The following is a 72,089-nucleotide window of genomic DNA, read 5'->3' as shown; positions in this document are numbered from 1 at the left end:
AAGGTTCACAAAGATTAACTTCGGTCTTTCCTTGAGTGTTGGACACCGTTGCAGTGAAACCAACGTGGGCACACATCACAGCCAATCTAAACATCTTGACAAACAAATATTGAAGTTAAGCATCAAGTTTACTGGGTCAGGGGCCAAATAAACTCATTCTGGAGACACATCTCATCCTGTAGAATATCTGCAAAAAAGTGTTTAGATTCAATAAGCATTTAATAAAGTGAAGTATGAATTCGCTGAATTCATATGACATTCTTTTGATATGCTCGATGTAGAAGCAAAAGGTCTTCACAGCTTTTCAATGTTATCAACAGAAGGGCAGAGTAATTAAGGCAGATTTAACAAAACTCCTGAAATCGTTCTGCTCTCTAACAAACACATTTTGTTTCATGAAAAGGAATATTGCAATAGAGAAAACGAGCACTTTATTGTTTTACTGCAGTAAAACACACAAACTACAAAAGCACAGCTAGACAGTCCAAGCTGTAAATCAGATACGTTTAGTTAAATACACGATCAAACACCGATACACAAATTGCAATGTATTACTTACAACTGTCTGTTTTCGCAACTGGCGCCATCGTATGACGCCATGCGCGTGCACACGAGGGGAGTCAGAATTCGGCACAACACCTGTTTCACGTTACAACCATAGACTGTATAAAAACAGGTTACAACACAAAATTGGGGCCAATAACTGCACAAAAGCCCGAGCTGCTACCTCGGACCTCCGACGCGTCGACCTCCACCACAAACTGACGTGATGGATCAGGGGTGATTACGCTAGGGGCTGAAACGAAGCAGCTCTTCAGTTTGGCAAACACAGCCTCACCTGTGTCTGACCACCTGAACGTAGTTTTGGGGGAGGTCAAGGCGGTCAGAGGTGCGGCTAGTTGACTGAAGTTGCAAATAAAACGCCGGTAGAAGTTGACGAACCCCAGAAACCTCTGTAGGGCCTTACAGTGAATCTGGACTTGGCCACTATACCACAGCCTTAACCTTCTTGGGATCCATGCGTATTCCCTCAGTCGACACGATATACCCAAGAAACGGAACAGACTGTGCATGAAAAGCGCATTTCTCCGCTTTGACAAAAAGCCCATTCTCTAGCAACCTCTGAAGCACTCGTCGAACGTGCTGCATGTGTTCCTGGAGAGAAGAGGAAAAAATCAATATAACGTCCAGGTAGACATATATGAATTGATCGATCATATCTCGCAGCACGTCATTGACAAATGCCTGGAAGACCGCTGGGGAGTTGGACAGCCCAAAGGGCATGACCAAGTATTCAAAGTGCCCCCTGGGGGTGTTAAAAGCGGTCTTCCATTCATCCCCCTCCCTGATACGGACCAAATGATAAGCATTACATAAGTCCAATTTCGTGAAGATCGACGCTCCCTGCAACCTCTCGAAGCCTGAAGACATCAACGGCAAAGGGTAAGTATTCTTTACCGTGATGTTGTTCAGTCCCCGGTAATCAATACAAGGTCGCAGCAATCCGACTTTCTTCCCCACAATAAAGAACCCCGGCCCCACTGGAGAAGAGGAAGGGCGGATGAACTTCGAAGCTAGAGAATCAGAAATATATTTCTCCATAGCCTCCCTTTCTGGGACAGAAAGTGAATATAATTTGCCTTTAGGCGGAGACTTACCTGACAGTAAATCTATGGCACAGTCATAGGGACAATGCGGAGGGAGAGAAGCAGCATGAGACTTACTGAACACTGCCTTCAGGTGGAGTTACTCCGCGGGCACGTTAGACAAATCCACTGCTTCCTCCTGAAACACAGACATAGAAACAGACGCACAAGCAGACACTAGACAAGACTCATGACACTTGTTACTCCAGGCCAGGATGGAATGCAATTGCCAGTCTATTTTGGGGTTGTGACAGAGGAGCCAGGGATGACCAAGTACTATGGGTGCAAGGGGACAGTCAAGGATGTAGAATGAGATGATTTCTGAGTGATTGCCTGATGTGATGAGGGTAATGTTTTCAGTGATGTGCAAGATGACCGGCAGTCTCTGTCCATTGAGGGTGTGAACCGTGATCTGGTGAGTGAGGGGTCTGAGGGGAACTTGAAGTCTGCGTGCGAGTGCATAGTCCATGAAATTACCTTCAGCCCCAGAGTCCAGAAGTGCTTGACCGTCGTGAAGTTGTGCTGACCATCTTAGTCTTACCGGGAGGAGAGTAGATGATGATGAGGTCTTCTCGGCGGAGATCCCACCCGATAGTAGCCTCATACTTACTACCGGGCTTGGCCTTTTACCGGACAGATGTAGGCGTGATGACCGGTCCCCCCGCAGTAGAGGCACAGACCCAGGGACCTCCGCCTCCCCTTCTCCTCCCGGGAAAGCTGAGCTCGCCCTACCTGCATGGGCTCGTGATCGTAGGAGGGGCTGGACGCGTCCCCGCCGCTGACTCGAACATCCGTATGGGCTCTCGGTGTGGGATTGGGTAGGTTACGTTGTTCTACTCGTGTAAGTCGTGCATCTACCCTCAGTGCCAGCTCAATGAGCCCACTGAGTGAGGTCGGAAGGTCCAGGGAGTAGATCTCCCTCTGGACGTAGTCAGCCAGCCCATGCAGGAACATGTCCCACTGCGCCTTCTCGTTCCATTGACACTCCACCGCCAGGGTGCGGAACTCGATAGAAAAGTCTGAAAATGATCTCTCTCTTTGACGTAATTCGGCTAGCTTCCTAGCCGCCTCTTCCAAGCCGCCTCTCTCCCGGCGTCAGCTCGATCAAAGACCCGCTTCAACCTCGGAGGAGAGTGTCTGGAACGAGGCGCAGCATGGATCTTGATTCTCAGTGAACAGTGTCAACACTAACCCCACCTTGGCTTGTTAGTTGGAGAAGGTCAAAGGTTGTAGAGAGAAGTGCATATCGCATTGTGTGAAGAAAGCTCTACAGAAATTCGGCTCACCCGAGTAGGTTTCCGGAATAGGAAGGCGTGGCTCCGGCTGGGGGGGGGGTCTCCGATGGTGTGGGAGGAACGGGCGGTGTGAGCGGCGCAGTGGGGGCTCGCAGAAGCTGTAATTGCTGGGTGAGCTCGGACACCTGCGCCACCAAAACCTGAACAGCGCGACCAGTGTCATTAAGATTCCGTTCCTGGGAGTCCATCCTTTGAGCACTGGCGCTGAGGAACTCTTCCAACGCCGATGATGGGTTACTCACTGCTTCCATGGGTGGTCAGATCGTTCTGTCACGTTCGAATTAAGGACAGGAAGCAGTTGCTAGTAAATTGTTTATTAGAGAAGTATTGCCAGGCTGGGTTGATGGTGGGTGACGCAGGGACCTCGATGGCAACATAGACTGGTGAGCAGGTGATTGAGTGCGCAGGTGGGTGATGGTGAGGGATACGTATGATGACTGGTAATTCCAATAGCGACTGAACAGGAACAAGACACAAACGTAGCTGAGCAGATGGAACACAGACGAGAATCACGGAGGACCTCAAACAACAATCTGACAAACAAGAGACGAAAGACAGGGCATTAAGTTGGCTGGTGGAATTAGCTGCAGCTGCCGCAGATCAGATGATCAGCGGTAACACCCACATGAAACAATCAACATGACGTAACATGAGACGAGCAGGAAACGGTGCATTCATGAACCGTGACAGTTGTACTATGATGTAAAGAGCTCATCTTTTTAATATTTGTTTGATGTCGCCGTTCTTTAGGTTTGCGTGTCAGGTTTTGAGGTCTAGAGTATGTTCAATCTCTTTTGTCCATTTTTTGGATATCTTCGTCTTGTAAGCTGTTTTACAAAGACAATGTTGTCTGCTTATTAGACTAACTTATCCTTACACGTTTCTCATTTGTAAACAAACATAAATTTGGTATTGTGGTGACTTTTTAAACAATTTTTATTTTTTGTTCCAGGAAACAGAAAAGAAAATGAGTTACTTCAATGATAGAAATTGTTGTTTCAGCTGCTGTGACAATATTTTTTCTGTTAGTAAAATAATAAAATCAGCATTGCATGAACAAACAAATTTACTTTGGCTCAACAAAGTATCTTTATTGAGCAGAACTAAAAATCTATTGTTGAGAAAACTCAAAAGTCTCTTACTGCACCAGGTTGCCTTTCTTTTATAAGTATTCTCAAGTTTATTTTTTACACTGTAGATTTACTATCATAATTTTCATGACTTGCACAGGCATATGAAGACTGCAGCAAACTTGGAATATGGAAAAGCTTGCATTCAGTGGATGGAAATAATGCCATTACATTGTTTTTGTCAAGAGAAAAGATGATCTGAACATTGATTTGTAAGTTGTGACATTAAATTACTGGGCATTACATGGCTTGCCCACCCACACCCTTCTAATCCTGATATAACTCTCATCTGTCCCTCGGGTCATTTTGACCCTGTTAGATCATGGTCTCCAGGCCAGTTAATATTTAGGATCCAGCACCAGATGCCAGATCCTGTCAGAAAATATCAGTTTGTCCAGTAACAGAATAACTAGTGAGCAGTGCTGTTAACACCCAAACCCTGTCAACAGCAAGTCTTGTCTGCGGTCCAAAATTACCCAAAACGAGTGTTTAAGAGTCTTCTGTCAGTCAAGAGGTTGACAGAGAAAAGCCAGAGAAGCGCAGAAGCAGGAGACAAAGTGAGGATTAAAAAGTAACAGAGTTTATTGAACAATCTTAGTTGCATATGTCACAAATATTCAAACTTCGTCTGACCAACATAACTTCAACATGTATTGAAAGTGACATCACATTCAGCCAAGTATGGTGACCCATACTCAGAATTTGTGCTCTGCATTTAACCCATCCAAAGTGCACACACACAGCAGTGAACACACACACACTGTGAACACACACCCAGAGCAGTGGGCAGCCATTTATGCTATGGGAGCAGTTGGGGGTTCAGTGCCTTGCTCAAGGGCACCTCAGTCGTGGTATTGCCGGCCCGAGATTGTTATACCAAAACTGCTTCACAGCAACAATTTAAAGTTAAATTTGAGTGATGTAGTGGAGACCAGTGAGTTTAAATGTTGTTTAAACGTATGTTTATTTCATATTTATGAAATTGTATGAATATACATATGTGTAGGATATAATTCAGGTAGATTATATATATATTACAAAATATGGATTTTGTAATGTTTCAATATATATATTGTAATCCATAAACAACCAAATTGAATCCTTAAAATGATCTCATTTCTCATGTTTCACTCGTTTTGCTCAGTTAAAAATCTCCATAGGGTTCTATATACCCCTCTAGTGGCTGTAACCATAAAATGCAATCTTATGTAATTTTTCCCCACCAGATGACATCAGAGACACCAAAGTCCTTTCAGGCAAGTCGTGCCACTGGTCGCCAGCTTGGAAACGCCTCCGGGCAGCTATTTCAGAATAACAATACCAGCTCCTATCTAAATGAATGGGCAGAGTGTCAGAACTGCACTTTCACTGGTCACCGGGACATAAAAACAGCATGTATAGAAACAGCAGTGAAATATGATAAAAATCGCTGAAAAACTTTGATGACTTTGCAAAAAAATAAGGTTTAAAAAGCCTTTTTCCCCACAGGTTATGCCTTTACTACGCATGCGCAAGGGTTCTTCAACTGTGCGCATACATCAGTGGAACCAGACGATAGACTTAAATGTTTCCCGGCTTGACTGTTAAAAGCAGATGATTGGCTTTCCAGCAGGAGGGGCGGGACATGTGCACACAACCGCCATCTTTGCCGTTACGGGTTTTCCTTATATATATGTATTGAGGATTGAGGAAGTGACATGTCTCTTATAAACTGTCTCTGGAGACACTCAGTGACTCAATTCCAAGGTCATCTGTTGGTTTTTGATCAATAAATTAATGTACACTGTAAAAAATAATTCTGTGGCTTAGTAAATATTACAGAAATGTTTAACTTTATTAACTTAATAAAATCTCAGAATATCGTGTACTTGATTGTTTGAGGTAAACATACCAAAATAATTGAGTAAAAACCAACAGTTCATTTTATCTCAAATTTACATATATATTTAAGTTGTTTTCAATAAAATTATTTAGTATTTGACTAACCAATTATTTCTTTATAATATACTTAATATATTTGTGAAATTTCTATCAAAATATTTGAGAATGTTGAATTAAACTGATCTGTTTCAAGAAACAGAAATATTACTTAATTCAAATCAATATTATTAATATATTTAACACACTCTTAAAATTTGAGTAAGTTTACTCAATTAAAACAATGCACCCCTCCCCCACCCTCTGACGTGATGACAACTGGACGGTTGGTTGAGTCAGTGAGCGTGGGCAGTTTGAACTCTCCAGTCTCCAGACAACAGCTCTCTTCTCAGCGTCGCAGATTTGGGGCATTTCCTCTGTGAAATTCAGGTTTGTGTATGTTTTATTTTATCTATAAAATCTTTACTGTGCTTTAAATCATATTTAATGCAAAACAACATACAGAGGCGTAATTCGACACCTAAACGAGAGTCGTGCCTGTCTTTTTGCATGATTGAAACGCTTTGCATAAACGCATGACTTCATTCGTAATGATAATAAATATAATTATTATCATTTGGATGATAAAATGTCCTCAGAACTGTCACTGTTTGTTTATTGGCAGGTTATGTCAGTCACTCGCAGTATCTATCGGCTGTGAGTGAAACGCAGGACGGCGGTATGAAGTTCAAAGTTCACCCGCAGAGGCGAGTCCGTCTCCGGCACGTGGACTAGCGCTGATCCGGTGGATATTGGGTTGATTTGATTACACTTGAATTAGGCTACCTGAATTTTTAAATATTGAATTTTTACTTATAAAATGTTTGTTAAATGAGTTTAAATGTAGGCAATATTGTATACAGTGTAAAATGTGCTGTATTGCTGTACTCATTGACAATAAAGGCAAATGTCATGTATAGTGGTGGTTGTGTGGAGTACTATTTTACAAAGGTTTAGAGAAAATAAAAAGTTAATATTACTCATTAATAAAAACAGTTAATATTACTCATAAATATTGTTTCTAAATGTTTAAATGTTCAATTATTTCTACTCAATTTTATTTGTTAATGTACCAGATGCAGTTACTCAGATTTACTTAATTTATTTACTTGCATTTACTCAATTCATACAGTATATTTCATTGATTTCACAGCTTTAAAATTTACTCAATTTTTTTGAGTGTAAAAATGTTTCACCAATAAAATTGAGTAAATAATAGTTAAACTTTTTACAGTGTACAAAAAACTGCTTATTTGCATATATTTTCTTAAAAATCCACAATAAAAGGTAAATATGATAAATATAATAAAAGCTGGTGACTGGTCTGTTTTCACCTTGTGTGATGCTTTTTTGCTCTTTTGTTTAATGTGGATTGATGCTGCACTTGGAGCTTTCATAGAGCCTGGAGGCAAGCAGACATAATAGTTCAGGCAAAGGGTTATGGGAGTTGGAGTCCAATGCAAATAAACAATAGCTGAGCAGCAACCTCACGCTCTCTCTCGTGAAGCCAACAAGGAAGTGACTAAAACTGTCCACTTGAGGCTGGCTGCAAAAGGGAGTCAATCCCATAGACTTCCCATGTTAAAATGCCCAACTTTACAGACCTTTTTGGTCTATATAGCTAATTTTGCCCTTCATGACAACTTTAAGGGGGGTGATTTTTTTTTTATAACTCATCGGTTTAATTTATATTAAGCCTTAAAGTTCTGCATAATTAAGGGCGTGGCCACTTGAGTGACAGGTGGATTGCCGCTGCTGACACTGCCCTTGAGCTAGGTGGGCTTGGCTTCAGCAACCAGCCCCCGTCTTTTTGCCCATTTTTTATTGTTCGCGAGAATCTTGCGGTGACGCGCTTCCAAGATGGTGACGACCAGCTGTGCGCACTTTAAGCTTTAAAAACAGATTTCAGGAGTGTACGGGTGACGTCACGGACACTACATCCATGTTTTATACAGTCTATGACAATAGTTCATAATAGTGCCCTCTGGTGGCTATCAAGGGCATACCAGCTGCTGACTGTGACAGTAACTAGTAATAAATGACAATTTTGAGTAACGAGCGCAAAACTTCACACAATGTTCTGTAGATATATACATCCTGGCACCCATTCCGATTGTTAGGTGGAGGGCTGTTGGATTATTTTTAAAATATAACAAATAATAATGTGTCCGATTTGTCCATCTGTTACCCCTCCTGTTTTATAATCACTGTCAACATGAACATATGTATATATCTATTCTAAAAAATATCTAATATAAAAGACTATTCACCCTGTTGTTTAACATCACAGAGAGACACTGAAGAGTTATACAGCACAAATCCAGCACAGAGGGGTTCTTTGAATGTGGTGTTGAATGTGTGTAAGTGTCTGAGTGTGTTTGTGTCAGAGATGCTGTAGAAGGACAGAATCCCAGCCGGCTCGTCCAGATACACGCCAAATTTGTTTAAGGGAGGTGCTGGGGGAGGAATGTGTGTTCCTATATTATAATGCCAGACAATCAGTTTCTGCACATAGCAGCTCAGAATCCAGGATTTGTCATTGGCTCCAAACCTGCTTTCATGACCTTCTCCTTTCCTGGGGATTCCTTCATAAGACACGACCATATCACCCTCCCCGCTCCATTCAGCCTCCCAGTAACAGCGTCCAGACAGACGCTCTTTACACAGAACCTGCTTAAGGCCATCAAATCTCTCTGGATGATCAGGATGTGACATGGGTTTTGAATTATATAACAACTTTTTGTTGCTCTCTGAAAGAGAGAGCTGATTGTGTACTGTGTTTGGATCCAGTGTGAGATCACAGAAATCTGCAACAGTCCACAAGAAAAAATTTGAAGAATTAAATTGGTCTTGGATTTATTTTTTGGTTCCACAAAAATATCTTTTAACACATATACACTGCTAAAACATTTTATACTTGACTTATTCTAGTCTTGTTTAAAATTGTGTACCATTAAGCAAATATTTGTAGACCTACATTTGAGTAATCCTGGTTTAATCCTGTTCTCTCCCCCGTGATCCAGACTGTCAAAGAAAAAAAACCTTTATCTTCCATGTTCTATTCATCTGAATAAAAGACTTAAAAATACAATGCAAAAAAAGAGGGAAATAAAATAAAGTAATCATTAATTAAAGGGGCAGCATTCCTAATTAAGTATCTATCCGTGTCATTAATGTTAACCAACAAATATTAAATAAATATTATAAGTAAACCTAATAATGTATCTTAAAAAAGAGTTTAATTTGTATCTATTTCGTATTTGTTTTATTTTCTTGTTCTGCTTCTTTTTTTTAAAAAAATATATAAATTATTAAATATACATGAACAACTATAATTTTTATACGTTGCTCCCTTTTCACTACTAACGAAGGGATAGTTTACCCAAAAATTAAATTTGTCATAATTTATTCAAGTTTTTCCAAATTTCCTTGATTCAAATTTTTCATAGAGTACATAGAAAATAAATACCAAAATAAATGTTGGTAAATACAGTTTGAATAAAAGTAATGACTAAGTTGACAAAAAAATACAATGACTTTTCGCCGACTAGAACTAGACTAAAACTACTGTATATAAAACTCATATGACTAAAATGTGACAGAATATGAAGCATTTTCATCTCATAATAAAGACTAAGACTAAATAAAAAATCCCTGTCAAAATTAACACTGGATCAGGGATGTAAATGATTAATCGATGATCGGTTATTGTCGATAAGAGATTGATCGATTAAGGCTGTCGATGGTCAGTTAACTGATTTAATGTTGGGCTCCGTGCGGCTCATGAGCACTCAACACATGTGAGCGGCTGTGAGTGACGGTGACCGTATAAATGCATCATTAAATCAAAATGTACTAATTAAGCTTGTAATGTGTTTAAACTTTAAAAGTACATTAAAATAGAAACAACACAAAAGTTCTTCAACATGAAAAGCAATAGAAATGTAGTAATGAAGTAATTTCATCAGATAACTGCGCTCTGCAGGGCTGCGGGACACAGGACAGAGAGACTATTCATTACTATAACTTGGTAATTCGTTCCTACGACTTATTAATTTGTGCCAATTGTCCATGTTTCATTAATTTTGTTTCCTAAATAACCCATGATTTAACTGAAATAAGGGAACAAATTAATAAATCGAACGAATTATTAATTCATGAAATCTTTCATTTCCCTTCCCATGTGTACCACAAAGAGATGCGATTAAAAGTGAAAGACAATAAAATAAACCTGCGAAATAAAGAGGGTTAGACAAGAAACAATGCCTAGATGTTATTGAATTTGTGGAAATTCGTGAACAACCAGCAAACCAGAATAAAGCCACATAAATGAAGGCGAACGGCATCCAGAGGCATGGTCACCATCTAACATTTTCCTAACCCTATAAGAGCACAAATCTTCTGTTTTTATTGTGAGTGCGCACAAATGAAAGTAAACACAAAAGGTTTCTTTTTTTTCTTTTTTTTTTCTGTCTCAGCTGTTTTGATCGCTCCAGAGCCTGGTGCACACGTATTTTCTAGCGATTCAAACTTACATTGCAGTCTGTTCATTATCAAAATAAAATACAGTCAACTAAACATTTAAAAGGTTACACTGGTCAGTTTAAATAGACCGTAGTGTACCAGTCTGCTATGCCAATGCCAATGACGTTTTTGCTCATATGAAGAGGATCATCTTTTCCGTCTGTGCGAATGTATAAGTAGTTTACATTATAAATAATAGTTTAACATTCAAATACATTGCGATTATGGAAACATTTGGATTTGTGCCGAATGAGACATGAGCAGTAATCTCCAAATAAATCTAGCAAAAGCTGCGCTCGCTCATCCTCGTATGCATGCACACACGCACTTGATCTAATGCTCTGTATGCTGGATTTTTTAAAACAAATAGGCTAGGCCTACCGGAACGCAAAAATTCTAAATCTGACATTTTCTAGAACAGAATCCAGCAGGATCACATTAATGTGAACAACACTGTTTTGTAGCAGCAGCACCGATGGAAGCAGTTCACTTACTGTGCAGCGCAGTCACACACGCGCCACAGTTAAATTTGGGATCATTTTATTTTAAATGCCATAATGTCAGTTGAAAACATTGCAATTGTGTTTTAAAATACAACAACGAGCACCACAAAACAATTTAAAGAGGCACGTTCAGCTATCTCCGTGCCAGAAAACAGTCAACAAAGTAGATTATCTCAAAAGTATGGCGCGCTATCTTGATTTTATCAAATTTTATCAAGTCATAATCACAGCTATTCATTTTCATTATCCTGCTACTAAGATTTGATTCAGACTAAAACCCCATTAATTCAAGTGAGAAAACTTTTTGTGTGTGTGTATGGCTTTTGCACATCCTGTCATGCCGGTGACTGCTGTTGCAATAGATATATTTTGCAGCATTATGGTTAACGATTAATCGATTAATTGATTGTTAATTTAATTGACAATTGATCATGGAATTAATTGATATTTTACATCCCTACACTGGAAAGTTTTCTGCTGCTGGAGTCACATTCTAAGAAGATCTATTTATATGGACATGTAAATATACATTTTGTTTGTTGTGGGACATGTAAACATCTCAGTCCCTTAATTTAGAGTTCATGAATTAAATCATATAAAACTACATTAAAAAGTGTCCATCATACCAAAGTTTTTCCAGTTTGCAGTTTGGATCATCCTTTCTAGTAATGAGCACTGAATCTTCAGGGTGATTGTAGCTCAGATCCAGCTCTCTCAAACGGGAGAAGTTTAAACTCAGAGCTGAAGCCAGATGAGAGCAGCCTTCCTTTGTCACCATACAGCCAGATAATCTACAAAGGAATAAATAAATAAATAAATAAATAAATATTTATTTATATTTTAAATTTACCTCAGCTTCTCCAGTTTACAGTTTGGACTCTTCAGTGCATCAGCGATCAGCTTCACTCCTGAATCTTTCAAGTCATTGTTACTCAGGTCCAGCTCCTTTAGACAGGAGTTTGATGATTGAAGAGCTGAAGCCAGACTTTCACAACACTGATCAGTGAAATTACAGATGGACAACCTAAACAGAAGATCAAATGATTACATAATTGACCATTATGTTAGCACCACATTTACAATGAACTTGATGCCTTACTAGACATTATAACAGTATCATTGAACACCTTTAAATTTTCCACTTTTATCCAACATATCCACTCTCTATATACTGTTGGTAAAAATTATTTAATAAAAACAAACCTCAATATTTCTAGCTGACATTTTGTACTCTTCAGTGCATCAAAGAGCAGCTTCCCTCCTGAATCTTTCAGGTCGTTGTTACTCAGGTCCAGCTCTTTTAATGGGGAATTTATTTGTAGTGCTGTAGCCACACTTTCACAACACTGATCAGTGAGATTACAAGCTGACAATCTAAAAAGATCAAAAAATGGTTAATTAACACTTTGCAGAACACCCACTTAAATAGTAAGATTGCAAAATCCTTTGATCTCAACATTAATAACTGTTACTTTGTCCTAAACATTTCAAAGCACCATTTATCACAATCACAGTTGATCTCTCTGGGGCCCTGTTTACACCTGGTATTAAGATTGGATCACAAGTTGACGGGGAAGACACATTCCCGTTCAGACCTAGTGTTTTAATCCATCCCTTCTGTTCACATGCGACCACTTCTGTCCTCATTTCTTTTGAAGGGAGGGCATATGGGCCAATTTATGAGGGCTTTTTCAGATCTTTCAATGTAATGCACAATTTACAAGCCGAATGCTGTTTTTTTTTCTTCACAAAACTATTTTTAAAAAATGTTTACTGAATAATAATAAAAAAAAAAATCTTAATCTTAATGAAAAAAATATAAGTTGTCAGAAAATTAGGGGTGTCCCCGACTAAGGATTTTCATTTCATTTCATTTATTTATTCTCTTTTCATGGTAATGCAACACAAAATGCCACAACAACAATCCACACAAACACAACAAAAATACATTCCATGACAAGAAGAACAGGAGTAGGATGAAGAAAAAAGAATCTTATAAACTCCTACCCCATTCTTATAATAAGAAAGTTACAAATTAGATGGCCTAACCGACATGAAGAAAAATAAAAAATAAATAACAACGAAAAAAAAAAAAAAAAAAAAGAAAAATAACGCAGACCAGATGTAATCTACTTTCATTTTTAACAATTTTCCTTAATTTTTTGTGTTTGTTTTACTATTAATTCTGCTTACACAACACTAAACGAACACAAACAACATTAATGCAATAATGACAACTCTGGCATCAAAGACAATGACGAGACCATAATCATTCATATTATAGTTTTAAGAATTTTCACCATCATCTTTATACAAGTTCAGTATCTTCTCTTTATACTTATATTTAAATCGAACTATATTTGAACAACATTTTAAATCATTCTCTAAACAATTCCATCTTTTCACACCAGAAATTGAAACACACATTTGTTTGAGGGTATTTCCAGCAAAAGGTTGTTTAAAATCATTATTTCTTCTACTTGTCTCACTATTTATAGTAAAAAGGGTTTGCAGTCCATGTGGTAACAAGCAATGTTTTGCTTTATGAACAACTAATAAAGTTTGTAAAGAAACCAAGTCCTTCAATTTAAGTAGTCCTGACCTCAGAAACAGTCCTGTAGTATGTTCTCTTGGAGCAACTCCATTAATTATCCTTATTGCCCTTTTTTGCAAAATAAATAAGGGCATTAAATTAGTAAAATATGAATTACCCCATACCTCCAAACAATACATCAAATAGGGCAAAATAAAGGAACAATAAAGGATTCTCATTGCTTTATAATTTAACATAAACTTTACTTTACTCAAAACAGCAATATTTTTACACATTTTATTTCTTACATAGGCTATATGTGATTTCCATTTAAATTTTTCATCAATGAGTACTCCTAAAAACCTAAATTCTGACACTCTCTCAATAGTTATTCCATTTAGATTCAAACAAACATTATCAGAACATTTTTGATTCGTAAACAACATAAATTTAGTTTTACTTAAATTTAACGACAGTTTATTTTTGTTAAACCATTTCTGAAGTAGGACCAATTCTTGTTCAATAGTTTTGATTAAGATTTTTAAGTTCTTCCCCGATACAAAAAAATTTGTATCGTCCGCAAAAAGAACAAAACATAAAATCTTTGATTCATCACAGAGATCATTAATGTATAAAATAAATAATTTAGGCCCCAACACAGAGCCTTGAGGGACTCCACACTGTATTGTTTCCAACTTAGATTCATGGCCTAAATACTCTACATATTGTTGTCTATTTTCTAAATAACTAATAATCCAATTTAATACTACACCTCTAATTCCATATGTCTGTAATTTAGATATCAATATTCCATGATCGAGAGTGTCAAAGGCCTTTTTAAGGTCAATAAAAACTCCAACTGTGTGATTTTTATTCTCCAATTCTGTAGTAATATCCTCTGTGATTTTCATCAAAGCCATAGCTGTTGAGCGGGTGCTACGAAACCCAAACTGATTATCGTTTATCAAAGAATGTTTTTCAAGAAAATAATCCAATTTTTTAACAAAAAGCTTCTCCAGAATTTTTGAAAATTGGGAAAGCAAAGATATAGGCCTATAATTTGTAAGACTATGCCTATCACCAGTTTTAAAACAAGGAATAATTTTAGCCACCTTCATTTTATCTGGAAAAAAACCTGTATTAAAAGACAAATTAATTATATATTTTAATGGTCTAATAATGCAACGTAGAGTTTCTTTGACAATATACATATCTAAGCCATCACTATCACACGAATTTTTACTTTTTAATTTAGAGACAGTGGAAATAATTTCACTCTCACTAACTTCGTCAAGAAAAATGGATTGCATGACTCTGCTTTCACCTATCCAGCTTTTATTATGTAATGGTATAGTTTTGGCAAGATTTGGACCAACATTAACAAAAAATGAATTAAATTCATCAGCCATTTTTTCACCACATATCTCGACATTCTGTTCATTCATTAAATATAATGGCTGACTATAATTCATTTTACTGCCTATAACCTCCCTTAAAACTTTCCACATATTTTTGATATTATTTTTATTTTCCATCAACAAGTTTATATAATAATCTTTCTTTGCACGTCTCATTATAGTAGTCAACTTATTTTTGTAAGCTTTATATTTATTTTCTACATTTACCGTCCGATATTTTACAAAATCCCGATAAAGCTTATTCTTCTTTTTACACGATTTCAATATACCTTTCGTTAACCAAGGTTTATTATTATTTCTTGCTTTATCATTCAATATTTTTATTGGGCAATTATTATTATATAACCATAAATACTTTTTCAAAAATAATTCATATGCCTTATTTACATTATTTGTACTATAAACATTGTCCCAATGTTCTTTCATTAGATCATCCCTAAATCTATTTAATCTTTCCTCAGTTCTTAACCTAATAACTTTACTATACTTTTCTTTATTTGTTTTTACTTCACAGAAGTGAGTTACAAATATCGGTAAATGATCCGTTGTATCATTTATCAAAAGACCACTTTTGACCGTTTTTTCAAATATATTTACAAAAATATTATCAATTAACGTGGCACAACTGGAAGTTATTCGGCTAGGCTTAGTAATAGTAGGATAAAGGCCTCTACTGTACATTAAATCTAGAAAATCTAAACCACTAGTATGATTTGACACATTCAAAAGATTTATATTAAAATCCCCACAAATTATAGACACTTTATTTTCATTCAACCCAAATAATAATTGCTCCAGCTTGTTATTAAATGCTGTAATACTAGATCCTGGAGTTCTATATATACATGTGACAACAATATTCCTCTGTTTCTTCATTTCGATCTCAACAGTTAAACATTCCATTAAATCTTCTGTTGCAGTAGTCATACACTCAATTGTTTTGCATTTCAGATCACTACTAACATATAGAGCAACCCCCCCTCCTCTCTTATTAATCCGATTAACATAAAATAATTCATAACCCTCAAAATGAAATTCCACACCTTTCTCATCCGTTAACCAAGTCTCAGACAAAGCTATAACAGTAAATTTATTTTGTAATGTGTTCAAATAATCATGTATTTTACCAAAATTTGAATACAGGCTTCTACAATTCAAATGAATAAGAGAAAATGAACCAGCCGTTTCTATATTACTAATAAATTCTGCGTCTGTGTAATATTTACATGTATCATTTATATTTGGAAATAAATTAGACTCCGAGTCCAGTTCATCATAGTCATAGACACATCCTTCTGAATTTTCAGCTTGTGTAGGGATATGTTCACACACTGCGGACATTGCACTCATTTATACAAATTAGCGCTTGCCACAATGTAATCTCCACATACCTTATTCAGTATTTGTCTTTTCGTTTTCATAACTGACCAATGAAAGTCGAAGTGATTCAACGCTGGTTGTTATTTCCCCAGCAGGAGCATGTTTGCTCCTACTGTGGGGGGACTGCCATCCTACAGCCCGCAGCGCTGAGTCCCAATCCGGCTCTTTTCTTGGAACTTCCATCGTTACGCCAAAATCCTTTAATCCCTCAGCTGCTTTTCGAGGGTTTTCAAAAATTTTAGTCTTTCCATCCTGCAGAAACAGCATGAGTTTTGCGGGGTAGAGAATGCGAGACTTGATTTTCCTCTCCTGGAGTTGTTTCCTTGCACTCCTGTACTTTGCACGCTCCTTAAAAACATCGGTGGTGTAATCCTCATCAAAATATATCCGTTGATCCTTGATCCGAATGTCCTTTAGAGACCATGCAGCATATAGCACTCGTTGTTTCTCCTTAAAACTACGGAAACATACGATGATTGATCTGGTGAAGTCCGCGGCACGTCCCGTGGAGACACCTGTTGCTGCGGCGCGATGCGCCCTTTCAATGTAAATCTCTTCCCGGATATTAAGCTGCTCACGAATAAGCTTTTCTATAAACTCAATCATATTACTTCCTTCTGTTTTCTCCGGTACAGAGTAAATTCTTAAATTATTTCTCCGTGAACGGCCTTCCAGGCCCTCACACTTCTCCTCAAGGTACTTTTGTTTACACATCAAATGAAACAGCACCTTAGTCAGATCCATGTTACGATCCTCATTGTCCGCAATCCTCTGTTCGGCGTCATTCACCCTTGTTTTCAATTCTTCAAAGTTCAGTTTAATTTCGCTCACCTCCTTCCTCAGCACACCAAAATTTTCAGCCGTTTCAGTTCGAAATAATTTGAGTTCCTTCAGTATTTCTGAAGTATTATCGGCGTTACCATCGCCCGTTCCCTCCCGGCAGGTTTGGTTTCCTGGCACAATATCCAACAACTCGCCTCGTCTTTGATTTGGTCTTGGCATATTTAGGCACTCTTTTTTTTTTTTTTTTAAATGATAACTTGAAAGTTCAGAACTTAATACACTTTATCTGAATCCACAAGCAGTAGTCAGTCTTCAAGTTTAAGCTTTTGTTTGTCAAGCGTTACACCCTGGCACCGGCAGTTCGGCCATCTTTTTTTGATTTTCATAGTCAAATCGGAATTTTCGAATCATTTAAAATACATTAACAAGAGTCAAGTCAGATATTCGACAGTCATAATTACTGATGTTAACACACAGGGAAAATGTGTAACGAACACCTTGCAGATATAAATGGGGTAAAAAATGTTTTATGTTTTGATAAACAGATAGCCAACACTTAACGTCGGCGAAACCATAACAATTAACAATTTTATTATTATAATTTTTTTTTACAATAGTGCTCTCATTATAACATTAGCCAAAAACGTTAGCAGTTAATGTTCTGCATTTCTGTTTTGAGCTTTGCGCACTGAAGATGACCAGTAGAGTGACGCATCTACACTGAAGACATTATCACCGTAGTAAGACAATAAAGCACTTGACTCAAAACCAAATGCATCTTATATCAGGTAAATAATAGATCCACGATATATATACACCGGCTGAAATGTTTTGAAATCACTTGTACCCTACCTGTTCTAAAAAATCTGTGTCAGTCTTTTCAGATTCTTACTGCTTTATCATAATAGGCTGTTTATTAACTTATTCGGATAAAACCGGTAGTTCTATGTGAAATAAGACATTATTCCCCCATTTCCTTATTTTCCACACTATATAGCGCTCCGGATTATAAGGCGCACCTTCAATGAATGGCCTATTTTAGAACTGTTTTCATATATAGGGCGCACCGGATTATAAAAGCGCATAGAATAGAAGGGTTTGCATTATGCATCCACTAGATGGAGCTGTGCTAAAGGGAATGTCAACAAAACAGTCAGATAAAGACGCCTTGAGCGCCTTGATCCATATAGAAGGCGCTCCGGATTATAAGGCGCACTGTCGTTTTTTGAGAAAATTAAATGCTTTTAAATACGATAGTCAAAATGGCATAATCATAACAGCCCGCGAATATTCGACTGTGAGATTGGTAGTCGAATCAGGCTCCTCGATTCAAAGCATTGATTTGTTGACTATTCGGGGTCACCCCTACAGAAAATACTTCAAATTTTACAGGTGTTCAGAAAAGAATGAGATACAGATCAGAAAATATGAGTAGCTATCAAATTATAGTATAAAACATATTCAATCATAAGGTATAACAAATTATAATGCCATTTTTAAAAATGAAATTTTTAATGAGCTGAAAAGAACGCACATCAGACCTCTGTATATCAAATTGCACTGGCTACCAATACCCAGCAAACATTGGTCTGACGGCAACGTCGTGTGGTCGGCCAAAAATAGTCGCAGTAGGATGGCATAAATCGTTAGAAATATGTAACATAGAACATTTCCTAAAAATGTATTCAGATATGTTTGTACATTTCTATAGTTCTATGGGGTTGCATGTATAATTGTTTCTTTGACTTTTAGCTACGTGTAGTTCACTATTTACCCGTGTTGTGAATCGGTTGTGAGAGGACGTCACTATTTGACGTTTTTTACACGTGCATTACACGTCCATCGTGACCCTCTATGAAATCCTTGTGGAATATGCAAAAGCCGTGCTTACACCTTGATTAATACTGCAATAATTAGTGCACCAAGTAGTTTTTAAGAGGTTTTAAAGAAGTTGTGAATAGACGTCCACTGACGTCTTTTACATGTCTTGTCACGGTTGTGAAAAGACATCCAAGCAAGACTAGCAGGAAAAAATATTTTGTATACAAAGTAAATACATTTACTTTATCTTGTTTAAATAAATTATAATCACAAACTGCCCAGTGTGGTTAAGTGATTGCAAAGCCATGCTGCAATTTAGTCATTATTTCATTATTATAATACTATTTCATTATTCTGTTTTATGTATTCGTTGTTATTTTTATGGAATCTATGCATATACATGTAAAACAGATATATATCTGGTCACCATTTCGGTCTGAGTTGGATGTAATTCCCAAAACGGTGCTGCCAAGATGTAGACACAAAACATAGTAATATATTTTGTGATATTACAAAATCCTGCGATAGGATAGATTATCTCGCGAGATCTCGCTTTTCTCCGGAAGTTCCGCAGCAGGCAACCACGAGGAGAGGACTCGAAGAGGACTCGAGGAGTCCGATATATATTATATAAAATCTACTGTTGGGTAAGTACATTTTGTATTATTTGATTAACGTGCTTGAGTTTTACTTGTTTGACACGAAGGAACCGAAAGAAATGATGCCCACATTGTCAACTGAAATTCACTGAGTATGGCTAAAATTAGCTAACGTTAGTAGGCTAAAAGTTACTTATATTGAAGTAATTTTTATTGGTACGCTTTAATTAATTATTCAGGGGACATCACAGCCCTCCTGTCTTATCAGAAATGTCCTGTTCACTTTCTAACAGTTACACACCTAGTTAAGGGTCTTTCTCAAGGGCGTCACATTAAAGCATAACATCTTTTATACGATAAAAATACAATCTAATGCATGTTGATTGCCTTTTTCTCATTTTTCATTCATGATTCATTCATCTTGTTCCAAGTTTTTTTTTTTTAGCTGTAGACCATAAAGATTTTTTGACATTAAGTGCATGTCATTTATCTCAAATCTTTTATTTTATTTATTTTAAAAAGAAATATATTCTCTTCCCTCAGATGCTGTGAAGAGGTGGAGACTCTGAGACTGATGCAGCGATTGCAGAACACCTGAAGCTCGCTCCAGGAAGAGCTGAGGGTGGAGATTACAAGAAATGAGCCAAACAACTGTAATGTGTTTAAGGGATTGTTCACACAAAAATGAAAATAGTCATAATTTTCTCACCCTCATGTTATGATCATAATCATTTTTCCTACAATGGCAGTTAATAGATTGTGAGATCTGTTTGGTTACAAATATTCTTCCAAATATCTTTGTGTTTATAAGACAACTGTGTAAGTCAATGACAAGATTAATAAAGACATGATAAAAAGAAACCATCTTTTAACATTTTAGTCGAAAACACGTGAACGCATTCTCAGAAATGTAATATTTGAATTCATGTCGGTTCTACATAGTTTAAAATCATTTACACCACTTTGATTTTATAAATAGCAATGATTTCAAACATATTTTATGATGAGGGTCTTATGTTTTATGATTTTCTTGTCACATGACAACAATGGCTCCTGCAAGGTGGTTATGCCATGTTCAAATATTAATAATATTCTTAATATTATTTATATAATTACAGTATTTAAAAATAAATGCAATTAATATTGATTAATATTATTATATATTAAAAACATTAATGAATACTGCGAAAATAGTCATTTTTTACAATAATGATGGACTTCAAGATTGAGTATTTCAGCACTTTTTATTCAGTGATGACCCTCATTAAATCATATTTCTGATGAAAATGGTAGGCCTGTAAACTGATTTCAGAAATCCAAAATGGATACAAAGATTACATTGAAAAACTAATTTTTAAAATAGATATTTATCATCTTGAAGATTCTTATTTGTCATTGTCCCAGTAAAGCAGTAAAACGTGAAAACAATATCGTCAGAACGGTATACGTCATAGAAAGGTATACAGGTTTGAAACATGAGGGTGAGTAAATGACAGAATTTTCATTTTTGGGTAAACTATCCCTTTATATAATAATTCAGTATTTTGTAATTGGTATTTTAGTTTGGTTAACAGATGCTAAACTGTTCAAAAACAATAAAATGTGCTAAATCAGAGCATGCTTCTTTTTTGCATCCACAAATAATGTGTTCTTGTTTGTGATGTACATGTGATTAAGATGTTTTATGGACATTCAGGTCTGACTGCACCGATTTTGAACTTTTGTCAAGATGTGTTAAACCTCAAGACATAATTGATTGCCTTTCACGATGTTACACAGTGGGTATTTTATATGCAGGCTTTTATATAAATACGCTTAAACTATGCAGCAACGCATTTAAACATTTAAACGATGACGTCCAGGAATCGACACATTTAGACGTCCAGAAGACGTGCAGAAAAGACTTGCAGTTCACGTCCAGAAGACGTCAAAGACGTCTGTTCAACTTTCATTTTGGAACTATTTTTCAACCATGACGGGACGTGTCGGAAGGACGTCTTTTCAACGGTCAAAAGACGTCCGAATGTTTGCTGGGTAGCTGCTTGCTATTGTTGATGTTTGCCTACAAAACCACCACTCTAGCACTCACTATTCTTATTATATTCTTAAACAACACCCCTTTTAAACTTGCACTCTATTTATTTACTAACAGCTCGTTTTCTTAAAAAAAAAATTAACTAACACTAGCTTCTCATCTTTTTGTATTCTATCTGTTTTATATATATATATATATATATATATATATATATATATACACACACACACACACACACACACACACACACACACACACACACACACACACAGGTGCTGGTCATATAATTAGAGTATCATCAAAAAAAAGATTTCACTAAATCCATTCAAAAGTGAAACTTGTAGATTATATTCATTCATTAAACACAGACTGATATATTTCAAATGTTTATTTATTTTAATTTTGATGATCATAACTGACAACTAAGGAAAATCCCAAATTCAGTATCTCAGAAAATTAGAATATTGTGAAAAGGTTTAATATTGAAGACACCTGGTGCCAGATTCTAATCAGCTAATTAACTCAAAACACCTGCAAAGCCTTTAAATGGTCTCTCAGTCTACTTGGGTAGGCAACACAATCATGGAAGAATGCTGACTTGACAGTTGTCCAAAAGACGACCATTGACACCTTGCACAAGGAGGGCAAGACACAAAAGGTCATTGCAAAAGAGGCTGGCTGTTCACAGAGTTTCTTTGTCCAAGCACATTAATAGAGAGATGAAGGGAAGGAAAAAATGTGGTAGAAAAAAAGTGTACAAGCAGTAGGGATTATTGCACCCTGGAGAGGATTGTGAAATAAAACCCATTCAAAAATGTGGGGGAGATTCACAAAGAGTGGACTGCAGCTGGAGTCAGTGCTTCAAGAACCACTATACACAGACGTATGGAAGACATGAGTTTCAGCTGTCGCATTCCTCGTGTCAAGCCACTCTTGAACAACAGACAGCATCAGAAGTGTCTCACTTCAAAAAGGACTGGACTGCTGCTGAGTGGTCCAAAGTTATGTTCTCTGATGAAAGTAAATTTTGCAAATCAGGGTCCCAGAGTCTGGAGGAAGAGAGGAGAGGCACACAATCCACGTTGCTTGAGGTCCAGTGTAAAGTTTCCTCAGTCAGTGATGGTTTGGGGTGCCATGTCATCTGCTGGTGTTGGTCCACTGTGGTCCACTGTGTTTTCTGAGGTCCAAGGTCAACGCAGCCATATACTAGGATGTTTTAGAGCACTTCATGCTTCCTGCTGCTGACCAACTTTATGGAGATGCAGATTTCATTTTCCAACAGGACTTTGCACCTGCACACAGTGCCAAAGCTACCAGTGCCTGGTTTCAAGACCATGGTATCCTTGTTCTTAATTGTCCAGAAAACACACCTGACGTTAACCCCATAGAAAATCTATGGGGTATTGTGAAGAGGAAGATGTGATATGCCAGACCCAAGAATGCAGAAGAGCTGAAGGTCACTATCAGAGCAATCTGGGCTCTCATAACACCTGAGCAGTGCCACAGACTGATCGACTCCATGCCACGCTGCATTGCTTCAGTAATTCAGGCAAAAGGAGCCCCAACTAAGTATTGAGTGTTACTTTTCATGTTCATACTTTTCAGTTGGCCAAGATTTCTAAAAATCCTTTCTTTGTATTGGTCTTAAGTAATACAATTTTCTGAGATACTTAATTTGGAATTTTCCTTAGTTGTCAGTTATAATCATCAAAATTAAAAGAAATAAACATTTGAAAAATATCAGTCTGTATGTAATGAATGAATATAATATACAAGTTTCACTTTTTGAATAGAATTAGTGAAATAAATAAACTTTTGATTATATTCTAATTATATGACCAGCACCTGTATATACATACATACATACATACATACATACATATATATATATATATATATATATATATATATATATATATATATATATATATGTTTTGTATTATATAATTGTCCAAAGCGCTATTCTTTTCCTATTCTATCTTTTTTATTTCTATTTATAAATGTTTTTAATTTCTTTTTATTTATTATATGATTAAAAAAACCTTATACACACAACTTATATTTCTCTCTCTCTCTTTCTCTCTCTCTCGAAAAAGCAATATTTGAGAAAATGGTTCAACGATTTCTAATTATTGGGGGGATTAGCCCCCATCAATGTCTATAGCAGTCTTGCCCTGATCAGACATATGCTGTGGCATTATCATGCAGTCTGTAATGATATGGCGTTATAAATATTAGCGCTTTTTTGCAAACATTTCATTCAAATTGATAACAAATTATTACTTTTCGTTAAAATCTTTAATTATGCCAAAAAATCTTACATTTATGTGTCTTTTTGTTCGCTGTAGCTGCCATGTTGCCGAGATAATTCATACCCCTTCGTTTGAAGTGTGGTCCAGAAAAATCTTCATTTGAAGGGCTATCTGGCCCTTCCCCTTACCCCTACTAGAGCCGGACCGATATATCGGCCGGCCGATATTATCGGCCGATATAAGGTAATTGCATTTAAATCGGCATCGGCATTTATAACGGCCGATGAAACATGAGAAACAGAGTCTCATGCTTCACTCATGTTATGAGTGTTGCATAGTGTGCCCACCAGAGGGAGCTCTGCAGCTCCAGAGTTAACAACAGCGCCAGAAGTCCACTACAGAAGAAAGCGATCAGCCAAGCCAAGATGTACTGTTTTGACGGTGAGTCTGTCGTTCGTCATGTGAAATAATTTAGTTCATACACTGTATATAAAAACCGTGTGGTAGTTCTAGCTAACGGTCCTATCATTATCACTTCTAAATATTCTGTAACATCACAGCCGCTAATGCATTGCTATATTAGATTAGCCACAAAGCTAATACCATGTTTATCAGTGGAAGAGCGCGAACGTTAATAGGAGGTCAAACTATAACGTTAGCGTTTAACTTATTTTTATTCTATTGCGGTGTGTTTCCCACATAATGACCGCGTAATTGGGTCTTTCACACAGGACGCGGTATGCACGGCGCTTGCCGCTGGGTTAATCGTTGCCCTTCAGATACAATGCGATTTGCACTGCGCTATGGCGTAGGCGGAGTTGTAAAAACGTTTAGCGGGAGCTCTTTCATAGTCTGTTGTTCCTCTTTTCGGTCAGCAGCAAACATGTATCTGTCCCGTTGTAAGAAGCGAGCGATAGCGCTAGTCCTGCTGATGAGAATTAAGTTACGTTACTCTAACGCTAATATAGCTTCCTTTTTAGCAGGCCCCTTAAATGCTTGCTATTAACTTGTTTGAAGGTGGTTCTTCTCAAAATTGACAGCGGTGTGTTCATGACACTAACGTTAACCATTCAACTTCGAATTGATTCCGTAATCTTCCGGTAATAGTAGGCAAGACGATGTTCTGTGAGAGCAAATATAGTGTAGTTACAGTAACTACAGTAGGTGCGTCAGAAATGATTAAACCAGAGGGGACATGTAAATAAATGTGAGCTGAACAAGCGCTTTTTTTTTTTTTTTTTTTTTTTTTTTTTACATATTGTTTCAAAGCAGCTTTACAGACATAACAGAAAAATGTTGAAATAATATTGTTAAATATAAGTAGGTAATACCTATTGCTTGACAAATAAAAAAATATATATATATTTCTCATTTTTGCCTATGTAGGAGATCCCAGTTTATTATTATTATAATTCTAATGATGACATGAGTAATGATACATGGTGATATTATTAATACACATGCTTATTCTTTCTCTGTCTCTCTTTCTGCCTACAGATGGCTGAAAAAGGTGAATGCTGTAGCAGCAAAGTGTGGGACTACTTCTGCAAATACTTTAACTTTAGTATTATAATTTATTTACAGTACACACACAGACTGTTAAAACCAGCTTCAACTGGAAGAAAGTAAAAGTGTTAAATGTTTAAAACCAGACAGTTTTTTGATCATTAAAAATATATATACTTTTGATATGCAATTGTTTATTCATTGAGACTTTAATCTAAGGCTTTTTTTTAACATAATCCATTCTGGAAAATGGTTTATACAGCCCACATACATAGAACAGGCAGATATTTTGCTATTGAATGTTGTGTAAGTGCAGTTAATGAAATGGGTCTAATATCCAGATTATTTTTAAAATCAAAATATCGGCTTATAAATCGGCTCTTTTCGAGTTAATATCGGCATCGGCCCCCAAAAAACCATATCGGTCGGGCTCTAACCCCTACCCCTCCAACCAAAAGAGAATTGAGACACCACTACCCCTTCACGTGAATGCGCGAAACGGAGGGGTAGGGAAAAGGGGAAGGGCTAAGGGGTAGAATTGGGATTGGGCCTAAATGTTTACTTTAATTTATGTATACTTTATTTATAATTTATGTGCCTTTGATGCACATTCAGCCATCTCTGTTTCCTTAAACTTGTGGTGCTGCCATAAAAATTTAATGAAACAGACTTTTTCAGATTTTTTTTTTCTGTTTTGTTTTATTAATTATTTAGCAAACAATTTGTGTAGACCTATTTATTTTATATCTATCATATGTCATCTTATCCTGCTTTTCTTCATTTTCTCCTATATGAGTGTAAAACTACATCAATGAAAAGAAAAATGTTTTTATTATGACAACTCTCTGAAGATATTAGCATGATGATGGATATGACAATGTTATACTTTGCTGCTGTTGCTGCTGCTGTTGGTTATAGTTGTAGTTGTAGAGTATTGCTGCTGCAAGCAGGTACAGGAACTTACTACTGCCAATGTTATGGCAATACGGTGCTGTGAGTATTTAAGACATAGTGCTGCTGCACAAATAGCATATAAAATTACTCGTAGCAGATCTATACAGGTGGAGCTGGGGAAGGTGGAGGGTTTCAGAGAAACTCTGAAAGCACGCTGCAAAATGTTCAAGTAAATGCTAAGCAGACATTTAAATGTAAAGCAGTAAACTCATTGGCTGCATATGCAACATGAAGCAATCAGCTTGTGACAAGTCGTTTAACGCTGTGAATATCATCAGGTACATTAACAACCCATCAGTCTGTGCCATCTAGAGTTTCATGAAAGTACTTGGCATTTATTTTTAATGGGTCATGTACAATTATCCATTTTAGTTTAAATCTAATTTATAGTTTTCATTTTGTCAGTTAACGGATAGCAAATGAACACTGTAATGTTTATAAATGAGCTCAGGCAGCTAAGAGTAAGTGGATTTTAGTGGGTGTTTGAACAAATCTGACCACACAAGCGTCCACACTACGAGCGCAATCGGGTTGAATGTGTTTTCATCTACCTCTGAGCTGAAAACGTTCTAGACCCTGTTCACACATGTATTTAGTGTTGTTCACTTGTGATTGGATCAACAAAAATACATCTCAATACCATTTGTAAACGGGGACCAAGAAAGAATAAAAAGACACAGGAGATAAACTGTGATTATATTGAGATTACAACTTCCATATTTACAAATTTCAATATTTAGACTTCTCTTCCAATACTGCTAAACTGTGCCATGGCACAGGGGTTATCTAATATTAAAAAACATGCCTCTTTATGACAAAAGGGTTCTGACTCCAGGTCTATGTGCACCAAGTTTGTGTTCAGAAGATCTTAGGAAAAGGAAAAGTGAAAAAGGAAAGTGAAGTGACATTCAGCCAAGTATGGTGACCCATACTCAGAATTTGTGCTCTGCATTTAACCCATCCGAAATGCACACACACAGAGCAGTGAACACACACACACACTGTGAGCACACACCCGGAGCAGTGGGCAGCCATTTATGCTGCGGCGCCCGGGGAGCAGTTGGGGGTTCAATGCCTTGCTCAAGGGCACCTAAGTCGTGGTATTGAAGGTGGAGAGAGAACTGTACATGCACTCCCCCCACCCACAATTCCTGCCGACCCGAGACTCGAACTCACAACATTTCGATTGGGAGTCTGACTCTCTAACCATTAGGCCACGACTTCCCACAGTTACAAAAGATGAAACACCAAACATGAACTAGCTTATAACCTTGAAACAATTTGACAAATATGAATTATGATATATGTTTTAGTCATGATAGTTCGTACATTCCACATTTCATGCAAATTGAGGATGAGCTTTGTGGGGTGTTTTTTTTAAAGATACAAAATGACAAATACCAAAATACTTACAGGGCTTTTCTGCAGTTACTCGCAGCTGGTATCAGTCTCCTTCTGCCTTCATCTGATGTGTTGAATTTCTTGAGGTTCAGTTTGTCCAGCATCTGATCTGACATCTGAAGCATGTAAGCTATTGCTGAGCAGTGAGGGAGAGAGAGTTTCGTCCATGAGAGTTTATCTGAATTCACAAAGCTCTGAATCTCTTTGTAGAGCTTCTGATTATTCAGTTCCAGCAGACAGAGGAAGAGATTGATAGACTTATCAGCTGACAGTTGTTCATCACCAGTAATTTTATCTGTAATATACATTGAGACTAAATATATGGCCCCACTGCTGTCCTCCGTGTGACTCAGTAGATCCTCTAAGAGTTTCTGATTGGACTCCAGTGAGATGCCCAGCAGGAAGCGGAGGAAAAGATCCAAGCGTCCAGTCATTAATGATTTATCAACTGCTTCTTTAAGCAGCGTGTACAATGATAATTGCTCACATGTGTAAAATGTTTTCAGTACTTCCTTCTTGTTGTGTATGTGGCAGTAAAACACATAGAGAGCTGCCAGAAACTCATGAAAGCTGAGATGAATGAAGCTGTAGACTTTCCTCTGATGAATCACAGATTCCTCTTTAAAGATCTGAGTGCAAATCCCAGAATACACTGATCTTTCAGTGACGTCTAATCCGCTCTCAATCAGGTCCTCCTCATAGAACATCACATTGCCCTTCATCAGCTGATTGTAAGCCACTTCAGCAAGTTTCAAAATCACTTCTCTGTTGGACTTCAGGAGTTTCTCTGGATCTCTCTCTTCATACTTCTGGTTCCTCATGTTGATCTGAATCAGCAGGAAGTGGATGTACATTTCAGTCAGAGTTTGAGGGATTTCTGATTTGATATCTTGTTTCAGGATGTTTTGAAGCACAGTGGATGAGACCCAGCAGAAGACGGGGATGTGACACATGGTGTGGAGGCTTCTTGATCTTTTGATGTGTGAAATGATCGTGTTTGCTTGATGCTCATCACTGATTCTCCTCCTGAAATATTCCTCTTTCTGAGGGTCATCGAATCCCTGTATTTGTGTCACACGGTTGATGTATTCAGAGGGGATCTGATTGGCTGCTGCTGGTCTGGAGGTGATCCAGATGAGAGCAGAGGGGAGCAGATCTCCTCTGATGAGGTTTGACATCAGCACATCCACTGATGAAGACTCATTTATATCAGAAACTTTCTGAGCATCTGAAAACTTCAGTGTGACTCTGCTTTCATCCAGACCATCAAAGATGAACACAACTTTACACTCCTCATACATCTTTGAGTCCAGATCTTTAAGTTCAGGATGAAAGTCCAGCAGAAGTCTGTGAAGACTGTACTCATCATCTTTAATCAAGTTCAGCTCTCGAAACGGAAGCACAAACATGAAATCTACATCCTGATTGGCTTTTCCTTCGGCCCAGTCCAGAATGAACTTCTGCACAGAGACAGTTTTTCCAATTCCAGCCATGCCTTTAGTAAGAACAGTCTTTATTTTCTCTTCCTCATCACGTCCTGGTTTAGATGAGGCTTTAAAGATGTCATTGCAGCAGATTTGAGTGTCTTGTGTTCTGGTTGTGTTCTCTATCTGTAAAACCTCATGTTGTTCATTCACCCCTTCTCTCTCTCCCTCAATGATGTAGAGCTGTGTGTAGATGATGTTCAGGAGGGTTTCATTCTCTTGTAGCTTGATTCCCCCAAACAAGCGCTCATACTTGTTCTTCATGCTGGTTTTGTAAGTGGTTTTGACTGTTTTAATGTCAACTTCATTTTTCCTACTGCAGGCCCATCAAAAGAGAAACCAATTAGAGCATTTTGTCTACATTTCACATCACACAGGACAGAGCTCTTTTAGGTATATATCATGCTTGCATGCTACACAAGTGCAATATTTCCTCTAATAATCATGTATTCTTTGTCCAGTACAGGAAAAATCTCACATGGCTCCAGCGGTCACTGCATTTTCACAAATTCTGAATTTGACACAAAACTGTATATGTTTCATACAGTAGCATTTTATATCTTGAATTTTGTGGGCATTTTTATTCATTTTGATGGCATTTGCAACCTTATGTGAAGCTGTTTTACACCAGCTTGTTTGTTGTTATGCTTGTTTGAGGATTAATGCTGAAGATAGGCTAACAGTTTTTTATGAATTAATTTCATAGCAGTGACAAACACATTACTATCTGGTTGTCACCAATGAAGACCAATCAGGAAGATGAGGATGCTGCTCGATCTGTGTCTGTTAAATGTTTCAGCTTTCATTGTGTCACTCATTGTGAAGGTTGTGCCATCTGGAGGTTACATTTGTAAAAAGGGCACATATCTAGTCAAAGGCCAAACTGAAAGGTGCTTGAGTAACACTTGTGATCTATCTATACACCTGTATGGCCTTAGACAAAAACCTTTTATTATAATAAATACTGTGACACGTGTCCCGAGCTCTCATCAGCGTCGCCCTGGAAACAGAGCAGCCACACCTGCACCTGCTCATTACGGGCTGAGCGGTCACTCCTGCGGCCCATCAGAAACGGGCTTTATAAGCAGCGTCGACGAACACAGAGGTAAGAGATGTCTCCAAAAGACTCGGCTAACAATTCTCTGTGTTTCCCTCCAGACAGCAGCGTGTGACCGCCAGACCAAAAAGGACACGGACTTCACGGACTCACACAGCACTGCGGACCGAAGGAGAAGAAAAGGCTGAGCAATAAGAATCTCACGTGTCTTCATCATTCACAGCTCCGGTTCTGAAATTAGAGAGTGGATCCACTGAATATGTTGTCTTCTCGATCCTATCACAGCGACGTTCTTCAGCAGGAGAGTTATGCTCCATATCCATTTCAGATGCTTTTCTGAAAACATAAAGTACAAAAAAAAACACTGCACATGCAAATAAAGTCAACTTTACATAGGCATACAAATATGACAGCAAGATGTTTATTTAAACAGCTATGGTTCTAACAGAAGACTTAAATGTGTGTTTTTTTTTTTTTAGAAACACTTGGAATAAAAACAGAAAAAAACATTTCATCCTCTTTTTCTCCTAAAGATCCTGAGATCAGAAAAAGCAATCGTATTGTTTCTGATGTCTCAGGTTCTTGTCTCCAATACTGGAAAAAATATCTTACATGGCTCCAGGATTCACAGCTCCAGTTCTGAAGGTATTGGGTGGCTCCATTGATTGTGTAGTCTTTATAGACACACCGCTGGGACACGGTGCACCTCCCTCCTCTCTGATCTCATAGTGACGCTCTTCAGCAGGAGACTCCTCTTCCATATTCATGATGAAGTCTTTAGAAATGTGAGACAGTGAGACAGAATGAGGAACATTGTTTTCGTCCAATTAAGGCCTAACGTAAAATTAAAACATTATGATGTTATTTAACGGATTTGGAAGTTATTATTCATATTTCTATAACATTTAGACTCAACTATTGTAATTCAGTGTATTGTGATGTTCCTTGTGCCTTATTATCACAACATTAGGATGATATAGCAGTGAAGAAAAACAGGAAACAAATGATAGAAATGTAAATGTTGTTACTAAAAGTTTAGGTTTAGATATTTAGACAATGCATGAAACTGAAAGATGTGACTAACTAGTTAATAAAATGGTCACACTTTATTTTAAGGTGCAATTCTTGCTATTAACAAACTTTGACTACTTTTGCCTCAAACTCCTAATTTACTGCTTATTAATATTTAGTAAAATAGTGGTTAGGTTCAGGATTTAGGCAATATTAAAGATGTAGAACATGGTCATGCAGAATATGTGCTTTATAAGTACCAATAAACAGCCAATATGGTAATAATAGGCATGCTAATAAGCAACTAGTTAATAATAAGAATTGGTCCTTATACTAAAGTGTTGTCAAATACATATTTAATATATATAATATAAAAATATATATTATACTCCTCATCTTGTTTGCACATTGAAATGGATTCATTCTTTGCTGTTTGAGAGTTCGAAGTCCATCAAGAGGTTAGTACCACCCAAACAATAGCTAACTGAATGGTGCTTGCCTCATTAAATATTAACACAATCATGCATTTTTACGTGAAGTATTTCTTAATAGATAACGTACAGTAAATGTACAATATGAAACCTGAATATATTATCATGGTCTGAGCACACCCCAGATGTCAAGCTATGTGCCTCGTACATGAAGTGGCTCATTCAGGCTATATTTGTCTAGCCTTACATTTTTACATCTATTAAGCTACAGAGCAACTTAGACATGGCAGTCCTTAAAAAAATAACATGGTTTAACAAACGTATGAATCCAGAAAACCACAATTAATATAGTTCATCCATGGTAACCAAATGTTTTTGCTATACTAACCAGTTTAACTATGGTATTTGTAGTAAAACTGTTGTCAGTGTCCTTACTGTTCTTGCTATGCAATGCTATTTTATATTTGATTATTCTGTTTCTGTTCTTGAACACCTTGTAAAAACTTAAACATTGATTAATTTGTCTCTTTGTTCTATTAATTAATTTGTGTCATTACACCATTTTAAACCGGGCCCATGGGTAAAGCCTGCACCGGAGCCCTGCAAACCCCAGCTACAGCCCTGGTCCTAGACCTACATACTGTATAAGAGAATTCGACTGGATATCCATGATAGATACGTATTGCAGCTCTCCGAATGAAGTGAAAATTAAATGAAATGTAGTTAGCACAATAAGTTTAGATCTGCTGATGTTATAGCACGTTTCCATTTTACAGCGGTTGTACATTATATAACAAGATGAGATTCGTCTTCTGAAACGCGTTTCTTCATATCACGTGCTTACTGACTGACCCTGCATACTATCCACCCTATCTGCCCTAAATAGTACTGAAAATTACTAAAACCGAAAGAAGACGCGCGAGCAGTGATGGTTAAAAGCACAATAAACATCATAAAACAATAAGGAAATGTAGACAAAGATGTCTCAATCACGTCAATCTTTAAAAAGAGTAATCTGAGAACAGATTAGAGTATAACATTTTTTACATACGTCGAAAGTTTACATCTGAATCTGCAAAATGAGAATCGTTTTTAACGAAATAACATAATGTTAAATCATGAAAGAAGCAAATACCGTTGAAGCCTTTTAAATGCCGTCTGTCGTGGTCTAAGCATAGACAGAAAAAAAAGTCTAAGTCCTAACAACAACTCCTAACATAAGACCTAACTCCTAACAGGTCCGAACGGGGCAAAACAGCTGGTCAAGCGGAGCAATACAGTCATTGGTCGAAACACGGTCTAGTGCAAAACCACATGATTACAGTCAAAAAAGCGGAAGCGCGCGGATGATTAGTTTATGAAAGTTAAGGCTAATTTACTATTTTTTTTTTAAACACGGAGCATATTTTTAGTCAGTTTGACCTTTTCGGATAACGTGGAGGTAAGTACAACAAAACACATAACACGAAAGAGAAGTACTAGCCTACGTGATGTTAACTCTTTGGCATTTGTGTACAAACGCTTTAATTAGTTGCGTGCGGGTATTTTTCTTCTAAATATGTCCTTAAATCTGTGATTTCACATTTATATGTACATAAGATGCTATGTTTGGGCAAGATTGTGATATAAATCGAAGTGGCCTTTCACACTGCAGCAAGTATTATTGTAAGTATTATATTAACAGTAGTATAGTTCTTTAAATTTGTATGTCTTATAAAAATAATAAAATGTCCGATTTAAGCTTTTGTAATGAAATATTGGTGAAAGTTTATATTATTATTATGTAATTATTTACATTTATATTTACATACATCCTTTAATTTTAGAAAGGTCAGATTTTAAAAGTTTATTATGATTATTATATAAGTAATTATTATTAGTATTGTTATTATAGTTTTTTATTTAAATACGTATGTTTGTGTAATTTTCCTGTATATATTTATATTCTTAATATCAAACTATTTGAGGTAGTTAAGATTATCAGTTACTCTCATAATAAATAATAATAATAATGTTACCCGTATTTTTTGGTATAAGTTGCATCAGTCCAAAAATACGTCATGACGAGGAAAAAAACATATATAAGTCGCATTTATTCAATTGTTTTCCACCTCGTCAGGTCTGTTCTTCCGGAATTGAATAGTATATGTTCTACTCTGGACTTGATTGATATATGGAGACATACGTATCCAGACAAAATTCAATTTACATGGTGTAAAGGAAACCTTTCTCAACAGTCACGCATAGACTATTGGTTAATTTCAAGGAATCTATTGGATTATGTTAATGAGGTCTCTATAGAGCCTTCTGTTCTTACAGATCACAAAGCTATTTTTCTCTCATTAAATACAACTAAATCCAAAGATACTAAAAATTTTACATACTGGAAAATGAACCAGAATATATTGACAGATGTGCAGTTTAGAGATAAAGCAAAAGAGATTATCATAGATTTTTGGAAGGAGGCAAATGTAACGAATTTATTTGGGGTAAATTGGGAATTAATGAAGTATAAGATTAGAACTTTAGCCATAAGGAGAGGAAAAGAAATAGCCAAATATAGAAGAGAAAACGAAGAAAAAATTATACAGGATATTATAAGACTTTCTGGAAAGTGTAATATAGATCAAGAAAATAAAAATAAATTACTACAACTACAATTAGATTTAGATAAAATATATGAATATAAAGCAAAGGGTGCCTTCATAAGATCAAGGAAGAAATGGTTAGAGGAAGGAGAAAAAAATACAAAATACTTTTTTAATATGGAAAAAATGAAGGTAGAACTTGCATCTATGGTCAAATTGAATATTAATGGACAGTTAACAGAAAATTTTAAAGAAATATCAAGATATGTGGCTGAATTTTATGAGAAATTGTATTCTTATGATAACAAACTGAGTAATGCACAGTCATTCTTAGATTCTATTAAAGATGACATTCAAAAGATAAGTGAGTCTTCTATTGAAATGTGCGACCAAGAGATTTCTTTAAATGAAATATCTCACTGTATTAATAAACTCAAAGACAATAAGTCACCCGGAAATGATGGTTTAATTAGTGAATTTTATAAATATTTTCAAAATGAATTATCCCCGTTTTTGTTAGCTGTATTTAGAGAAGCGATACAACAAGGTTATTTACCCAATTCACTGAGACAAGGTTTGATAACTTTATTACCAAAGCCCAATAAGGACATTTTATTTGTAGAGAATTGGCGTCCCATTACGCTAATCAATAATGATGCAAAAATTTTTGCACAAATATTTGCAGAAAGATTGAAGAACTGTCTTGATCCCATAATTGATGAATGTCAATCAGGGTTTATGAAAGGTCGTCACATTTGTAATAATATTAGGCTCATTTTGGATTTAATCGACTACAATGAATTTATTACAGATAATAGTTTTGTTTTATTTGTTGATTTCTTTAAAGCGTTTGATACTATAGATCATAACTTTATGTTGGAGACCTTAAATTATTTTGGTTTTGGAGTATACTTTAAAAAAGCTATTAAAACACTGTACAATGACTGTAACAGCTCAGTTAAGTTATCATATGGAACGTCATCAAGGTTTAAAATTAATAGAGGTATACGACAAGGCTGTCCCATTTCACCGTTTCTTTTCTTACTGGTAACACAAACCATGACCATACATATTAAAAGAGATACATTTTGTGGTATTAGATTTTTGGAGAAAGAGTTAAAATGCTCTCAATTAGCGGACGACACTGCTATTTTTTTAAAAAGTGAAACTGAAGTTAAAAAAGCTATTGAGTGCCTTAATGTTTTCTCTTCTGTATCTGGTTTATGTTTAAACATTAAAAAATGTGTGTTATTCCCCTTGAAAACATGTAATCATAATAACATTTTTGGTATTCCAGTAAAGGAGTTAGTAGATTATTTAGGTATTAAGATCTGTAAAGACCAAAAAGAGAGAAATAATTTAAATTTTACACCAATTATAAGGAAAATTAAACAAAAATTTAATTCATGGTTAATGAGAGATCTCTCATTAAAAGGAAGAATATTATTATCCAAAACTGAAGGATTGTCACGCTTGGTATATACAGCTCTTGCATTAGATGTTCCACAATCAATTATAAAAGAGGTGGATACTGTTTTGTTCAATTTCATTTGGAAGAACAGACCTCATTATTTAAAAAAAACAGTTTTATGCAATCCAATTGAGGATGGTGGTCTAAATGTACTTGACTTTAATACTGCTAATTGCGTATTTAAAAATAAGTGGATAAAGAACTACTTTAACTCTAAAGGCAAAATTTGGAATATCATCCCTGAGTTCATTTTTGATAAGCTGGGGGGCTTAGAATTTTTTTTGAGGTGTAATTTTGACGTAAATAAGATTCCGATAAAGCTTTCTTCTTTTCATAAACAGGTTTTTCTATTATGGATGCTCATTTTTAAGCATAATTTTTCTCCACACAAATCTGTGATTTGGAACAACAAATATATTACATTTAAAAATAAATCTTTATTTTACAGAAATTGGTACAATAACGATATAATTTTGGTCAGACAGTTATTTAAGAATAATGGACATCTTTTTAATTACTGTGAATTCCTTGACTATTATAAGATCCCTGTAGCGGCTAAGGAGTTTGCAGTGGTTTTTGATGCCATTCCTAGTGGCCTTATTCAACTTTTATCAGGCAATATATCTTCTGAAGCTATCCCCATATATACTACTAATCAGTTAAGTATTGATGGCGTGAAAATTATAGATAAAAAGTTTAATAACTTTTATATTAGAGAATTATGTAGGATTACGTTATTGCCTAAATGCAAACCTTTTTGGAACTCAATGTATTATCAGATTGATTGGAAAGAGGTCTGGAACTTACCCAGTAAATACTGTCTGACCAATAAAGTTAAAGAAATTACATATAAGATTATTCACTTGATTTATCCAGTGAGACAAGTAGTCTCAAGATTTTTTAGAGACATGGAAACTACATGTAACTTTTGTAATACAGAAGAAGAATCAATAAAACACTTATTCTTTGAATGTGTATTTACCCAACTGTTTTGGATTGATGTTGAATATCTGATATTTAAATTCACAAAATTAAAAATTCAACTATCTGGTAAAGATATATTTTTGTTGTACAAAAATAAGAGTGTGGAACAAAATTTTGTTGTTAACTTAATAATTATGTATGGAAAATACCATATACATAAGCAGAAATGGACAAATAATAAACCTAACATTATATTATTTAAAATTGAGCTTAAACATTATATTGAAGCCCTAAAAGATGTTAGAAATAAAAAAGCGAAACAGATGTATAAAATTTTTGAATCCTTTTCTTTGTAATTTTTTATTTTTTCCCCTGTGTTATTTTTTATTTTATTTTAATTTTGTTTCTTTGATGCTATTATGATTGTAATAGATAATAATACATTGTTTCCTCTGTATATGTATATTGTTATGCAATAAAAAAAAGAAAAAAAAAAAAAAAGAAAAAAAAGTCGCATTTATTCAGAACCAAGAGAAAACATTACCGTCTACAGCCGTGAGAGGGCGCTCTGGGGTAGGCTACAGGAGCACTGAGCAGTATAGAGCTAATTTTACTATTTTTATTTCAGAAATGTAACAATATTAATTTTTACAATTATTTATTAATGTCATACACACATACCAAGTGCCTTATGACTTAAAAGATGAGAGTGGTAAATGTTACAGACATGGAACTGTTCAGTCTATTATTGATTTTTATTTCCACTTCACTTTTTTCCAAAGAGACAGAACTATTTGCACTGTATTTATCAGTGGGAAAATATTCATACAATACTACAACCTAGAAATAATTTGCAGGTCTCAGCAGCACGAATTATGTGCCCAGCTACATCTGATTCAAATATTATGCTAATTAACAGTGAGTGTAGTTTCAGACATTACAGTGCTTCACTCGCACTGACTCTTATTCTGCCTGAAAGAATGAAAAGACCGAGTTGAAGGTGGAGCGATTCGACCAATCAGATGAAAGCAGCGTTTCAGCCCCGCCTACCAGTGCGAATGAAATATTGAAGCCATAAACCGAAATGATCAAAACGTACACGGACCAACTGTCTTGTCCATGTTCTCTCACTTGAATCCTCTTCTTGAGATTTGAGTCTCAGACCTTCTGCAAGCCCCGCCTTGTTCACGCAGTGATTGACATGGCGCGAGGGGGCGGACACGTGATCGGCTCGGAATGCATTTTCAATGTGCATACTGAATTTTGCTACATTCATTGCGGGACACTCATTCAGGCTATATTTGTCTAGCCTTACATTTTTACATCTATTAAGCTACAGAGCAACTTAGACATGGCAGTCCTTAAAAAAATGAACATGGTTTACAACAAATGAATCCAGAAAACCACAATTAATATAGTTCATCCATGGTAACCAAATGTTTTTGCTATACTAACCAGTTTAACTAAGGTATTTGTAGTAAAACTGTTGTCAGTGTCCTTACTGTTCTTACTATGCAATGCTATTTTATATTTGATTATTCTGTTTCTCTTCTTGAACACCTTGTAAAAACTTAAACATTGATTAATTTGTCTCTTTGTTCTATTAATTATTAATATTAATATTAATTTGTGTCATTACACCATTTTAAACCGGGCCCATGGGTAAAGCCTGCACCGGAGCCCTGCAAACCCCAGCTACAGCCCTGGTCCTAGACCTACATACTGTATAAGAGAATTCGACTGGATATCCATGATAGATACGTATTGCAGCTCTCCGAATGAAGTGAAAATTAAATGAAATGTAGTTAGCACAATAAGTTTAGATCTGCTGATGTTATAGCACGTTTCCATTTTACAGCGGTTGTACATTATATAACAAGATGAGATTCGTCTTCTGAAACGCGTTTCTTCATATCACGTGCTTACTGACTGACCCTGCATACTAAGTTGACAGAGAAGAGCAGAAGCAGGAGACAAAGTGAGGATAAAAAGTAACCGAGTTTATTGAACAATCTTAGTTGGATATGTCTCAAATGTTCAAACTTCATCTGATCAGCACAAGTTTAACATGTATGTTATAGCAAAATTGCTTCATGGCAACATCACATAAACCTTGGGTTTCTATAAGCATTGCCTCTTATCTATCTCTTATACACACAGACAAAACAGTTCATGAAACTTCAACAATTGAACAACAATGAAAATGCATAAGCTAGGAAAAATGTATAAGAAATGTAAAATATAGAAACACAATAAACTAATAAACAATAAATGAATAAACATTAACAAATACCTAAATGATCAAATGAAAAATTATAATAAATGTTAAATTATAATAAATGAATAAGGACAAACATAAAATTAACACAATTTGCATGTGAGGATCTAAGGATCCTTCAACCGAAAAAAAAATTGTGTGTTGATCGTACCGGTCTAATATTTCTTTACTTCTGTACTTCTGTCACAAAAAAGAAATTGTTTAAATGGGTTTAAATGGGTGCAATAAAAAAAGTAACAAAAGCATCCCTCATGGGTCATTTTGACCCTCATAGGAATTAATGCAATTTACAAAAAAAAAAAAAAAGAATTTTTCAGTACATTACATTATATATATACACACACACACACACAATCAGAGACAATCAAGAAAAGATATATACCTAAACGAAGGACTGAGACTACAGAATATCCCCAATGCAGAAATAATTCACACACACACACACACACACACACACACTTACACATTATAGAACAGTGGTTCCCAAACTTTTCCATTCCACGACCCACCTAGACAAGTGTAATATATTTCACGACCCACCAAAATATTAAAAAAAAAAAAAAACAACGAGTGAAATTACTTTAAACCTAATCTTACTTAAAATTTTTATGACAGAAATTAAGTATTTAAGAAAAATAACCATTTTATTTTAGAGTACAACTGAAAATTTCACTACAAATTTACAAGTTTTAATTTTTGTTTACTGGCGTTAAAATATGTAGTGTCCATAAAAACGTGAAGCAGGCTCACTCCAGTGAAGTGTGATCTGCGCTGCTGTGTTTTGTTGCATTCATGATCCTTCCGTGTGTGTCGGCGAGAACGGAGCACAATCCAACACTTTTTTAGAAAAGCATAAGAAGCAAAGCAGAACTATCTAAAACAGTTTGGAGATTAAAATAATTGTGAAATAGGTAAAAAAAGACCGATTGAACCTTTTAATGACATTGCTCTGAGACCTTCAAAACACGCAACGCACACGGACTTAATTGCAATTTGAAAATCACACTAAGGATATTGCAGTTCATTATTAATGTTGGTGGGCTATATCGTTGTGATGAGTGGGTTCCCAGTTCCCGCCTCCTTCTTCCTGTGATTGTGAAGATTTTAATGTTTTACACTGGTGCCGAAGCCAGGGAGGAAGGAGGGGCGCGCTGCCGAAGATCCTTCGCCGCTGGGGTGAATCCGCAGTGCCATCGAGCAGGGCGAAGGAGTCTGCCGCCGAGGGTGCTCGATGTGGTGGGCTGGAGTGAGTTGCCGGGGGGGGGGGGGGGGGGGGGGGAACTCACTCCAGCCCACCGCCTCGATGACTCCTTCGTGGAAAGAGGTGGGAACCGGCGGACAATCAAACAAAGTTTTAATAACCAAATAAACACAAAACAGCGCGACAGCCCCTCTCGGATGACTGCCGTGCACAAATAAAAAACAAACACAAAATAAAACCCAGGCCTGGTCCTCTCTCGTCCTTCACTGTCATCGCTCCTCTTTTGTATCTTTCCGATCTCCTCCGTGGTTCTTGAGACCGGTGAGTGTTGCTCATTTCCCAATCACTCCACCGGCCTAGCTCTGTTCCCATGGCACTAGGCCCCGCCCCACTCGTCACATTCGTGCAGCCCTAGACTGAACTGTGTTAGTGTCTGTGTGTCATTGAAACGCAAAATTAGCTGCAGCCAAGTGACTTTGTGCGACCCACCTTGTTCCATTCCGTGACCCACGAGTGGGTCGCGACCCACAGTTTGAAAACCCCTGTTATAGAACACCTCTCCTAGAACACATTATAATATGTTTCATGTCTCTGCTGAGATATGACTGTTATTTTAATTTATTTTACTTAACACAGTTACATTTGAGTGATGTGGTGGGGACCAATGAGTTTATATAATATTTATATATTTTTTATTTATATATATTTCATATTTATGAAATTGTTTAAAATATACATTGTTTAGGATATAATTCACGTAGATTATTATTATTATTTTTTTTTACAAAATATGGATTTTTTAATGTTTCAATATATATTTTAATCCATAAACAACCAAATTAAGCCTTAAGATGATCTAATTTCTCATGTTTCACTTGTTTTGCTTTAGTTAGAAATCTCCATAGTGTTCTACAGGACCCTCTAGTGGCCATAACCATAAAATGCAATTTTATGTCATTTTTCCCCCCCAGATGACATCAGAGACACTCAGTGGCTCAATCCCACGACCATCTGTTGGTTTTTGATGAAACAGGACTGAAATTATTTTATTTTTTTTGGTTGAATAATGGAACAAAACTACTTATTTGCATATATTTTCAAACAGGTCGATTTAGCTCAAAGGGAATCATTTAAGATTTTAAAGGGAATTTGAACAGAATCAGTGTTTCACGGCTGATCACTGAGACTGAACGAGCCGTTTAACATCAAATCTGCACTGGATATTAATATCCAAAGTATAGTGCAAACACTATCAATTAGCACAGTAACAAGATCGGCAGTTTAAGACATTAACTTGTAAGCATAAAACACAAGATACTACTCTTTTCAATATGATTAAGGGAAGCCCGTGGTTAGGCGTTGGCTGAAGATGCAGAGTTGTGTGGCTGGTTGAAGTTGAACGGGCACTCAAGGTCAGACTCGGAGACACGGCGTTACAAAACTTAACTCAGAACACGAAACTCTCAAACGTAAAAGAACAGAAGTAAAGTTTGACGAGACTATGTGGTGTTTCTTCTCATCGTGGCTAAGTAGCAGCAGGCGCAGGCTGAAGCACGCTGGAACTGCGCTCAAAGAATAGTGATGACTAAAAGCATGACTAGAAGCTAAAATCTAAAAGCTAGCATGACTGATATCAAAAGCTAAATGCAAGCTAAAAGCAGAATTGTATGGTGTCCTGAGTATTTAAACTGGCCTTTTGGCCACACCTCAAATGTTGTCTTGACCAATCAGATATTGTCTTGGCTCGGGGGTATCATAAGTCATATGTTATCAAGCACGTGGTCCGAATTATCCCACTCTTGCAGGGTATAATTTTGGAAATGATTCCTATAACAAGAATATGATACATTTGACAAATAACTGATGGGCAGGACTGTTTCAAGCTAACAGATTCGATTACATAGATACTAGACATGAATATGTATCCTTAAGCTATCCAATAGTTATTAAAAGACATACATAATAAGTGATTATAACATGATAGTCAAATGTGTGGGTTACACATAAATGAATATGGAGCTAAGCGATGGACCGATATTCATTTATAAGTCCTTTTGAGTTCATTAAAAGACATTTCTTGTGCCATTCTCTGACATAGGGATGTTCTGTGGAGACCAGAAGTTAAAAGGTCCCCTTAGGAATTTCAGTCTGGTTCTGCTAGATGGGGGGGAAGTCAATCCAAGGATCTTGTGTATAACTCTCGTGGGTTTACATGTGATGGCCGGCATTGCATCTTGGTTACTTGCCCCAAATTTGACAATCTCTTCTCCGAATTGAGATTGTCAATAATTGTTCTAGTGGTGTTAATGTTGAAAGCTGTTCTGTGAAAGAGTTGGTTGGTTGGTTATCTTGCTTGAGACCTGTGGCACTAGGAATCATTTAAAACATCCTGTTGCCTTTCTGAGGAATTCGGCTCGTGTTTCAAACACAGTCCTGATCGACTCTTTAAATTGTCTGGTTCGGGTCTGATACGCGACAAAAATAACCAGAATAAAAGGTAAAAATATATATTTTTAAAAATCACTAAAAAATAACAGAAACTAGTAACTACTAACTAGTGGTGTGATCTGTTACACCTCCTGTTTTTATAGTCACTGTCAACATGAACGTGCATGTGTATATATCTGTTCTAAAAATATATTTAACTTAAAGGACACTTGTTTGGACATTTGTAATTTTGTTTCATAAGACCTGATACATTTTGGGGCCACTGTATATCTTGTAATTATTCATTCTGGTGTTTAACATCACAGAGAGACACTGAATTAGTATACAGCACAAATCCAGCATATAGGGGTTCAGTGAATGTGGTGTTGAATGTGTGTAAGTGTCTGAGTGTGTTTGTGTCAGAGATGCTGTAGAAGGACAGAATCCCAGCCGGCTCGTCCAGATACACGCCAAATTTGTTAGAGGGAGGTGCTGGAGGAGTTATGTCAGTTTCCTCAACTATATGCCAGGTATACAGTTTCTCTGCAAAGCAGCACAGAATCCAGGATTTGTCATTGGTTCCAAACCTGACGTCATCACCTTTTCCTTTCCTGGGGATTCCTTTATATGACACGACCATATCACCCAACCCGCTCCATTCAGCCTCCCAGTAAGAGCGTTCAGAAAGACGCTCTTTACACAGAACCTGCGGAAGGCCATCAAATCTCTCTGGATGATCAGGATGTGACATGGGTTTTGAATTATATAACAACTTTTTGTTGCTCTCTGAAAGAGAGAGCTGATTGTGTACTGTGTTTGGATCCAGTGTGAGATCACAGAAATCTGCAACAATCCACAAGAAAAAAATAAGTAAAATAAGACCAAAAAACATCTTGAAGGATCAAATTGGTCATGAATTTACTTTCTGGTTCCACAAATATATTTTTGAACACATATACACTGTTAAAACATTTTATACTTATTGTAGTCTTGTTGAAAATTGTGTACCATTAAGAAAATATTTGTAGACCTACATTTGTGTAGTCCTGGTTTAATCATGTTCTCTCCCCCGTGATCCAGACTGTCAAAGCAAAAGAAAAGCATAATCTGCCATATTCTATTCATCTGAATAAAAGTCTTAAAATTACAATGCAAAAAAAATAAAAAAAATAAATAATCATTAAATAAATAATATTTTCCTGTCTATCTTTACTAGACAATAGTTTTTTTGTACTAAAAATAAGAAAATTGCTGAAACTTTCCAGAAGTTTTGGAAAATTCACAGGATCTTTTGGAAACTTTCCAGAAATGTTCTGGAATTTTTCAACCCTAATTAGGAGCCAAGCATAGAAAGCAACTATGGTATCCTGTATTATATTTTCTTCTTCCTCTTCTTCTGCTCGAGTCTATGGCAGCCCAAAGAACTGCTTGTGAGAAAGTTATGAAATTTGGCACACAGAGAGAGGACTTTCTGAACATTAACTACAGCAAATTTCGTTGCGCTGCATCCTGTAAATTGGGGACTGCTTCCAGCAGGACCCAAGTCTGAAGCATGTCTGAAAAAACTTCAATCCTATTGGTCCATGTAGCCTGTAACGTCTTGGTCTCCAACTTTTGTTGTCTTCGGAACCCGTCTGTTTGTTCAGCCTGTGTGACGTGTCATTATGGTGAGTCGAGCAGCACTTTAGGAAAAGTGTGTCTCTGTGTTTGAATTCTAACTCTTGAGGGCATATTCTGACTTTTGTGTTATCGTTTTTAGCTCAGAGCATGCGAGACCACGGGTGGAGCTATGTTCAGCTTAGCTGTGCCTCTATAATTTGCATAGCAGATTCTCGTTGAGCATGGATATATTTAGATGCTCTGTGGAGAGATGTTCTTTCATTGAAAAGTATGAATTTTATTTATTCACAGGCAATATGGTTGAAATAATATTTTAGTTGAAAACTTTAAGTTCCATTGTTTAAAAAAAATTATAAAATAAAACTTTTTTTTTTGGGCTAACTTTTCATAGACCTTCAGTTGTTATGCTTTAAAATTCAATCCCATTTGTGATTTTACAGTATTTTCACCTCCTAAATCACTAACCTTTAAAGTCACAATTCACATTTCTGGATCATCCCTTATTTTTTCCCTTATTTTCTTAAAGAATAAACACTTATTTTCTACAAGAATAAACATAATAACAAATTATTAATTCATAGAAATAATTTAAGCAATTAAAACCTTTCTTTGACTTGAATATCAATACTATTAAACTGACTTTAAAATCTCAAGGAGTTTATAAGTTAAAAAGGGTCAAATGTCACAATGCATGTTAAATAGCCTAAATGAACGTGTGTTAACAATATAATTAGATTTTTTTAAATGAACAATTCCTGTATTAAATGGGACAGTAACCTTCATATCAAACATTTTTAAATCATCCACAGCTGAGCAATGTGGGTGGCGGATCTGCTCCAGAGCACGCAAAGTGAAGAAAAGAAAGTAATTTTCAGATGCAACGAAAAAAAAAAATCTGGATAGCCTAGATTAGGCCCAGACTCTGCTCTTAAGTATATAATAATTAGAATCACTGTTAATCCACAGTAACAAATTTGAACCGGTTAATCGCTTATTTTTGTTTACTGCATGTTTTTTTAAACACGCTATGAAATAAATTACGTTTGTGAGAGGAAAAAATATATAAGTCATGTATAAGTTGCATTTTATTACATTCAGAAATAATAATGGCTGACTTAATAATGTTATAATGTCCCAACAGGATATTTTTAGTTCCCTTCACTTTACAACAAATCCCTTAAATTTAACAAATTTATCAGTACAAAACAAGAATTTAAAAATATATTTTTAATAGATAAATATAATTGTAGTATATAATAATATAGGCTTAGCTATAAACAAAAAAATAATAATAATAATTTAAAGCAATACATAAGGTAAGGTTGGGCTCTCTCAAATCCAAACATTTCCATATTCGTGATGTTGCCCAATTGAAGTTTAATTTTTATTAATAAGTTAAAATGGGCTTTGTAGTTGACTTCTCTTCCGAGTCTGTTGTGAGTGTGTTCACGATGCTGCTGCTGACGTACGACACTGCTGACATGTTTTCTGGTGCGCCCAATAACAAAGATAACACATCATCAGCGTCGTACATCAGCAGCATCACTGCAGTGTTGTAAACACACTCACAACAGACCCGGAAGAGAAGACAATGCTGAAACATTTTTGGACCAAAATGTATTTTCAATGCTTCAAAAAATTCTAACTGACCCTCTGATGTCACATGGACTACTTTGATGATGTTTTTCTTACCTTTCTGGACATGGACAGTATACCGTGTACACAGCTTCAATGGAGGGACTGAGAGCTCTCGGACTAAATCTAAAATATCTTAAACTGTGTTCCCAAGATAAATGGAGGTCTCACGGGTTTGGAACGACATGAGGGTGAGTTATTAATTACATAATTTTAATTTTCGGGTGAACTAACCCTTTAACTTCAAAAGCCAATGAAAGAGCTAACATCCTCTTTCTGGGCAACACTTACCTAACTTCTGAACAGTTTTGTCCATTTCTATCATTTTGGGCATCAACCATTTTTAATTTTGTCGTAAAATTTTGCAAAGGTTGCAGAAAATTATGCTTTATTTTTGTAGTTCTGTAGTATACTACTGCCTACTTTACCTTTAACAGAAAAACATTGGCTATGTAAATGTTTGATGGGATTGTTCTCTGCTGCTAGAGTCACATTCTCAGAAGATCTATGCTATTTGTATGGACATGTAAATATGTATTGTATTTGTCATTCAATATGTAAACAAACATTATCTCAGTCCCTTAATTTAGAGTTTGTCAATTAAATAAAATAAAACTACATTTAATTAAAAAGAGTCCATCATACCAAAGTTTTTCCAGTTTGCATTGTTCGAGTTTTGCATCTCCAGGGTAATTGTAGCTCAGATCCAGCTCTCTCAAACGGGAGGATGTTAAACTCAGAACTGAAGCCAGATGAGAGCAGCCCTCCTTTGTCACCATACAGCCAGATAATCTACAATGACAGACATTAAAGGAATAAATACATATTTAATTATGAATGAATAAATGAATGAATTAATTAATTAATAGTTAAAATTTACCTCAGCTTCTCCAGTTTACAGTTTGGACTCTTCAGTGCATCAGCGATCAGCTTCACTCCTGAATCTTTCAAGTCATTGTTACTCAGGTCCAGCTCCTTTAGACAGGAGTTTGATGATTGAAGAGCTGAAGCCAGACTTTCACAACACTGATCAGTGAAATTACAGATGGACAACCTAAACAGAAGATCAAATGATTACATAATTGACCCTTATGTAAGCACCATATTTATAATGCATTTGATGCTTTACAAAACATTGCACATTTTACATAGCTTTCAGTGAGCTGTGTGACTTTTAGTAAAATGTGCTCAAATTTTTTTTGGTTATTATACTGGAATTGTGACATTACAAAATGATTTTTTGTTTTGTTTTTTTATCTGATTTTGATGGTGTCAAATGATGCTGTAATATTTTTAGAAACTGTGTAGACTTGAAATACTTAAAAAAGTCTTATGTTCTTAGGTAAATAACAGTATCTTTGAACATAGACACTTTTGCACTCTTATCAAACATATCCACTTTCTATATACTACGGTAAAGAAAAACAGTAATAAGTAATACAATATATACAAAATAATTTGACAAACAAACCTCAGTATTTCTAGTTCACACTTTGGACTCTTCAGTGCATCAAAGAGCATCTTCCCTCCTGAATCTTTCAGGTCATTGTTACTCAGGTCGAGCTCTCTCAATGAGGAATTAAATTGTAACGCTGCAGTCACACTTTCACAACACTGATCAGTGAGTTTACAATCTGACAATCTAAAAAGATCAATAAATGGTTAATTAACACTTTGCAGAACATCCACTTAAATAGTAAGATTGCAAAATCCTTTGATCTCAACATTAATAACTGTTACTTTGTCCTAAACATTTCAAAGCACCATTTATCACAATCGTAGTTGATTTCTCTAGGGCCCTGTTTACACCTGGTATTAAAATGCATTTTGGTCAAACAGATCACAAGTAGAAAAGGGAGACACATCCTCATTCACAGTTTTAAAGGGGTCATTAGATGCTAAATTCTAGATGTTTTAAACCGCACAGGTTTAACGCATGCTGCGCTCAATGGCATGCATTCTAGAGAGACTTCGTCGCAATGGAAACAAAGACACCAAAACGCCATCAAGCTCAAATGAGCTTCTCTTTTAATTCTCAGTCTCAGATCAAGCCTAGTCTCAAATCAAGATCTCATTTGTAAGTCGCTCTGGAGAAATGCGTCTGCTAAATGATTAAATGTAAATGTAAATCAAGCCATTCACAGATTCTTGGCAGAGTGACGTCACACAGGCTTAGCCCTATCCCATGTCTAGTGACAGACACTGGCGTTTTAACACTGACCCACTCTGAGTGAGCTGTAAACAGTCCGCCAGTGTTTAGACGCTGGAGAAGTGTAGACAAGAATGCCTCCTAAGGTGTTTTGTTGTTAGATTTAATAATGAACATAGCAGTTGTCATTTACTCCTGACATCTGAGCCACTGAAGACGCAGTGGATTACTTTTGTTTTTGAAGCAAATGTGCCCCAAATCTACTTAAATGCATCTTTTTTATGAATCTTTGCAAATTGCCTTTCCTAATAATGTGCTAGCACATTGCATTACACCAAATACACAAAATAATGTTATGTTTAGCAACATCATATGACCCCTTTAACCAAAGTATGTGATATAATTTTCATTAAGGTCCTAAAGAATCATATTAACTTGTGGAAAATTGGCATCCAATGACCCCTTTAAAACGTCTCTTCTGTCCACTTTCAACCACTTCTGTTCTGATTTCTTTTGAAGGGAGGGTGTATGGGTCAGTGTATGCATCTTTAGGTCTAATGTTGTGAAATAAGCTCACACAATTTACAAGCCTTACACTGTGTTTGTTTGTTTCCTCTATTTTTAAAACACTTACTGCATGGATAAATTAAAAATCTTCAACACATATCAGTCAAAACATTGTGTGTAGACCTATTTATTTTATTCTTATCATGTCGTTTTATTCTGCTCGAAAGTGGACAATATCAAAACATTTTTGACCTCTATTTATCGTGTCATCCACTTTGAATTGACAAAAACATCTTAATACCAGGTGTAAACAGGGCCTAAAAAAGATAAAAAGGCACACAGGAGATAAACTGTGATTATGTTGAGATTAAAACTCAAGTTAAGACTTCCTTTCATAAAAAAAGGCCAATATCATATACTTACAGGGCTTTTCTGCAGTTTCTCACAGCTGGTATTAGTCTCCTTCTGCCTTCATCTGATGTGTTGAATTTCTTGAGGTTCAGTTTGTCCAGCACTTGATCTGACATCTGAAGCATGTAAGCTATTGCTGAGCAGTGAGGGAGAGAGAGTTTCGTCGATGGGAGTCTATCTGAATTCACAAAACTTTGAATCTTTCTGTAGAGAGTCTGATCCTTCAGTTCCAGCAGACAGAGGAAGAGATTGATAGATTTATCAGCTGACAGTTGTTTGTCACCAATAATTGTATCTTTAATATATGCTGCAATATCATAATAAGTCTCTCTGCTGTCCTCCGTGTGACTCAGTAGATCCTCTAAGAGTTTCTGATTGGACTCCAGTGCGATGCCCAGCAGGAAGCGGAGGAAAAGATCCAAGCGTCCAGTTTGCAATGATTTATCAACTGCTGCTTTAAGCAGCACGTTCAATGATAATTGCTCGGATATTAAAAATGTCTTCAGTACTTCCTTCTTGTTGTGTAGGTGGCAGTAAAACTCATAGAAAGCTGCCAGAAACTCCTGAAAGCTGAGATGAATGAAGCTGTAGACTTTCCTCTGATGAATCACAGATTCCTCTTTAAAGATCTCAGTGCAAATCCCAGAATACACTGATGCTTCAGTGACATCTATGCCGCTCTCAATCAGGTCCTCCTCATAGAACATCACATTGCCCTTCATCAGCTGATTGTAAGCCACTTCAGCAAGTTTCAAAATCACTTCTCTGTTGGACTTCAGGAGTTTCTCTGGATCTCTATCTTCATACTTCTGGTTCCTCATGTTGATCTGAATCAGCAGGAAGTGGATGTACATTTCAGTCAGAGTTTGAGGGATTTCTGCACTCAGATCTTCTTCTAAGATGTTTTGAAGCACAGTGGATGAGACCCAGCAGAAGACGGGGATGTGACACATGGTGTGGAGGCTTCTTGATCTTTTGATGTGTGAAATGATCGTGTTTGCTTGATGCTCATCACTGATTCTCTTCCTGAAATATTCCTCTTTCTGAGGGTCATCGAATCCCTGTATTTCTGTCACACGGTTGATGTATTCAGAGGGGATCTGATTGGCTGCTGCTGGTCTGGAGGTGATCCAGATGAGAGCAGAGGGGAGCAGATCTCCTCTGATGAGGTTTGACATCAGCACATCCACTGATGAAGACTCATTTATATCAGAAACTTTCTGAGCATCTGAAAACTTCAGTGTGACTCTGCTTTCATCCAGACCATCAAAGATGAACACAACTTTACACTCCTCATACATCTTTGAGTCCAGATCTTGAAGTTCAGGATGAAAGTCCAGCAGAAGTCTGTGAAGACTGTACTCATCATCTTTAATCAAGTTCAGCTCTCGAAACGGAAGCACAAACATGAAATCTACATCCTGATTGGATTTTCCTTCAGCCCAGTCCAGAACGAATTTCTGCACAGAGACAGTTTTTCCAATTCCAGCCATGCCTTTAGTAAGAACAGTCTTTATTATTTTGTTCTTTATTTTCTTTTTCTCTTCACGTCGTGGTTTAGATGAGGCTTTAAAGATGTCATTGCAGCAGATTTGAGTGTCTTGTGTTCTGGTTGTGTTCTCTATCTGTAAAACCTCATGTTGTTCATTCACCCCTTCTCTCTCTCCCTCAATGATGTAGAGCTGTGTGTAGATGATGTTCAGGAGGGTTTCATTCTCTTGTAGCTTGCTTCCCTCAAACAAGCGCTCATACTTGTTCTTCATGCTGGTTTTGTGAGTGGCTTTGACTGTTTTAATGGCAACTTCATTTCCCCCACTGCAGGCCCATCAAAAGAGAAACCAATTAGGGCCCGGTTCCCCAAAACGTTCTTATCGCTAAGTAGTTCTTAACCTATTCCTTAACCTCTCTCTTAACCTTATGGCACGGTTCCCGACACGTTCGTACGCTAAGTATATCTTCTGTAAGTCACACTTTCGTAAGGTTGGTCTGGACCATTTGTAGCTCTCTCTTAGCGTTATTTGAGCTCATGACGCTAGTGTACAGCAGTCTTTAGAAACCAGCGCAGCGTAGTACAAGTCAAACTATGGTACGTTGACAATTTTGTGGCTCAACAATGATTTTCTGTTATTATTTAAGACTCATAATAAATTATGTTCGCAATGGATACAGGCCTATTTATGAAGTTGAATTTATGTGGTTACAGAACTAATAAGGTGGTAATTAGCCTAGGCTTTTTCGTAATGTAATTAAAGCGAATTGACAATCAATCTTTTGATAATTAAAATCTGGCAAACAATATGGCTCTAAATGGCTAAGATCTTTAAATGGGTAAGCATGGTGGTGTCCAGTAAGCGACCAACTATAGCAGCGATCCAACATGTTCTTGTATTGAATCAAAGACGGAGCCGGACGCGGAGCCGGACGCGGAGCCGTTTAGTCCATGTCAATTTTTTTATTCGGCAAAACTTAAGCCCTTTTGACATTTTGCCTGACGTGGCTATATTAAAAAAAATCCCCTCCCAAGACAACTCATTATGGAGCAGCTGGACCTTCCCAGACCTGCGCTGGCCAGACTTATGCGGCCGAATTCTGCTTTAAGCCCTGAAGCCCAGCGCTACTTTTTTTTTTTTTTTGCTACAGAGAGATTCATCGAGGTCGTGGGAGAGGGCTACGGCCTAATCAAGACCTCTGTGTGGAAGTGCGTCCACACTGTCACCAACACCCTTCTGCGCCATGCCGGGGATTGCATCCTGGTGGATGGCACTCATCCCTATCGCCAATCCATCAGTGAATGATCAGGCGTAGGCTACTTATCGCGAAAGGAAGACGCGGCCATAAATGTGCAGGTTATAGTGGACCATAAGGGTGTGATATCTGACCTGGTGGCAAGGTCCAGCAACACTTCAAGTTCCTCTGACGAGAGGCTTGATGCCCTTTTTTACGTTGCTTCCCCATCATATTTTGTATCTAACTCTCTCTCTCTCTCTCTCTCTCTCTGTTCATTGTAGATAGGTTGCTTTTTATTAAAAACATAAACCAATTGCAATCAATACCGCATTAAACAGAAGTAACTGCAGCTGCTTGCCAATCAATTCTGATTGTAAAGTACCTTAGCATTAATATATAAGTGTATTATATAATTTTTATAAGTCGTTAAACCCATGTCAAGAAGCGGCACAAGTGGCACAACGGGATGGATGATTAGCGAGCGATACCCGGTTTGTCTTACCGTCACAACATATCGTGCGAACATTACTGACCCTTTGATAATTTAATTTATAGTCTATATTTTACTGATAACTTAAACTGTTAAAATAAATGTTACTGTAATAATTTGAGGAATGTTTCATTTGCATAGAACTTGTTGTCTTTCTTAACGCTGTAATGCACATTCGCGTGAAGTGGAAAATAGATTCATGAGCAATCGATGCCAACTAATTCAGCGTGCTAAGAAGCTTCCTAAAGGACACTTCGGGGAACACACTTAGAAACATCAACAACTTTGATAAGATATATCTTTCGATGTCTTCTTAGTGCGCTAAGAGTGAACGCTATCGGGGAACCGGGCCTAGATCATTTTGTCTACATTTCACATCACACAGGACAGAGCTCTTTTAGGTTTATATCATGCTGGCATGCTACACAAATATACTGCAATTTTTTTCTCTAATAATCATGTATTATTTGTCCAATACAAATCTCACATGACTCCAGCAGTCACTGCTTGATCCACTGAATTTGTAGTTTTTCTAGACATGTAACTGTCTATCTTACAAATATTAATTCAATTCACTCATACAGTCACATTTTATATCTTGAATTTTGTGGCCATTTTTATTCATTTTGGTGGCATTTGCAACCTTATGTGAAGCTGTTTTACACCAGCTTGTTTGTTGTTATGCTTGTTGGAGGATTAATGCTGAAGATAGGCTAGCAGTTTTCTTAATGATTTAATTTCATAGCAGTGACAAACACATTACTATCTGGTTGTCACCAATGAGGGAAAATGAGGATGCTGTTTGATTTGTGTCTGTTAAATGTGTCAGCTTTCAGTGTCACTCGTTGTGAAGGCTGTGTCACCTGGAGGTAACATTTGTAAAAAGGGCACATATCTAGTCAAAGGCCAAACTGAAAGGTGCTTCAGTAACACTTGGGATCTATATGTGCATGTTCATGGCTTTAGATGAAATCTTTTATTATAATAAATATTCATATACCTAATATTGCATGTTTGTGACAGATATCCACTCAGTTGTGTTTTGAAATAGAAAAAAATAACCTCCTCTTATTCTCCTAAAGGTAAAGAGAAACTACTGAAATAATAATCTCACGTGTTTTCATCATTCACAGCTCCAGTTCTGAAATTAGAGAGTGGATCCACTGAATATGTTGTCTTCTCGATCCTATCACAGTGACACTCTTTAGCAGGAGAATTATGCTCCATATCCATTTCAGATGCTTTTCTGAAAACATAAGACACCGTACAAAAAAACACTGCATGTGCAAATAAAGTCAACTTTACATAGGCATACAAATATGACTGCAAAATGTTAAACAGCTACGGTTCTAACTAGAGATGGCACGGTTCTCTGAAAAAAAACCTGAACCGTTCGGTTCTCCACACACAGTTTGGCACGCGCTGGGCCCGCGTTCAACTTAAATCTGACAAAGCACCTGTAATATGATTTGCTGTAAATAGGACGTAAAACAAACAGGGTTCAGCTAATATATGTTTCTGTTGATGGATGTGCATTCTGGATTCCCAGACATTACAATAACAGCGATGGAAAAAAAAAAAACCTGGACAAACTATGCTCTCTTGTTCAATGTGAATGCCTTATGCTGGAATATGAGCAGTCATTTATTCCGTCATCACCCGGGGGCTGATAGCACGCGCGCACAGATGAGACCTGAACAGCACACGTTAATATGTGTTTAAACTAAACTCATTTAAGCTTTGCTGGTTTAAACACTTAAGAGCCAGAGGATGTGAGCTTGCGCGTGCAGTGAGAAGATTTGTGGATGCGCTCATCCAAAGCGTCCAAACCCGCACCTCAGATCGCGAGCAAATATAAGATCTCTCTGAAGTATTGTGTTTAAATGGACAAATTCAGACAAAAAATGTCAAAAGGTAAGTATCAGCAGACACAGCCGGCTGAACGTAGGCCTGCTGGATCAGTGCATTCTCTTAAAGTGACAGTCTTTATATTCATCGAATAGCAACAAAGAAATCACTCACTGCTCTTGATTAAAAAGCTTTGGTAACTCTAATAAAGAATACTCTTTAATTTATACAATCCAATAGTCAATGCTGTTTTACATTTGATTACTTTATTCAATTTCTGTACCTAAAACTGTAACTTTTTATTTTTTTGTACCTTTACTCTTGTATTTATTTGTGCTGTTGCTTGTAGTTGGATAGAATCTTCTTATTTTTTAATTTTTACCTGTCATACCGAACTGTACTGAAAAACGTGACTCTAAAACCGTGAAACAAATCGAACTGTGAAAAGGTTGAACCGTGCCACCCCTAGTTCTAACAGAAGACTTAATGTAAGTGTTTTTTTGTTGTTGTTGTTGTTGTTCTTTTAGAAACACTTGGAATAAAAACAGAAAAAACATTGTCATCCTATTTTTCTCCTAGAGATCCAGAGATCAGAAAAAGCAATTGTACTGTTTCTTATGTCTATCTGATGTCTCAGGTTCTTGTCTCCAATACTGGAAAAAATATCTTACATGGCTCCAGGATTCACAGCTCCAGTTCTGAAGGTATTGGGTGGATTCATTGAATTTGTAGTCTTTATAGACACACCGCTGGGACACGGTGCACCTCCCTCCTCTCTGATCTCATAGCGACGCTTTCTAGCAGAAGACTCCTCTTTTATATCCTTGACTTCAGACAAAAATGGATTCCTCTTTTTTCTCCTAGAGATCCTGAGATCAGACAAAGCAATCGTATTGTTTCTTATGTCTATCTGATGTCTCAGGTTCTTGCCTCCAATACTGAAAAAAAATATCTTACTTACATGGCTCCAGGATTCACAGCTCCAGTTTTGAAGGTATTGGGTGGATTCATTGAATTTGTAGTCTTTATAGACAAACCGCTGGGACACGGTGCACCTCCCTCCTCTCTGATCTCATAGCGAAGCTCTTCAGCAGAAGAATCCTCCTCCATATCCATGATATCAGACATGTCTTTAGAAACATAAATGAGACAGAATCAGGAACATTGGCTTCCTCCAATTAAAGGTTTCAATAAACTCACAATAATATCTGACGGAGATCATGATATAATCTAACAAAGGTTAATGTAAAATGTTAACATTTTCTGTTATTTAACGGATTTGGAAGTTATTATCCATATTTTTATTACATCTCGGCTCAACTACTGTAATTCAGTGTATTGTGATGTTCATTATGCCTCATTATCACAAAATTAGGATGATATAGCAGTGAAGAAAAACATGAAACAAATGATTTAAATGTTGTTACTAAATTTTTAAGTTTAGATATTTGATAGACAATGCATGAAACTGAAAAATGTGAATAACTAGTTAATTAAATGGTCACGCTTTATTTTAAAGTGGTCATATGATGGGACTTCAAAGATGCAAAGACTAACGTCTCAAATCCAAAGAGATATTCTTAATAAAAGTTAAGAGTCAACCACACCCTCCTAAAATAAAATCACTACCTACATATCTACCTACATGTCTGAGAAGCACCCGGCTGCTGCCTGCAGATCGAGGCGGGGCTGCACCTGGGGCGGGGTTGCACGTGCAGCCCCGCCCCACACCTACTCTGATTGGTTAAATCGTCTTTCATAGACTTACATGATAGGAAATGTGTGCGTAGTTGGTGTCGGATGGAGAATGCTGTTTAAAAAGCTAAAAACACTGTACAGTTTTACAAAGCCTTCATAATGCACAAAAGAAGAAAAAAAACATTATGTAACTCGCCATGTCCTTTAAATGATTGTTTTGTTAAATTAAGCTGATCTTTAGGCTAACATACGAATATAGTAAAATAATTGGGTTGATTATCCACAGTAAGACGATCAGGTCTTCAGATAGAAGAATGAATTATGAATTAAATAATTGTAGAAAATATGATTATTTCATATCATCAGAGTATGAGAAAGGAAAATAAAAGGGGTGTATCATTACTGTTTTAATTTATATAGCATGACAAGACAATTATTGTTACATATAATTATCCGTCATGCAGTTGATAAATGACACTGCAATAGTCTAATGTGTCTGCCAATTCAATTTTTATGAAACATTTAATTTTCTTTACTACATTGCAAAACATAGACTTTTTCTCCCCTTTATTTCAGGAAAATATGCTGCTCCTCGTTATTTGAAAGTGAAGAAATCGATAAACTTTTATTTCTATCGGCCAGTGATGATTCTGAAAGGACATACCTGTAAACTGTTGCTATAGTAACGAACACAATTTCATGATAATTGTGCTCTTATTTTGGTGCAGTCTCACAGCCACTGTCAAATATTGAGATAAACTTTATAAAGTATCATCTATTTATATTAAATTGGTATCTTCTCCGATATCCATTTTGTGACCATTGAGCCGATTCTTTTCAATCAGCAGGAATGATTCGGGACATTCTACGTTTAATGTGGCTTAATGCATTAAAACAGTGTTTTTAAAAGACCAAACTCAGTAAACAAATTAATAATAAAGCATTCTATTCACTGACAGGCAGATGAGCCCAGAATAAGAAAGCAATGTGTTTAATTACGTGTTAAGCATTTTCCTCCCATAGAAAACCATTAGACTAAAAGGAAAACGCGTAACGTGGCGTAATGCATTAAAACGTGTTTTAAAATGACCAAACTCAGTAAACATTTTTAATAACACGTTTTATTTACAGACAGCAGGTTATGGGTGGAAATTAAACGCTTTGTGTTCGTATTCTGTGCTCATATCTGCTTGTCTGTGAATATAATGCTTTATTAATCATTTGTTTACTGAGTTTGGTCTTTTTAAAACACTGTTTTAATGCATAAAGCCACGTACTTTCACGTTAAGCATGCTTTTAGAATGTCCCAATTATTCATTCGTGAATTAATCTGGGCCCGGTTCCCCGATAACGTTCACTCTTAGCGCGCTAAGAAGACATCGAAAGATATATCTTATCAAAGTTGTTGATGTTTCTAAGTGTGTTCCCCGAAGTGTCCTTTAGGAAGCTTCTTAGCATGCTGCCTCTTACGTCCGACGTTACAAGAGCGCTGTCCAAAGTCAGGGTGCTGAATTAGTTGGCATCGATTGCTCATGAATCGATTTTCCACTTTACGCGAATGTGCATTACAGCGTTAAGAAAGACAACACGTTCTATGCAAATGAAACATTCCTCAAATTATTACAGTAACATTTATTTTAACGTAGTTTAAGTTATCAGTAAAATATAGACTATAAATTAAACTAGAATTAAAAGTTAGTGAACTAACTTTGATGTTGGCTTGGCCATCTTGGCCATGGGGCAAAAGAGCCACAGTACTTGTGTGCCCAACATTCTTGAGTTGCCCCGCTGCAAAAAATAATAATAATAATACCATAAAAAAATACACCTGCAACAGTCGTTTTCCATGGTCCCTTGCTGTTTTCCTTTTTAATAAAAATCCTAGGCTATGATAACAGCTAGGACAGGTTTGTCTAGCTGAATGCGAAATAAGTCATGCAAAAACTATAATCTCCTAAATACCATTCAATTTGATCTTATTTTAATAGTACTGACAACATATTTAAGTTATCACACAGTACTGAAAAATTAAAGAAGGAACACTATATATAGTATACTTCGGCGAGTCAAGAGCTAAACAAAAAGTCCTGTTTCATTACAAAATACTGTACCTTTTATAAACTTTATACTATCACCACAAAATTTTAATTTAAATTTATTAAAAAATAAATATTTCATAAAACTGAAACTTAAATATATTATTTCTATAGGCTATACAAAAAAGAAAAGAAAAAAGACTAAATAATAAGGCTAAATAAGCTGATCTATAGCATGTTAAATGGTGGTTGCCTGTCTATGAATGGTACACCCCTCTAAGCTCACAGAAGGAGTTTGACCCAAGTCCTCAGCAGCCAATGACATCGACCAGTTCAAACTGATTTTTAATGCGTACTTCACGTGTATTTCACGTGTATTTAACGTGTATTTAACATGTGAAATACACAATACATTTAACTCGTTAAATACGTGTTGTCTACACGTGAAATACACGTATTTAACGTGTTGTTGACGCGTTAAAATTCACGTGTATTTGACCCTCTTGGCCTTCCATACACATTAGATATAATGAAGGGAGACGTGAAAAAAGGACATCGCGTTGTTTTGATATGGATTACTTTATCACAGAATATTTGTTTGGCAGCACTTGTTTAGTTTAAAAGTAGACATGTCAAGCTTTCTATAGATATCTCTCTCATGTATTTTCGTTGAGTATTCATGGAGTTACAGTTCATTTTAATGACGTGTTTGTAAATGAAGATCAGCGCAGACAAAGGCTGCAGACAGCACACCTTGTTTGTTATCTTTATTTTATAAGTGCACAAAGTTTTGTTGTTATTATGTTTGTATCCAAAAAAAGTAGACCCCTTACAGATTCGATTGATGTATTGCTCTTATCTGTACGATTAAAACTGAAGGTGTAATTTAAGTAATTTCGGGTATATCAGGAGAAAATGACTCAAAACGCGTATCCGCGTTAATCGACTCCAGAGGGTTTTAAAAGGCTGTCGTGACTTTTTTTTCCTTCCAGTATTCATAAGCTGTATCACGCTGTCAAATTATATTTCATTTGGCACACATAAACAGCTCAAAAACACCTGAAACCTGCTCTTGTTGTGTTCTAATGGGTGGATTAGTGCATTCGCTGTGATATTATTTTTGGAAGCTCTTAAAAAATATAAAAATGCTTTTATTCTTATCTCGTAGTGATAACTGGGCTGGCTGATGAAGCGCTCATTTCTCTCTCATCTTTCTCTCTGTTCTTTGGCCAGAGACATAATTTATTAGAGATCTGGCCCGGTAATAATAACATATGTTGGTTTAGCTTGTCAGTGTGAATGAAATGTGTATTTATTTGTCCGATCTTGCCCTGAAACGCGACTGTCATGTGACTTTTTTTCCCTTCACGATGTCAAATATTGCATTTTGCACACATACACGGCTCAAAAAACCCTGGATTTTGCTCTTGTTGTGTTCTAATGGGTGGATTGTGTGCATTCAGAGTAATATTGTTTTTTAAGAAGCTCTTAAAATATATATATAAATGACTTTACCATGTTGTGCAGCGCCGATCAATCTATGTGACTTTCAGTCTGACAGAGAAAATCTCACAAGCACATATAAACATTCATTTCCATGTGTATAATATATTCTTCTAATTGTTTTGTGCTGTTTCGCTGGAGTGTTTTAATGTGAAAGGCTGTAAATTCTCTATGTGGACTTCAAGTGTTCAGAGAATACATCGCAAGCTCGCGGCCAGTTGGGTGCCGCGAATATATCATGTTATTACTTTAAACAGTTCAGAAACATCTGAGTTTAGCTCTTGGTGTGTTATAACGGATAGATTGCCTGCAATCGCCGTTATATTGTATTTTAAAAGGTCTTAAATAAGAATAAATTCGCTCGTTGTGAGCTCCGTGGAGACAATGCCTCCAGCAGCTGACCAGCAGTGATTCTTCTCTCGTCTTTCTGACTGCTCTCTGCCCAGAAATAAATTATTAATGAGCCCTAACCCCTGTACTAATCTGATATGTTGGTTTAGCTTGTCAGTTTGAAGGAAATTGTATTATTTACTTGTATTTTTAACCGGTTTAAAGGTGAAACGAAATCCGACTCCTCCCCTGAATCTCTCTCGGCTATTGCAACTGTAGGGGCGCAATTTTTCTCAGACAATGTAAGTCTATGGGTAATGTATTAAACATTTAAAAATTAATTAAAATTTTTTTTAAGTCTGATCACTCTGAAAAGATATAGCACACACCACCGCTCTATACCGCAGGTGTCTGCCGAGTTTGGGGCTTGTGGCTTTAAAGCCCTAGGAGGAGATAGGTTTGGAATTTTTAGTCTCAGAAAAATAAGAAGAAGAAGAAGAAGAAGAAAAAGAAGGAGAAGTTTAAATAGCATAACAGTATGTTGGCTTTGCCAAGCCAACATAATTATCAAATGGTCATTAATATGTTCACACGATATGTTGTGACGGTTAGATGAACCGGGTATCCCTCGCTAATCATCCACCCTCCTTATCCCGTTGTGCCGCTTCTTGACATGGGTTTAACGACTTATAAAAATTATATAATACACTTATATATTAATGCTAAGGTACTTTACAATCAGAATTGATTGGCAAGCAGCTGCAGTTACTTCTGTTTAATGCGGTATTGATTGCAATTGGTTTATGTTTTTAATAAAAAGCAACCTATCTACAATGAACAGAGAGAGAGAGAGAGAGAGTTAGATACAGAATATGCTGGGGAAGCAACGTAAAAAAGGGCACCAAGCCTCTCGTCAGAGGAACTTGAAGTGTTGCTGGACCTTGCCACCAGGTCAGATATCACACCCTTATGGTCCACTATAACCTGCACATTTATGGCCGCGTCTTCCTTTCGCGATAATTAGCCTACGCCTGATCATTCACTGATGGATTGGCGATAGGGATGAGTGCCATCCACCAGGATGCAATCCCCGGCATGGCGCAGAAGGGTGTTGGAGACAGTGTGGACGCACTTCCACACAGAGGTCTTGATTAGGCCGTAGCCCTCTCCCACGACCTCGATGAATCTCTCTGTAGCAAAAAAAAAAAAAAAGTAGCGCTGGGCTTCAGGGCTTAAAGCAGAATTCGGCCGCATAAGTCTGGCCAGCGCAGGTCTGGGAAGGTCCAGCTGCTCCACAATGAGTTGTCTTGGGAGGGGATTTTTTTTAATATAGCCACGTCAGGCAAAATGTCAAAAGGGCTTAAGTTTTGCCGAATAAAAAAAATTGACATGGACTGAACGGCTCCGCGTCCGGCTCCGTCTTTGATTCAATACAAGAACACGTTGGATCGCTGCTATAGTTGGTCGCTTACTGGACACCACCATGCTTACCCATATAGATCTTAGCCATTTAGAGCCATATTGTTTGCCAGATTTTAATTATCAAAAGATTGATTGCCAATTCGCTTTAATTACATTACGAAAAAGCCTAGGCTAATTACCACCTTATTAGTTCTGTAACCACATAAATTCAACTTCATAAATAGGCCTGTATCCATTGCGAACATAATTTATTATGAGTCTTAAAAAATAACAGAAAATCATTGTTGAGCCACAAAATTGTCAACTTACCATAGTTTGACTTGTACTTCGCTGCGCTGGTTTCTAAAGACTGCTGTACAGTAGCGTCATGAGCTCAAATAACGCTAAGAGAGAGCTACGAATGGTCCAGACCAACCTTACGAAAGTGACTTACAGAAGATATACTTAGCGTACGAACGTGTCGGGAATCGTGCCATAAGGTTAAGAGAGAGGTTAAGGAATAGGTTTAGAACTACTTAGCGATAAGAACGTTTTGAGGAACCGGGCCCTGGTCAAGAAGAGTAAACTTGCAGCAGCTAACAACTCTTGATTCAATAAATTAGACATAGTGAAATCAAGTTAACAATAAAAAAAACTGCATTATAGTAAAGGCTTTGTAAAACTGTACAGCCTTTTTAGCTTTTTAAACAGCATTCTCCATCCGACACCAACTACACACACATTTCCTATCATGTATGTCTTTGAAAGACGATTTAACCAATCAGAGTAGGTGTGGGGCTGCACGTGCAACCCCACTCAAGGTGAAGCCCCGCCTCGATCTGCAGGCTGCAGCCGGGTGAACTTGGCCGTAATGTGCTGTACCTCCACTGGTCGCCAGAGGCTGCAGCTGAACTTCTGGCGGAATAAAACGCACTTTGTTCATAAAAAAATAAAATACTAATAATAATAATTTTGTTTTGGTTTCGTTGTATATTTATTTGATGTATTTAAAGAAATATTGAGGAAAACAAACTAAAAATGTGTCTCAGATTTGTTTTTTATGTTCATAAATATGACGGAATATGTATAAACGAACGGTTTATTCGATTGAAAACAAAAACGAATAAAGGAATTAACCGAAGGTACACGGACCATGTTTCTATTTTACAGCAGCTGTATATTATATAACCAGATGTGATTCAACATCACTGAAACGCTGGAGTTTGATCATTTCACGTGCTAACTGACTGACCCTGCGTCCCAGTGTACACTATCCACCTATCTGCCCTAGTATTGAAAATGACTAATATCACATTGAATTTAGGATGAACAGTGTGCACATTGGGACGCACGTTTTCACATTTCCGTGTTTCTCAGAAGCGGAAGTCGCCATAGTTGTGTTAACTTGAGGAGTGCCACAAATATATTTTTTACATTCACATTTGTTTAAACAGTAACAGAAAAACTCAACGATTGTATTTTCACAACTAGAAAAAAAATGAGAGACTGATAAGCACAATCATAGTGCATTATGAAACACCCTTGCATTAGCACTACCGTTATTTGTTTCGTGTGTGTAATTTGATGCAAAGTTAATATAATACAAAGAAAAGTGTTATAAATGTATATATATATATATATATATATATATATATATATATATATATATATATATATATATATATATATATATATATATATATATATATATATATATATATGAAAAATAGGATTTGAGGATTTACGACGCAAACCTGTAAGTGCGTCATCAGTCTTGTAAATGTAAAATGTGCTCTTTGCTAGTTTTCAGTTTACTGTTACCGCGAAAATGAAAGCGTTATTATAAGTTATTTACACTGTTGTTATAGTTACCTGATATTTTGTTGAAAGTAGTACTTCAAACTGTGTCCTGATCTTTTAAACTCCGCGTAGAAGAAATTATTCAACGACCAACATAGAGAAACGAAACCGAAAGAAAGAAGTTCGAGCAGACAGGGGCGTGTCCAAGTGGTGGCCAGGGGTGGCACCCCAGACTGGCCAACCCCAAATAAACATTATAAAACACAGGCCTTTGTGCCGAAGCGGTTGCCGCCAATTCAGAAGTCAGCTTATTTTCAGAAAGAATGGAATTTTTCAGTGTCGACTACACCATAGGGACTAACTCAAAGCACACAGCTTCTTCATCAACAAAGAAATGGTCTGAGACTTGAGTTCCCCATAAAATTAATTTTATTAATTCAATAAAACTTCAAAATTCCATAAAACACCCACCCTTTCAATAGAGCAGAGAATAATTGGTTCAGCACAGGTCATTAACACCACAATAAAACGTCTGAAAGAATATATCATCAATAATTCACACCATTCAAACACACACACACACACACACACACACACACAGACAAATACACACCTATTAGCTGGAGGACATCCACCTCGGACACCCCTGCTGATAGTGGCCTAAAGGGAAAGCACCAAATCACTCCATACTTACACCCCACCACACAACACAAGTGCAACAAAGCACTCTCAGGTGAACGAAGACCCACTACCACAGCACAGGACACCCTCAGCTCCTGCATAATATACAACACACAAAAGGTTATTATAAATTTCTCACACACACACTCTCTAAACAATCCACCAAAAAAAGTAGAAAACAGAAAAATAAACGAAGGGGAATTACTGGCAAAAATGACCAGGAATCCCCAAAATAGAGAACAGAGAAGCAGTATTCAAGAACGGGAGAAACAAACTCCCATAGTCTCATTACATAACACTTCCAAAGAAATATATATATATATCACGAAAAAAATAAAAAATAAATAAGTGCATACTTTTAAATGCCGTTTTAACGCCTGTCGTTAGTCCGAAGTGTAGCACGTTTTATGTTTTTACTTTCGATTGTGGAAGTGCATACACATGGGAGCTGGTTACTCATTGGCTAGTGAGGTTTAGTTATATTTAAAATTCTAAAGTTATATTCAAAAACTTAATTAAAATGAAACTATTACAGCTGGAAACGTATGGGGATAAAAGGGGATAAATAAAATAAAATAAAATAAAATAAAAGCCGCACTAGATGGCGCCATAGCTCTATTAAATTAAAGTTCAATGGCTGTTTACTAATCACCAATAACACGTCTGCTGGTTTTTGTAGCACACACTTGATGTTCACCTACAGCCCAGCAGAAGCTGCTCTCAGTCTGAATGTGTGATATTCATATTTATATTACATGTATTTCAGATTCTGTATTTCTTGCCCAGTGTCACTGCGATTATAGACTGCAGGGATTGACTGACAGCTTTCTGTGTAACGAATCACATCCCACAGAGCTCCAGTGTGGTGTGACTCACAGTCTGCGAGTTCAATATTCAGACGTGAGCAATAAATCTACACGCATATCAATAATGCACGCGACCTGTGAGTCACACACAGCGCAAGTGCGTGTTTCTGGTCTGGATATGAGCTACTTTGAAGGACAAGACTGCTGACAGAAGACCCAGTAGGTATAAATTAAATACATGCATATATGCATACATACACATCAGAGCTATTACTTTGGGGAAATTTTGGGAAACACTCTCACACACAAATGCCCTGTTTGCTCTTGTTCTGTGAAGAAGTTACTGAGATCAAGTAGACAGTAATTTTCTCCACAAGAGAGAATCAATACCACTGATCCTGGATCAGCCATCAAGACCAGCACTGACTCATCTAGCAGCAAGGTGTGTGTGTGTGTGTGTGTGTGTGTGTGTTTGTGTGTGTGTGTGTGTGTGTGTGTGTGTGTGTGTGTGTGTGTTTGTGTGTGTGTGTGTGTGTGTGTGTGTGTGTGTGTGTGTGTGTGTTTGTGTGTGTGTGTGTGTGTGTGTGTGTGTGTGTGTGTGTGTGTGTGTGTGTGTGTGTGTGTGTGCGTGTGTGCGCATGTGTGTGGTGATCAGCCATCAAGACCAGCACTGACTCATCTAGCAGTAAGATGTATGTGTGTGTGTGTGTGTGTGTGTGTGTGTGTGTGTGGTGATCAGGCATCAGAGATGATCAAGTAAATGAGAAAGAGTCAGGTCAGAATTGAAATCAAGCAGAAATACAGTCAATTTCCGAAGCAGGACTTCACCATTACTAAATGATCATTTATTTTTGAAGAAGGACAGTGAATTATATTTTACACACCATTAAGACTTCTTGCATTTTGACATTGTTTTCATAATAATTAAGCAAATTCTACTTATATAACTAAAATTGCTATTGCTAAAATGTGTCTGGATGCTTTACTTTTTAAAATAATACAATAAAATAAAATATTGCCATTATTTTCAGTAGTGATTGTCACTGTAATATCATAATACTGTCATATACATAAAGACAGCACAACAAATATTCTGATTTATAAATATTGTAGAGATTATGAAATATTTAACAATGATGAATTAAATTGATCAAGAGTCTTTTATAAATACAAGTAATTGCTATTACAATTACAAATTGCTATTACTACTACAAACAGATATTGTTCCTTTGAACTCTACTCTTTAATCATTTCTAAAAATAGATATTATCTGTTCAGTCGGATAATACCCGGTTGAGTCTGTGCTGCTGTATATCAGAGTACACACTGCTCTTTGGAGGTCTCAGAGGTGAGAAATGGTAGTTTGTGAGTAATGATGAAGCAAACGGGTCACTTCCTGTGTGCTTCTTAATGGGTCAGATGGGTGACAATGACAAACCCATTCTACGGATCCAAACAAACACATTCACACCTCTCTCTACTTTCTGTCTAACAGCGGTGTGCTGAGACTTGGGTGCAGTTTTCAGTCACACTGTTTCTTCACACATTAGCAAGATGTCCCTGATGAACTGGAAAAACAGCAAGAGAAGCTAACAAGGTGTTTTTTCTGTGTTTTTTTAGAACATGAATGTGCTGACTGCTGTCTCGGTTCGTGATGTCAGATGACACCTCCGTTCATGTGTGAGGCTGGTTTGTGTGCCAAATGCAAAAAAGCTCACAGATACATTTCCTGTCCATAGTACTTATCCGTCCATGTGACGAGCCCGAGTGTTTGGTGAACATTATGTGTGTTGTTTGTGAAAAAGAACCCTTTCTGGGATCCAGTATCAGTACAGACGCCATCCGCTGAAGAACAGACAACGATGTTAGAGGTCATTTATAACGCAAACTCAAGAAGTCATTTGAGTTTGTTAATGGTGAAAACATTGATGTCAATGCTGTTGATTTTCATCAATAAAATGTGAATTTAGTGACTCCTGTAACTGTCAAGCAAAATGTTAGAAAATGACTTTACTCTGTCATGGGATTCACATGAAAACAAGATAAATAGCTTCCTGTTGATTACACCAAACTTTTAGGTAGTTTGTTCATTTTTTAATTTTTTTATTTCAAATATGTGACCTGGATCACAAAAGGAGTAATAAGGTATTTTTTTAATTTTTTTTTATATATAGCCTATATGATGTGAAATTTATATGATATGAAAGCTGAATAAATAAGCTTTCCATTGATTTATGTTTTTGGTAGGATAGGAAAATATTTCAATATTTATAAAAAAATCTAAATATATTTAAAAAAAATCGTCTTTCAAGTTGTCCAAATTCAATGAATCAAACATACTCAGTTTACATGTAGTTACGTTCAGCAGTTACTGTAATAAATGATGTGACCCATATGAAGGCCTATTAAACAGCTACAATACATTCATTTTAAACATCCCAAGTTAAAAAAGAACACTTCCATAATTTACAAAAAGTGTTCTATTTTCGTGCACTGAACTTTTTGTACTTAATATACCAAAAAAAAAGATTCTTTAGTATTTCTTAAGATCAACTTAGTGTACTCAACTGCTATTCTGTGACATCATGAAAATGAACTAAAATGCTCTTTTAGCATTCTATTTCTGTATTTACTATAAATGTATTAGTACAGTGAATCCATCTTTGATATACACTCAAGTGTACTACAAGTGGTGATTAAATCATTTTATTTTTTCTTCATATTCTTAGTTGATCTTATAAATTAATCTTATAAATTAAGAAGTACTTATAAATTATTTTTAGTACCCTATTTTAAGTAAGTAAAAAAAAAAAGTAGTAGGCTGTAATATTGATCTGTCCATTGTTAGACCTGGTATATGTACGTAAATAAACCATATAGATTTACATTTTGTACATGGAAGCAAACAACTAGGCTATTTCAGACGCTGCTTTACCAGTTTAGCATGATTGAATCCTTTCCTGTAGCTCAACTGCTAGCAGATGGTGTTAGCAATAGCAAGATCATGGGTTTGATTCCCAGGGAACACATAAACTGATACAGTACCGATTCAGAAGCTGACTGTATGTGAGATAATTGATTTTTATTTTATTTTATTAGAAATACAAAAATACTTTTTAAATATACTATTAAAGCCAAACGGCTTGGTTATTATGAATGACAGATGATGCATGAAGGAAAAAGACAATGTGTGATGTTGATCTCACATCAGTGTGCTGAGTAAATGTGATTCACATCTTTACAGTCCAACAGGATACAGACTCATCCAGCTCCTCTCTCACAACAGCCTGTGTTCTGATACACACACACACACACACACACACACACACACACACACACACACACACACACACACACACACACACACATGTGTGAAATGCTTCAGGAAATGCTTCAGTGAGCTGTCAATCTTCACCAGTCAGAGGTACAGGCACCCCAGGTGTGCTTTAAAAGAAAAGTCCACTCATGAATGAAGGATGCTTTCATCATTTACTGTATTAAATGACATTACTAATGTTAAATTATGTCATGTTAAAAGAATATTCATCAATGTCAAAAGTAAAATAAATAATAATAATAATAATTCTTTCAGAAAGTCAGATTTTTATACTTTTACCATCCTTTGCTGACTCATTTCCTAGCTTTATTCAGAATACATGCAAAAATAACGTCTGTGCGACAGCGAGGTGAAACTCAAGGTAAGCGTGGCGTTTTGCATAAATCATGCAAATTTCTGTGTAATAATTGTGTTTTTCTTCCTTTTTCTGTCTCATTTTGCTCATTTCCCCCTCAGTTGGGTCAACAGGAAGTGCAGAGTGAGTCAGTGTGTGTCTTCTCCAACAATTTTTATATTGCATCTTCAGAAATGTGCATAAATGATGATTTAATGAACTGACGTAATACAGCTCATGTGTCAAAATGCTCGATGACAAATTTTTTATTATAAATTTACTCACATTTCAATCACTTCTGACTCTGAGAGGTAAGACAGTGTGATCTAACTAGAAACTGGGAGTTTTACCTAATAAGTGTGTGCACGTGCTAAGTATTTTTAAACTTATTATTACACTGTTAGCTTAGCAACATGCTAACACCAGACTCCACTGAATCAGTTGAGAATTGAGCCTTAAATACAGTAGATATGACTTGTGAGCATTATTAAAATAAACCAACTAGCTTTAAAAGCATAGCTTTGACAGCAAAGCAGCTTTGGATCAGTGATTGTGTGTGTGTTTGTGTGTTGTCGTTTAAGGCCTCTGCAATTGCTGTCATCAAATCAGTTCTCCTGTTGTAATCACACACACTTCAATTTCCTCTTCCATTTCAGTGTAATCATCTAGAAAGCAGGTTGTGTGTGTGTATGTGTGTGGTATATGTCTTTGTGATGCAGTCTTCTTGCGTATGTATATGTTTGTTATGTATCCGAAGGAAATTGATTTTCTGTAGTATTAACTAGGCTATTGGGCCAAATTTTGAAGTACGTCAGCGTTTAGCGTTTCGACCGATAGCCATCCCACATCGCAGCTCTCTCTCACACACAGACACAGTTTGTGAGATGACACAATGCTGTTTTGGGGTGTGCGTCATAATTTTATGAAAATTCACACGTCCACAACACACGTAACTGTTTGATCGGCAGACGGGACAGTGGAAATAGAGCAGCGTTCATTGACGTTTCTCTGTGAGTATGTGTGTGTTTTGATTGTCTCTGCTGTTCACCACACATCCAGGTCCTGGTGCTTTTGAAGCATTTTACCAGGTGAAAACAGGCAGTGACTCACAAACACACAGGCTTTGTTCCAGGAGCTGCCTACCTTGGCATCATAGGTGCTCTTGACACAAATATTTTCAGAAAGCGGACAGCATAATTATGTGAGACCCAGCACTTTGACCAGAATTCAAAATAAGCTTTGCCTTATCATGAAGACGCCAATCCCAGAATGCATTGCGGAAAAATAAAGGTGGCGGATGACGCAGAAGAGATATTACTGTTACTGTTAACAAATATAAAAAAACTATTAACCCTATAACTATTATCATTTTTGTTAAGTGAATTAAAGATAGAATTAAAATATAAATATTACATTACAGATCAATTAAAACTTAAATTATATTTTTATTTTTAATCACCTTTTAGTTTTGTAGTTTTTTAAAATAGTACCATTTATAAATACAGTATCTTAAATTTGAATGTTTTTTTTTTATATAAGCAATAGTTATACACAAAATATAAATTAATAAAAATAAATGTACCGTAAAACTATTTAAATAGGGTCTATTCATATAATTACAAACAAAGACATAAATATAAGCATAAAAGAGAATTATAAATTAATTCTGAAATGGTATATACATAAGAAATGAGTAGACTATAAAATACAACACCTTAATTATATGAATAAAACAAATTATGCAAAATTACAGATTAATTAAATGATGATATAAATAAAAAAGATTTTTTTAAATAGGGTCTATTCATAAATATACAACACCTAAAGTATATAAAAAAATAAACAAAAATAAATAGAAACAAAAACTATAAACAAAGGCCTGTTAAATAGCAGTTATTTGCAGAAATGTCGTGAAAATAATGAAAAAATAATAATAATTTGTGCATGTTTTTAACAGTGACCTGTATTTACTTATTCATTGTGTATATTGCCCCTTATCATGTACTTCCTCATTGCAGACACATCAGGGCCCTCTGTGACCATCAGTATCGCCTGTAGGACGGATTGGCCCTAATCTAGAATGTTCCAATTCAGAATTCCAATTAGAATACTGCCTTAGAAGTCCACTGCCTAGATAGGAAACAGACAGCACACTCGGTTTCATCCCTCATACAGAATGTGTTCAGATACAAGGAGAAACTCAGATGTCGTCACACCCACACACAGTGGGTCAGAGTCCTTTGTTGCTCAGTGTAATAACAATGTACAGACGTCAAAATGAATCACCACTGCCTCCTTCTAAACATGTCAGTCTGCCATGTGTCAGTGACAAAAATCTAGTTTAGGAGAAACATATTAACCTTAATGCCACTTTTATGAGCAATGATAGCAATTCACAATGCATTAGCATCACTAACCACTAAGCTAACTCCTTCTCCTTGATTTGTCTACTTTCTCTCACATCCATCTTGCTCTTTCCGTCTTTATCGGAGCAAATCTGAGTGCTTTGTATAAGCATGTTTTGTGTGGAGTGGAGTTGCGTCAGTGTGTGCAGTGAGTATTCACAGCGAAGCCTGTGTGTGGAGGTCGTGAGAGCATTTAGTGCGTGATTATTAGTGTGTGTGTGCGTGTTGTCGGTGGGTAGCGGGCCAATGGGCAGGATGCTGCTGCATAAACAGTGGGCTCCAAAGTCGAAGCCGTCTCTCTTGCGTTTCCTTCCCTGGCTGGGGGGCGTGACGGGGGTTACAGGGTGTAAAAGCGCCCCTGGCTGTCAGATCCTCCATGATCAGCTGGAGATTAGCATCACATGGTCATTATTAGTAGTGATTGATAGGACAAGCACCACTGTTACTACAGACCTTTAGTAACTCTGGACGCCATATTGAATTTTATGTGGATGACAATGAGGTTCTCTTTACAATGCATGAATGTATGCCTTGTTTTCAGCACATAACTTTCAAAACAGTTTTTGTAAATGTTTTGTCTATTGAAGTTCTTTTTTTTTCAGAAAGATACTTTGTCAGTTGAATAATTGGCTTGTTGTTGAACAACAGTAACCATAGGGGTGTAACAGTACACTAAAATTATGGTTTTAAAGTAACAGATCATCAGTGCTGGGTAGTGACCGATTACATGTAATCTGGATTACGTAATCAGATTCCTAAAATTAAGTACTTGTAATTAGATTAGATTTCATTAAATATATTTAAAATAGTCATCCAACTACAGTTTGATTATGTGATTATATACTATTCACACGTCATATATTTCATCTTTTTATTCATTTTTTTATATTTTATTTTGATTGTTGTAATTTAAAAAATATGTATTTTTATGATTTAGTTATCATCTTTTCATTAAAACTCACAAACCCCCTGCAGTTCTTTCACGTACCCCAGTTTGGGAAACTTTGAGGTAATAAAATGTTTACTGCACTTCATGTTGTTAATAAATGATAAATAAGTTAGTAATCAAAAAATAGTATGATTATATTACTTGAAAAGTGTAATGTATTTAAATTTTTTGACATGTAATTAGGAATCAGTGATGGACTACAATTTCAAATACATGAACGGTGCTCCAGTTTTGTTTATTGGTTTCCTCAAAAAGCTTAGTTTCTTTTCGACTGAAGAAAGAAAGACACGAACACCTTAGATGAGATGGGGGTGAGTAAATGTTAATCTGGAAGTGAACTAATCCTTTAAGAAGCTCACAGTTGAACGGTTAATTTAGTTGAATAGTTAATTGAGGATGAGTATGTGAATAATACCACGGCTTTTTTTATCTTACCAACTAATACACCCAAGAATTACCCAGAAAACCCTGAAAGCCATAGTAGAAACCCCCTAGCACTGGCATGGGAACCACCCACCTAAAACCCATCTGAACGTCTGAGCAACAACATTAGCCACAACCCAGCTGAGGTCGTGCTCTAAGACCCATTTGTTTTCCAAAGATTATATTTTGAACACCAAATATTTGAATGCTGAAAGTTAGCATGACGTTTAAAGCCAAACAGCTTACAACTGAAAGTATGAGGAACATGTTCTAGCGTGTCAAGAACAGACAGCTGAGTAAAAGCTTCCCACAACACACACACACACACGAGCAACAGATGAGAAGACATGTCTGTGGTTCATTAGTAATGACCCAATCACAGACACACCTCAGCCCCACCCTGCACACCCACTAGAGTGGAATGGGGTTT

The 72,089-nt window shown here is 36.5% G+C and overlaps 2 protein-coding genes across 4 annotated transcripts; both read right to left on the bottom strand.

Annotated features, from left to right (window-relative positions):
• Nucleotides 1-8,250: 8,250 nt before the first annotated feature.
• On the bottom strand, nt 8,251-31,002 carry LOC132160224 (NLR family CARD domain-containing protein 3-like). The gene is made up of 7 exons (XM_059569960.1): nt 30,851-31,002; nt 27,710-29,497; nt 12,219-12,389; nt 11,866-12,039; nt 11,642-11,806; nt 8,966-9,012; nt 8,251-8,795 (listed from the first exon to the last, which is right to left on the bottom strand). Exons 1-7 carry the CDS (start codon nt 30,997-30,999, stop codon nt 8,251-8,253), a joined length of 3,039 nt encoding a protein of 1,012 aa, XP_059425943.1. The 5' UTR covers nt 31,000-31,002.
• An 11,650-nt stretch (nt 31,003-42,652) lies between these two features.
• Nucleotides 42,653-62,941, bottom strand: LOC132160057 (NACHT, LRR and PYD domains-containing protein 3-like). Of its 3 annotated transcripts, none has more exons than XM_059569745.1 (9): nt 62,797-62,941; nt 54,918-55,086; nt 54,628-54,825; nt 48,904-50,706; nt 47,296-47,466; nt 46,705-46,878; nt 46,470-46,616; nt 43,604-43,650; nt 42,653-43,412 (listed from the first exon to the last, which is right to left on the bottom strand). In XM_059569745.1, the coding sequence occupies exons 2-9, from the start codon at nt 55,082-55,084 to the stop codon at nt 42,868-42,870; spliced, it is 3,252 nt and encodes a 1,083-aa protein (XP_059425728.1). In that variant the 5' UTR covers nt 55,085-55,086; nt 62,797-62,941; the 3' UTR covers nt 42,653-42,867. The 3 variants fall into 3 exon arrangements, with proteins under 3 accessions (XP_059425728.1, XP_059425729.1, XP_059425730.1); XM_059569746.1 differs by having other exon boundaries at nt 54,628-54,816; XM_059569747.1 differs by lacking the exons at nt 54,628-54,825; nt 54,918-55,086; nt 62,797-62,941 and adding an exon at nt 53,223-54,022.
• Between the last annotated feature and the right edge of the window lie 9,148 nt (nt 62,942-72,089).

The sequence above is a fragment of the Carassius carassius genome, chromosome 16, assembly GCF_963082965.1.
Source record: "Carassius carassius chromosome 16, fCarCar2.1, whole genome shotgun sequence".
Classification (NCBI taxonomy): domain Eukaryota; kingdom Metazoa; phylum Chordata; class Actinopteri; order Cypriniformes; family Cyprinidae; genus Carassius; species Carassius carassius.
The sequence above is the reverse complement of the archived record's forward strand: the minus strand, read 5'-3'. Positions and strand labels throughout refer to the sequence as shown.

Excerpts from the sequence above, each read along its gene's own strand:
- LOC132160224 (XM_059569960.1), bottom strand. The coding sequence starts at position 30,999 with ATGGAAGAGGAGTCTCCTGCTGAAGAGCGTCACTATGAGATCAGAGAG. Across the intron at positions 12,040-12,218 it reads TGTCAGCTAGAAATATTGAG|GTTGTCCATCTGTAATTTCA; the intron begins GTTTGTTTTTAT and ends TCTTCTGTTTAG. Across the intron at positions 8,796-8,965 it reads TAAACCAGGATTACTCAAAT|ATTTCTGTGATCTCACACTG; the intron begins GTAGGTCTACAA and ends GGACTGTTGCAG.
- LOC132160057 (XM_059569745.1), bottom strand. The coding sequence starts at position 55,084 with ATGTCTGATATCATGGATATGGAGGAGGATTCTTCTGCTGAAGAGCTT. Across the intron at positions 47,467-48,903 it reads AGAAACTGCAGAAAAGCCCT|ATTGTCAGATTGTAAACTCA; the intron begins GTAAGTATATGA and ends TGATCTTTTTAG. Across the intron at positions 46,617-46,704 it reads TGTAAACTGGAGAAGCTGAG|ATTATCTGGCTGTATGGTGA; the intron begins GTAAATTTTAAC and ends CTGTCATTGTAG.